This window comes from Wolffia australiana, chromosome 18 (genome assembly GCF_029677425.1).
Source record: "Wolffia australiana isolate 7733 chromosome 18, ASM2967742v1".
In the NCBI taxonomy this organism is placed as follows: domain Eukaryota; kingdom Viridiplantae; phylum Streptophyta; class Magnoliopsida; order Alismatales; family Araceae; genus Wolffia; species Wolffia australiana.
Genome location: NC_135852.1, coordinates 3,839,619 through 3,910,227, shown reverse-complemented (window position 1 = coordinate 3,910,227; position 70,609 = coordinate 3,839,619). Strand labels below are relative to the sequence as shown.

The window sequence follows — 70,609 nt, the reverse complement described above, 5'->3', positions numbered from 1 at the left end:
AACCAAATTTGTGAATAGGGCTATTTTAGTAACTTCACAAAAAATTCAGTTTCTTTCCCAAATTTTTAAGCACAATACCTAACTAATTTTCAAGAAAGAGAGCTAGAGTTAATCGAGCAGAAAATTACTAACAACAATTTTTTTTTCATAAATAATTAAGTTTTAAATTTAATCATTATTTAAATATGCAGTATTATTTATTTTTAATAGAAAAATTATAATGATATGTAACGAATGAGACTAATGAATACTAACGGGCTAATCATATATTAAAATGATATTATATAGAAGATGTTTAATTTTAAAATTATGACATTATATAGAAGATGGGAAAGATCACTATATGATGCAAAAAAATATATCCATGACGAGACTTTTTATAATTATAAATATGATTGTAGCTTGCAATAGTAATATTGAAGTCAAAATAAATTTTATTAAATATATATTTCATATTTTATTCATCACCTTTTTTTCGAATCAAGAATGCGAGATAAAAGACTGTGAATAAGGGAGAGGAAGTTATATATTTTATAACTTGATGTAATCTTTATACATAATTAACTTTTCTGAATGAGAAGGATACTTATGAAGTTTTAGGACAGATAAATGTTCCAGAACTCATAAGACAAAATAATTAATGTAATATGGTAAATGCAATGTGCTTCTTCCAATAACAAGGTTTTTAATAAACTAAATATATAAGTTTAGATTACTAAACTCAAAAGGTACAATATCGATGATTTTAACTTTCCATTTTTTTATCCCAAAAAAACTTGAGAATTTCCGAATAGATCTTAACCAAATACCCAAAAAATATGAATTTTCTCAAATGAAGATGGTAAATATTACACATTTTAGGCTCCAATAATATATTTAAGTTTTCTGTTTGATTGCAATCAATATGGATTTACATTGAATGTTTCTCTTAAACTTGGTTCCTTTCTTGAAATAATAATTATATAAATTTGTTACATTTATATATAAGAATCGGTTCTGATTTTATAAATTTAATTCTATCAAACGTAGATTTGGGAATCCTGTTGATACAAGCCATGACATTGCAATCTGGGCCTAAAAATAGCATACCATATATTTATTATTCAATCAATGGATCACCTATACCCCTTAATTATATAATAAAATATTTATTAAATATAAAATATTCTCAAAAATTGGATCAGTTTCTTGTCTTTTACTAGATATAAATAGTTTCACACTTTATGCATGAGTAGGGATATTGTGAATATTATATACAAAGGGAATAATGATATTATATTATAATAGATATAATGTCAATATCATACAGTTTTAACTAAATTTTTTTTACTGAGATATAGAAATGAAATGGGATGTACATAGTTATTCTACTTACTGAATAATGCGATCCTTTATTTGTTTATTGTTTTAATTATTTTTTTAATCCATCATAAGATCTACTTATATTGAATATTTAGTCTCATTCATAATATGTTCATATGCATCCGGTAATACTCTTGCATTTTGTTATCCGGCGATAATATTCATACATGATAGTTCATGTTCATTGTTATGATCAGGATGATAATATACATATATTAATCAGTATGAGATAAAATTCTAGATTTTATACTGAGTTGAGTTTTTGGATTGACTCGTGTTTAAATGTTTAGGACGAATCATTTCAACTTTTATATTATTTTTATGAATTTATACAGTATTATTTTCTCTTGATATCCTTTAGCTATTTTTTTTAATTTCCAATTTCTCTTGAATATCTACAACTTTGATGTGTAAATATTTTATTTTGATATGGCCTGATTTTTCATTTCCCTAAAAAAATCATTATTGAATATGCATTACATAATGGGGTGCTGGATAAAGGTTTTATTTGGTTTAAGATACACACTTTTATGGGGCATGATGACAAATTTTTTTTTTGAATGCTTGATGTCATATCTTTTCCCATTCAAATAATGATCTCTAATATTATCTCTGGATAACAAGAACCATTAGCTTTGTGAGAAACTTATCAAAAACATTTTTAAGTGGATGATAGTCATTTTTGTGTTCATAAAAATGAAATAGAGCAAATGAAATCATGAATAGATGAAATATTGGGATTCTAATTCATAGGCATGGATAATTAGAAAACTGTCCTAGTTTTGTAATAAAAAATACCCCTCAGAGAAAACCGCCCCTTTCACAGTTGCAAAATGGGACATGCATTAATATGTTTATGTTCCATATTATTCATGAAAATTTCATAATAAAATTCATGAGTTGCATACATTAATGTGTTTCTGTCCCATATTTATTCATGAAAATTCCGTATTGAAAAACATTTGACTTTCAGAAGCGCCAACTTAATTCTTAAGTTGAAACTAACCACATTTGACTTCCATGAAATTATGGAAAATGTCTCTATGTTATTCAAGTTTATCTGAATGCAAGTAATTACCTAATTTTGATGATATTTACTGAATGTAAGATAAGCCCAAGACTTAAATAGGAAATTCAAATACCTAACTTAGAAACCCATGACCAAGTCAAATGGTGCCACTCTTTGAGGATCTGAGATAGATCCACGAGATCTTATGGGTCTTACTATGGTGGGTCTGTGCTGAGGTGTCCCCTTGCACCTGTCCTATGTGAGGACCATGGGACTTTGGGGTTTCCCTTCAAGATTGCCATATAGTTAGTTGTGTATCCAGAATGGATGATGGGCAGGACAAAATGACCATCGTCTTGTCAGACCTGTGGGATTTCTTTTGTGTCTCAAATCATCCTGTCCAGATTCATTGTTTCCAGGGATGATTCCACCCAAGGTCGTCCAATCCCATCTTATATCCTGAGAAAAATGACATGGGGAGAAGTTTAATATAATAAAAATGTATTATTTTTCAACTACTTTTTTTAATCTTCCAGCCCATGAACCGTCATCATGTTTAGCATTATCCAAGTTCGGACATCACTGATTTCCCAGTCTTCAAAATTTATAACTGGAATTATGGATGTGAAAATTAGTCCATGTAGTTTCAAGATCTGGTCAATGAGAAGAAAAGGGAAGATATTCTTCTTCGGTGTAAAAGTTTGATTTCAGGGGATCCGTGCGCACCCGCTTATATGGGGTGTTGTTTCACTAATAACACAACGGGTACACAAGTTGAGGTATATTTTTGCTTCTGATTCTTTGTGATAGTAATTACAGGTTTTAATTGATTTACTTAGATGGGGCTAACGCATGTATTTTCTCATCAGGATAAACAATGAGTTTGCTTAAGCATTTAATGATCATGTTCCGTGTCTTAGGATTGAGCAAACTGTTGGTTTCTTTGATAGGTATGTAGTTTCTATTTAAAAAAATTTCTTCCAGGGTGTGATAAAAACATCATTTCCAAATATTTAATTCATAGTTAATAAAGGTCAATGAACGCTACACTTTCTACCGTCCATCTAAACTAAATAAATAATGATAATAAAACTTCTGTCAGCGCAATTGCAGTTCTGGATGCCACTGCACATATCCAAAATTGGTTAAAAACCTATTTCAACTATTTTCTTACCTCCAGAACATTAATTATCCGGGCTCTTTCCACCAGTCAGTAACCTCAAACTTAATTGCTCATCTTATACAAATAAGTCATGTCTTTCCCATGGTCAGCAAGATCATGCAAAGATTCCAAACATTTATTATCTAACATTCATTTCCTTCTTTCTTTTATCTATACTGCCACTCCCACTTTCTCCAGCTTCTCACTCCATTAGGAAAATCCCGGAATGCTTCAATCAAGGCGTTTCCCAATCCATCGAGGATGCAAGAAAGAAATAGACAGGGGAGAACAAGATGAAGGATCCACGACATTGATGTGAACTGTGGCGAGATGGCAGTGGAGGAGCTTATAGAGATAGAGATCGAGGTACCAATAGAGAGAGGTTGATGGTGTTAAGAATAAAAAAGAAGAATACGAAGACAGGAGTGAAGTCATCCTTCTGATTTGGAAAAATCTATATCTAGTACACTTGATTATACTCCTGAACAAGGAGATATCTTAAAGACTAAAAGTCTTTTACATATCTATAAACAGGATAATAATCAAAATAATCTTGTTTCACAAAATACTAAACGACTAGTATTTTCTGTAATAAAACATCCTATTCCAGAATGCTTATCTGTTGCTGTTGCAAGTAATGAGCCAACCAATTTTAATTCAGCCTCCAAAAGTAGTAGATGGATGGATGCCATGACTAATGAGATACATGCATTAATGAAAAATAATACATGGATCTCATTCCTAGAAATTCAAATTTTCATGTTATAGGTTGTAAGTGGGTCTACAGAATTAAATACAATTCAAATGGAGATATAGAAAAGTACAAAGCTAGATTGGTAGCCAAGGGGTTTAACCAGCAAGAAGGTTTTGACTACAACGAAACCTTAGTCCTGTGGTTAAACATACGACTATTCGGTTATTGCTATCAGTATCTGTAAGTCATAATTGGAAAATTCATCAACTAGACTTTTCCAATGCATTTTTACATGGCGATTCAAACGAAACAGTACACATGGAACTACCTCCAGGCTTTAAAAATCCTGATTTCCCTAATCATGTATGTAAACTTAAGCAATCGATATATGGGCTTAAACAATCACCCAGAGCATGGTTTACTAAATTAGCTATATTTCTTAACAATAATAGTTTCGTTGGATCTAAAACTGATACATCTCTTTTCTTTAAACGCCTTGCAAGTCATACTATTTTTGTCCTTACATATGTTGATGATGTTCTTGTAATATCACCTCATTCATCAGATATTGTACATTTAATTTCTCAATTACAATCAGTTTTTGCTATAAAAGATCTTGGACCTGCACATTACTTTCTTGGAATAGAATTCATTAAGCTGGACAATGGCTATTTACTTTCTCAGTCAAAATACATTTTACATATTTTACAACAATCTAATATGGAACATTGTAAAGAGGCTAAAACTCCATCTAGTCTTGCAAAGTTATCTTCAACTGAAGAAAGTATTATTGATCATTCGTTATATAGAAGATTGGTAGGATCCTTACAATATTTGACTCTTACTAGGCCGGACATTTCATTTGCAGTAAGTAGAGCTAGTCAGAAAATGCATCAACCAACGAGTGAATACTGGAAATTTTTAAAGCATTTATTAAGATATTTAAAAGGAACAATTTTACATGGCCTAATGTTTCATAAAAATTCGGATTTGACTATTAACGTCTTCAGTGATGCAGATTGGGCTGGAGATCAATTAGATAGACGGTCAACATGTGCATTCCTAGTTTATGTAGGGAAAAACCTAATTTCATGGAGCTCTAAAAAGCAGCCAACCGTAGCAAGGTCAAGTATGGAGGCTGAGTATAAAGCGTTGGCAAATGCAGCAGCAGAAGTGCTGTGGATTCAATCACTTCTTAAAGAAATTTACATCAATACAATAGCAGCTCCTATTCTTTGGTGTGATAATATAGGAGCTACTTATCTTGCTGCTAATCCTGTTTTCCATGCCAGGACAAAGCACGTGGAAATCAATTTTCATTTCTTTCGCGAGCAAGTTGCTGCGAAATCTTTACAAATCAGATTCTTTTCCAGTGATGGACAGGTAGCTGATGCACTCACAAAAGCTCTCCCTCATGCACGTTTTTCTATTCTCAGGGACAAGCTCAACGTCGTTCCTCCGTCGTTTTGCTTGAGGGAGGGTGTTAAGGATAAAGAAGAAGAATACGAAGATAGGAGTGAACAACTCGGCAAGACAAGTCAGCAAGGAGCTTCACGTCAAGAGGATACTATCCGATAAGATTTCTAACGAAGAGTAGAGTAGTAAAAATTGAATATGTATCCTATACTCTGTTAAGAGAAATAGACGGATAGGGTTAAACATAAGTTTAAACATAGACTGGTAGGATTCAATCTAGAATAGGATAATACATAGACGGTCAGGATTTCACTTAGATAGGCCAACTAATCGATGGTTACGACTACAAACCAACTAACCATTACAACCATTATAACAGACATGATTTAAACAAACAAAACAAAATAAACAAACTTATAACTACTATATGGTAATATAAATAACAACCAATGTCGATGAATGTAAGTGTGGATTTTCAATGATCTAAAGACAACTTCAACTATCTCTCGTTCTTGCTCTCTCTCTCTCAATCTTCCACTTCCCTTCTTCTTCTTTCTCCGTTCTTATTTCTTGTTCTTGAGGATCTTCTTGAGAATCTACGGATTCTTACAGATAGATAGAGGGAGATAGATATATAAATACAGAGAGAGAGAGAGGCAGAGAAGGGGAGAGAGAGAGAGAGAGAGAGAGAGAGAGAAGGGGGGGGGAGAGAGAGACGAGAGAGATAAGCTTGGATCTTACGGACACGAAAAGAAAAAACAAATCCAATTGAACCACTCGCAAATACGCTTAATATCAGAGCCATCATCAGCGTAAGATCTATGACAGGGTCTTCCTCAGCCTTCCCCAGTTCAACCGCGCCACCCCTTCCCTTCACCTAACACGACCCACGTAAAGAAAATTTAAATCCAAACGTTACCATCAAATAGTAACAAGAGGTTGTAATTACAGCTAAACTACGGCTCATCAATCAAGGCGTTTCCTAATCCATCGAGTATGTGAACTGAGGAGAGAGCAATGGACGAACTTATTGAGACACACAAATTTTCCTGAACCATTCTTCTCCTCTATCCTTGAGGGTGAATGTAAACACTCTCATTAAACAAATCCTTTTACCATAAACATTCTACCTGGTCTATGCTTGAAGATCCTTATCTTTCAAACAAAAATAACTTGAAGATCCCTGGTCTATCCTTGAAGATCCTTATCTTTCAAACAAAAATAACTTGAAGATCCTTCAACATGGTGATGGCAACGCCCCCGACACCACCAAAACCATTACAGATGTCACCCTTCGCAAAAGGTCATCAATCATCATGGCATGGAGGATGTCAGCTCTGAAATATTAACATACTCGAGCAAAGTCTCCTTACTGTTAGTTTATCGAATCAGTCGCCCCATTCCCTTATCCCAGCACTAAAGTGCAAGCAATCATGTATTTTGAGGCATCTTTAAGCCCATTCGATTTCCTAGAATATATCACGGAACACTAATTTCAATTATAATTCTCATGCTCAAGTGGTCATGGGCATGACTGGAAGGTCATCTACACTCTGATTATATTACATAAACACTCTTATGGGATATTCCCTCATAGACTCGAATCAAAGGCAATATTGAAATCATTGTGAAAGTGAATGAATTTTGACGCTGACGTCTTAGTCAAAAAGCACAGTGAATTTTTTCATTCTCCTCGATATGTGTGGAGTAGTACATTAAATTCTTTTTCCCTTTCCTTTAGACTAATTGTTACATTGCTGTACTATCTAGTTCTAAGCTATTGTTGTGGCGTTGGGATTACTCCCTCGAAAGGTGTAGAAGACAAATAAGATGATAAAGGAGTAGATTTGGGAGGTGAAAGGTTATGTTCCTTTGACCTGTTTTCAGACTGTCTAGGGTTGACACGGAGCTGATGAGGATAACCGGACTTCCTTCTATGTCCCTTATTTGTGATATGTTCTACTCAAAATAATTAATCACTAACTAGTCTTGTAATTAAAGGGTTATCTATTGTGTAGAGACAGTCTAATCAATTTTATGACCATAGGGATATGTTAGTAACTTAAATAAAATTCTGTGAGTTTTGAAATATTTTAAGCACAACGAATAATTAAGTTTGAAGAAGGAGAACTAACTTTAATCACAAACTTTTAAAACAAAAAAATATTTTTCATAAATAATCATAATTTAATTTTAAGTATTCGTTAAATATGAAATATTATTAATTTGTAATAATAAAATTATAATGATAAATAAAGGATAATAAATAATATTGCATATGACATAAATTTAATTTTAAAAGTATCATATTTTTTTGCAGATGGGAGAGATCACTGGAAAAAAATATATCTTCGAAGCAAGTGCATATATTTATAAATATAAAATAAGATAGATATAACAATATTAAAATCAATGTATATTTGATTGAGCATATATATCATATATTCTTTATTAATATATTTTTAGAATCAACTATGCGAGATAAAAGACTGAATATGGGAGTGGAAGTTATACATTCTATGAATCTAATGTAAAATTTCTACATATTTCAGTTTTTTGAATAAAAAATATTATTATGAAGTTTGAGGGAAGATAAATAATCCAAAAATCACAAGACTAAATAATTAAAGTAATATGATGAATGTGATGTGCTTCTTCCAATAAGAAATTTTCAAATAAATTAAGTATATAATTTTCAGATTACTAACGTTAAAATGTATATTATCCATGATCTTACCTTTTAATTTTTTTCTTAAAGTTACCCTCAATAATTTTACAATAATATATCTCTACCAAATACCCAACAAATAGGAATTTTCTCAAATAATTAAAAGTATATGTTTTAGGATCCAATACTAATAGACATCTATATATTGTTGATACAAGCTATGAATTCAAATCGAGACCTAAAAATAGCATACCATATATTTGATATTAAATCAATGGATCTCCTGGACCCTTTATTTTTTGGGTAAAATAATTGGATCATTTTCCTTGTTTTTTTTAATATATATAAATAGTTTCAAACTTTATGCATGAATAGGTATATTTAAAATTCAGTGAATAATGATGTTATATTAGAAAAAGATACAATGTCAATGTCATCAGAATTAAAATAAAAAAAATTCAGTGAAATATGGACATGTAATTGGAAGTGCATATTCCTGAGGATACCATTATCCTCATTTGCTTGTTCTTTTATTTCCTTTTTTGTGTCACAAGATCTACTTATATTGGAGATTTAGTCTCACTAATTATTATATTTGTATCGATCAGGTAATAATCTTGCATTTTTAATCTGAGGATAAAATTGATACATGATTATCCATATTCATCATATGAACATGACAAAAATGTACACAGCGTAATCCATACGATATAAATTTGTAGATTCTACTCATGTTTTATTTTTTTAAGCATAATCATTTTAGCTTTTATATTGATTTTATGAAAATTTCATATTCTTATTAGTGAATCATTTTATCTATTTTCAAAATTCCCCATTTACCTTAAATATTTAGGACTTTCATCAGTAAATAAATTCATTTTATTTCAGTTTGGGTTGCTCCTGTACGATATTCCCAAAAAATCCATCATTAAATATGTATTACAATCATAGGGTGTTGGATAAAGGTGTTATTTTGTTTAAGATACCTAATTTTATGGGGAATGATGGAAGTATTGTTTTTCTGAAAGCGTGTCTTTTCCCTTTGAGATAGCGGTCTCCAAAATTACCCCCTGCATTAGAAGAACCGTGAGCTTTGTGACAGATTTACCAAAAACCTGTACATCACAATATATAGTGCAAATAGAACCAATAGAAGATTAAATATTGTAGTTACAATTCAAGAGCATGGAGAATTATAAAAATTTCCTAGTTTCACAATGAAATTACCCCTCAGAGCAAACTTTCCCTTTCACTGTTACAAGATTGTGCACGCATTAATGTGACTTTGTTCCAAATTATTTTTGAAAACTTCATAGTAAACTTGTTGAAAACATGTGAATTCAGAAGCAACCACTTGTCTTAAGTTGAATCATTTTCTTTACTTTATTGATATTTCAACACTAACAAATTTTGGCTTCCTTGAAGTTGTGGAAAATGTCTAAAATTTTCTTGAAGTTTATTTGAATGCAAGGACTTATGTAATTTTGATGAGATTTATTGAATGTTCATGTGGTCCAAGCCACAACCTGGACCAGAGGAGGAAGTCCAAGACTCAAAATCGATATTGAAAGAACTGATCAAGGCTATCTTCGAAACACATGACCAAGTCAAATGGTGAAACTCTTTGTGGATCTGAGATAAATCGACTTGGTCTTATGGGTATTATTACTATCGTAGACCAATGCTGACGTGTTCCCTTGTACTTGTCTTATGTGAGGACCATGGGAGCTTGGAGTTACCCTTCAAGATTGCCATACAGCTTGTTGTGTACCCAGAAGGGATGGTAGGCAGGACAAAATGACCTTTGTCATGTCAGGCTTCTTGGATTTCTGTTGTGTCCCAAATCATACTGTCCAAATTCATTGTTTCCTGGGATGATTCCACCCGAGGTCGTCCGATCCCATCTTATATCCTGAGAAAAATGACATGGAGATAAGTTTAATATGATAAAAATATAAGATTTTTTACTAAATTTTTTAATATTCCAGCCCATGAGCCATCGTCATATTTGGCATTATATCCAGCTCCTCCATCATTGTTTTTTGGTTAAATCAATATTAACATCGTTGCAGCTTGATTTGGCCAGTAATTAAAATTTATAGCTGGAATTATTGATATGAAAACTAGCACTAGTAGGTGCAAGATCTCGTCAATGAAAGGAAGAAGGAAGATATCCTTCTTAGGTGTAAAAGTTTGGGTTCAGAGGATCAGTACACACTCAACACCTAATGGGTAGACCAGTTTGGGTAGCTTTTCCCTTCTGATTCTATGTGGATTTCTCATCAGTAATTAGAGGATTTTTTATTACAAGCTTTAACCGCGGACTTTCTCATTATGATAAATAATGTATCTGTTTTAGCATTTAATTATCATGTTCCATGCCTTAGGATTGAGCCAACTCTTGGCTTATTTGATCGCTCCATTGTTCTTTTCAGGAAATTTTCTGTCAGTGTGTGATAAAAACATCACTAAAGTCACTCCAAATATTGAATTCATAGCTAATAGAAGTCAATGAAAGTCTCCGTTTCTACCATCCGTTAGAAAAAAATATTAAATAACCATAATAAAATTTCGGTCAGAGCAATTCCAGTTCTGGATGCCACTTCACATATCCAAAATTGGTTAAAGACATATTTCAATTACTTTCTTCCCTCCAGAACATTAATCAGCCCGACACTTTCCTCCAGCCGGTAATCTCAAACTCAACTGCTCATCTTATATAAATCAGTCATATCTTTCGCATGGTCGGCAAGATCATGCAGAGATTCCAAATATTTATTATCAACGAAATTTATTCCCTTCTTTCTTTTATCTATTCTGTCGCTCCCAGCCTCCCACATACTCCAACTTCTCGTTCGATTAGGAAGAGTCCGGAATGCTTCAATCAAGGCGTTTCCCAATCCATCCAGGATGCAAGAAAGAAATAGAGGGCGAAAAAAAAAAATAAAGGAAAAAATAGAGGGGATCAATGATATTAATGTGAGCTGAGGCAGGACGGCAACGGAGGAGCTTATAGAGATAGAGATAGATATAGATAGAGAGATAGATAGATAGATAGGTAGAGACAGAGAGAGAGAGAGAGAGAGAGAGAGAGAGAGAGAGAGACAGAGAGAGAGAGAGAAAGAGAGAGAGACGAAGATAGATAAGCTTGGTTTGCCAAAAGGCATACCATAAGAAAGGAACTCTGCGTTAGGAACAATAGGAGATGGATGAACAAATGGAGGAGCAAATAATTTGTAGCTGTACAACCCGATGGTAAACCGCACAAGATCTCCCCTTTAGCAAGATACAAATTGCAAGAAGAAATGACATCGCAGCAAATAGCTCACAAAGAGTTATTCCTGCGCTCAAATTCCTAGTCTGCACACTAAAATCACGCGCACAATCAATGGTTACACCTCACTCCTCGGTCCCATGGACATGGAGCAAAGACGCTTAGCAACAGAACCCTGGTCACCGTAGGATTTCTGATAGGGTCTTCCTCAGCTTCCCCAATTCCACCCTTCCGCCCACGTCCTTCACCTACAACAACCCACGTAAAGAACAAATAAATCTCAATATTACTGTCAAAGAGTAACATCGGGTTGTAATTACTACTACTACGCTTCATCAATTAAGTTGTTCCCCAATCCATCAAGGATGCAAGAAAGAAAGACAGGACAAAAAAGATATACAGAGAAAGACAAGATTGGGACTCATTTACACTGATGTGAACTGAAGCGAGAGCAGTGGATGAACTTTAGAGACAGATAGAGATAGATATATAGAGAGAAAGGGAGAGAACGCGAGGGACACAGAGAGAGAGAGAGAGAGAGAGAGAGAGAGAGAGAGAGAGAGAGAGAGAGAGACATATATATATATAGAAAGATAGATAAATAGATAGATAGATTTATAGATACTGAGAGAAAGAGCGACAAAGAGAGAGAGAGGTCGAGATAGAAACATATAGTGAGAAAGAGAGAGGCAAAGAGAAAGAGAAAGAGATAGAGATGGGGATAGAAATAGATAGATAGAGAGAAAGAGAGAGAAAAAGATAAAGGTAGAAATAGATAGATAAAGAGAAAGAGAGAGGCAAAGCGAGAGCGAGAAATAAAGATAGGGATAGAAATAGATAGAGAGAAAGAGAGAGGCAAAGAGAGAGATAAAGATAGAGATAGAAATAGATAGATAGAGAGAAAGAGAGAGGCATAGAGAGAGAGATAAAGATAGAGATAGAAATAGATAGATAGAGAGAGAGAGACAAAGATAGAGATAGAAATAGATAGATAGAGAGAAAGAGAGAAAGAGAGAGAGAGAGAGAGATAAAGATAAAGATATAAATCGATAGATAGAGAGAGAGAGAGAGATAAAGATAAAGATATAAATAGATAGATAGAGAGAAAGAGACAGGCAAAGAGAGAGAGAGAGAGAGAGATAAAGATAGAGAGAGAAATAGATAGATAGAGAGAAAGAGAGAGAGAGAGAGACAAAGATAGAGACAAAGATAGAGATAGAAATAGATAGATAGAGAGAAAGAGAGAGAGAGACAAAGATAGAGATAGAAATAGATAGATAGAGAGAAAGAGAGAAAGAGAGAGAGAGAGAGATAAAGATAAAGATAAAGATATAAATCGATAGATTGAGAGAGAGAGAGATAAAGATAAAGATATAAATAGATAGATAGAGAGAAAGAGACAGGCAAAGAGAGAGAGAGAGAGATAAAGATAGAGATAGAAATAGATAGATAGAGAGAAAGAGAGAGAGAGAGAGAGAGAGAGAGAGAGAGATAAAGATAGAGATAGAAATAGATAGATAGAGAGAAAGAGAGAGGCAAAGTGAGAGAGATAAAGAAAGAGATAGAAATAGACAGAGAGAAAGAGAGAGGCAAAGAGAGAGAGATAAAGATAGAGATAGAAATAGATAGATAGAGAGAAAGAGAGAGGCAAAGAGAGAGAGATAAAGATAGAGATAGGAATAGACAGAGAGAAAGAGAGAGGCAAAGAGAGAGAGATAAAGATAGAGATAGAAATAGATAGATAGAGAGAAAGAGAGAGGCAAAGAGAGAGAGAGAGAGATAAAGATAGAGAAAGAAATAGATAGATAGATAGAGAGAGAGAGAGAGAGACAAAGATAGAGATAGAAATAGATAGATAGAGAGAAAGAGAGAGAGATAAAGATAGAGATAGAAATAGATATATAGAGAGAAAGAGAGAGAGAGAGAGAGAGAGAGAGACAAAGATAGAGATAGAAATAGATAGATAAAGAGAAAGAGAGAGAGATAAAGATAGAGATAGAAATAGATATATAGAGAGAAAGAGAGAGAGAGAGAGAGAGAGAGAGAGAGAGATAAAGATAGAGATAGAAATAGACAGAGAGAAAGAGAGAAAGAGAGAGGCAAAGAGAGAGTCAAAGAGAGAGAGACAAAGATAAAGATAGAAATAGATAGATAGAGAGAAAGAGAGAAGCAAAGAGAGAGAGATAGAGATAGATACGGATAGAAATAGATGGATAGAGGGAGAAAGAGAGAGACAAAGAAAGAGGGAGACATTGAGAGAGATAGATAGAGAGGGAGACAAAGAGAGAGAGATAGAGAGAGAGACAAAGAGAGACAGATAGAGATAGAGATAGAGATAGATAGATAGATAGATAGATATAGAGAGAGATAGAGATACCAACCTGACAGTGAATACCCAGCAAGCTTCTGCCGGCGTTCATGGAAACGGACGACGCGCCGACGACGCGGAGGCCTGCCGACTGAAGGTACTCCATCACGGCGCTGATCATCCCCTTCCTTCCAACCCTAGAACAACCACACACCTGAATTGCGATCTCCCCTCCCCCAAGATCCACGGCGGAGACGACCGGCGAATTTTGCCCCGCCGCCCCATCTCGCTCTCTCCAAACCCTCCTCCCAATCTCCTCCTTCCTCCTCGTCAAATTCTCTACGTGCTTCTGCAGCTCCGGAACGTAGTCCAGAACTCTCGCCACCGTGTTGGGTATGCTCAGCTTCTTCTGTAAGGAACGAGCTCAGTTCAGATCAGAAAACCGTCAAAATCAACGCTAACCCGTGAAGATCTTACGTGGTTTTCAGACTGAGGAAGAAGAGAACGGAGAGAGGAGTAGAGCAAGTTCATCCGCTTTCTACGGTCTCGCTCGTAGGCGTTGTGGCTCTGCTTCCTCTTCATCGTGGACGCTTCGGACGACGCCGGCCATAGCCGGACCTCCGTCCCTGCTTCGCCTTCTTCCTGAGGGTAAAACCCTAACAATTCTCCGCCGACGAGAGTCATCTCTGCGGCGGCGCCGCCGCGGCTGTACGGCGGCGGGCGCGGCTGTACGACTGCGGAAATAGCGATACTTCGCCCCCTTGGGACTTGGGAGGGCGTTTTCTTATGCACCGTGGACGTGGAAAATAGTGAAAAGACCCTTGTTTTTCCTCTTACTTTCATGGGTAATCCTCCATGTGGCTGCACGAGAACCCCACGGGCTGTACGTGCTGCTGGCTTGGATTTTCTCTGGGTTTTTCCCCCTCTTGTTCGTAACCCCAAATTATTAAACTGCAATCTTGACGTTCATTATTATCACATGATGGTAACACTTGTATTTAGCTTGGTTGTCGCCTATAAAATATGTATTATTTTGCCTGGGGAACATTCGGTAATATGCCATCTTCTTAGGGCCCCAAGTTTGTATTTTACTTACAAGGTCAAAGGCCGAACCCTTCTTGCGAGGAGTCCAAGTCAGTTGCTTTCTGAGCTTATTTTTTTAGTTTTGTGAAGAAGTTTTGACGGCTTTTGATTAATACGTCAACTGCCAGAAAACGAACTTAGCCTGGAAAGTGGACCTTATCGAAAGGAATTTTTTTTTAACGCTGTTTCATTTTTTCTGTTTTAAAGATTGCTATTTAATGTTACCCTTTTACAGGTTCTCTGTCGCTTTAGACCCCTGTGTCCATTGAGTATTTTTTGGGGCACCTAAAAGTACTCATTGTAGAGAGGGTTCATCCATTATTCTTACTCGGCAGGATCTAAATCGGACAGACTGAAATAATTGATCAGATGATTAATCTATGAATTGTCACCTATTTGGTTGATCTACTTGGCGAGATGAAAATTTGGTCACCTTGGCATATTCGATCAAAAGAGGATCATTTGACGATTTATCCAGCTGGTCGATTACCCCGTCAGCTTATTCAATCTGATGAGCACATTTGATGGATTTGATTTTTCTTTCATCACACCCAAGTAGGCATTGAAAATAATATTATTTTGTAGATATTAATTTAAACTCATAGAAAAATTTTGATTAAGATATATTTTTATAAAGACTAGAATATTGCTGATTCTTCTTAAATAAATCCAACTGTAGTGGAGTTAAAACGAGATAATCCACGTAGTTCTCTCATGCATTAAATGACACTGATAACGGGAAATCATTCTGGTATATCAGTGAATCCAATAAAAGCTATCATTGTTTTAGCTTTACTTAATTATTTGACATAAAAATTCAGCTTTTAGATTTGTAAAATACCAATTATCCAAACTCTATGCTTGCACATGTAACCTGCGCTATTACAACCTTCAGATTTAACCAATTAAATTAACAATACTAAACGGGAATGAAAATTTTAATAGTGTAGGTTAAATATGCTGACCTAGATTTTGGATAATGGGTATTTTTAGATGACATTTAACCTTTCAATCGATTGTGTATCAAATGATCTTATTATCCTAATATTAACTTATAATATATTACTTATGTAATTTTAATTTGGAATTTGGATGTTATATTAACCCATATTTAAATTAATAAACAAATATTCAATTTTAATTAATCAATCTATAATACCATCTGTTTTACTTAATTAAAAGTAAACTATAACTGTTTAATATCAAAATTTTATGTAATAGTTTATCTATTTATTCCAGTGAATTTGGATTTTTCATGATTGAAATGATATTTTAGGTAAAAAAAATGAATTTCTATTAAGAAATTTGAAATTATAAAATTTATATTTTATTTTAAAATAAAATTAAGAATTTTATGTTTTCAGTAAAATATTTTTTTGATATCTTGTTTGATGTTTCAGAAATAATTTTTGCATTTGAAATATTATAGCTAATATTTTACAGTATAAAATTGCTTACTAATTTAATTGTTGAAGTAATAAGATTATCTGGTTTTGAAAAATCATAGAAATATTTTTAAATTTTATTTTCCATTTAAGTTTGTTAATTTATGATATAATTACTTAAAAATGGTAAAATGAATTTTCACAATATCTTTTTCATATTAAATTTTAGGTATATATATTTATGTTTGGTATTTTAAAAATAGTATACAATGTGTTAATTTTCAGCAACTAATTCCCCAATTTGATAGGAATTTATGTAAACTGTAAAATAATTCATTTTAGTTGTGTTTGTACTTGTGCTGTTGAAAATTTTAAGGTCGAAGGAGCATAATCACAAGGTGTGTTTGATGGGAAAAAAGTTGACCTTAGAAAATTTTCTAGTTTCAAGGTTAAATCCTTCTGCTTACACCAATACAAATTGTCGTGTTTGGTTTCAGATTGACTATTCAGGAAGCCACAAATTTTTAAAAAGAAGGCTTAAGCACTTAAGCTTCATGGGACCATGATACCTGAATGCTTGGAGTCAAGAAGTCCATAGAATATGATCAATTTATCAATTATATTGATTGGGAGAATCCTTCATTGGTATATGTGATGTTATTTTCAGGATCACATGAGGCATTTAGGAGAGAATGCATATTGGATAATACCTTAGACATTTACAACTATGTTGGATCATTTCCAACTATCTTGAAGGCTATAGAAAGACTACAAGTTTGGAGACCAAGATTGTCATGATAGTTCCATTTACTTGGACAAATTTCCCTTCATTACAGCATGATAATAATAGATTCTCTTACCTTTCTCCATAGTAAGAGACTTTCCATGTGATATAACTTAATAACCACACCTTCCAAGTACGTGTTCCATACAGTCAAAAGATACACTTAAATTTTGATGCTACAATAGTAAGGTGTTTTGTGTAAATTTATGTCACTCTATCTATTTATGTAAGACTCACAAGATGAAGTAAATGTGATCATTTCTAGCTCTTTTTTTCAGCCTGCATGGCCCCGAGCTTAGGACTTCAATGTACTAAGCGATGTAAGAGTTGTTGGTTCTATGGCCTTGACTTGGATGAACCAAAAGCAATTCCTAAAGCGAAAGACTCAAAATAATATCAGAGAGAGAGAGTGCAAGGGAGAGGGAGAGGATGGCTGGGAGAGGGAGAGAGATCGCTGTTCTCCCTCTCTCTCTTATATTGTAAAAATTACTATTATTATTATAAAAATAATAATTTATATTTCAAAAGACATTACTTCCGGAATTCCACCTGTTCGCGAATGGTTCGTCTGTTCGAGAACCATTTGTGAACATGCCCGTGTCCGATTTTGACCGTTCGTGTTTGTTTTTGTTCACATGTTCGCAAAAAAACGAAAAAAATTTTCCTATCCCTAATCACATTTGTTCACTTATTATGATGGTTCATCAAAGCCTCTTTCTTCCTCCCTTTTCTAATCATTCATAAGGGTTTGTGCAATCTAAAGCCTCTGCGTGCACTGAAAAACCTCTATACATGCAAAAAGCTGAATTTCTCATCATTACATTGTAACTTGTATTGAAGCTAGCACACATACTCTTATTCTATAAGTGAAACTCTATCCAAGTCCATGGATATCCCCAGCATCCAAGTAAGTCCATCAATGCCACTTGTTGGGTGACATCTTCCTTTCTATGAATACTTCACTACTGAATATTCACTTTGCATGTCTTCAGTTTGAAGGGCTTGGTGGAAACCCAAAATTTTATTTAATAACATTTTTGGCTTCATTCATATCTTGAACATTATTTATTTATTTTACTTAACTGCTTTTAAAATCGCCCCTCAAGTCAAACCTTATCATTTGTTGGATTATGTTAGATGGATGGGTGTCTCTGCTGGGTAGGATAATGCCCTGTTGTTGGAATATGGATTCGAGGAGTTATCCTATCTTTTATGTTATTGTGTCTTTCATGCTCTCATTGACTTCTCATTTATATATTTAGAATTATGTGGATTCAAGCAGCGCAAACAGGTGACTCCTATGTCTGAGCTCACAAAAAAAGTTGATGCAAATGACTTTGAAACTGAAAGAACGTTCTGAAATTTACTTCCCACAATCTATGGATGATCTAATGAGGAACCATATGAGTTTTTGGATAAATGTTCTCACATATGTTCTGCTTATAGTTATGCAGGTGTGCCTCACAATTTCCATAGATTGAACGAGAAGCAATCTAGCTTCCCCAAGAAATTCTGGGCCAAGAGTGATTTGATCAGTTCCTGGTGTGAGGCAGAGGTACCTAAACATAAGAGGACATTGCAACGTATCTTGCTCAACATGCATAGCTTGAAATGGGAGTGTCAGGGGTTTTGATTTATCAGTACGGTTTTTATTTTAATCAGAAACAATTCTTTTAAAACCTATTGAGAACGCTGAGCTAATTTGCAGCTGAAAAAGTCAGGTGTCGTAGGAATCTTTGATATGGAATATTGATTCCCCACAAGCTCTATCTCGCAATTGCATATTTTGTGCCCGAGAAAAGATCCCTCTCAAGAGAGAGAACCAAGTCGTAGTAACCCCATTAAGTGGTGATTCAACATAGATTCTACATCTTAGAACCAAGCCAGTTTTGGGGTTGCTTCGTGTAATGGAACCGGCCTACAAAAAGCATTAATGCTGAAAAGGCTAATGCACCAATTTCAATAAAATATAGTAGTCATTCATTAGTTATTAAATATGCACACCAAAGCTGAAAATCCGAGAGGTTATTTTTATTCCTAGGAAACTGCGCATCGTATCACCATTTAATATTTATTGACCCACTATTGGCATAACCACCAAGGCACTAGGTACAAAGTGAGTAAGATCACTAAGCCACACTTCATAATTAGACAAATGAGCACCATGGGAGTACATGCCACTCAGCCAAAGAAAAATAATTTAGAGTTGACACAAATGAGCACGAAAATTTTTCCGGGGATATCCTCCAAATCATTGGTATAACTATCAAAATTGTGAGCATCAGTGTGTAGCTTCCAGATCCAAGAGGTAGTTTCAGGTCACTTGGCTATTTTTCAGGTCACTCAAAAGATGTTTTTGTAGGATTCCTATCCACCAAAATTTTCACTTCTGGTTCCAATAATCATTGAGTCCTCTATCTGGACAACACATACAAAGAGACCTACCAATATTCTAGTGTTTAGTGAACCTATGAGATATAGATATTTATGATTTGTTCCCTTTTTTGAGAGAGAGACTTTAACGATAAGTCAAGTTTTATTTCTTAGATACTGGAGGCGCGAGTTTACAAGCATTTAGGAGCTGAGAAAGAAAATAGTTTTGTCATTTGACATAAGAATCATGTTTCTCGCTTTGCTTGCTGTGAAAATGATCTGCATAATAAAGTTCCCACTAACAAGAAGGTGCGACTTTAGGAGCATTTATTGGCAGGAACGGTGAAACATTGTCCAGCGGTTAAACAATGAAATTTTTTGTAAAAAATGAACTGGGAAACTGATTGAATGTTTGATGTTTCAATATCAGTGCGAAACTTATAATATATAAAGGTGTGAGTTTACAAGTGAGAGCATAAGGAAGTGATTTATGACCATAAGCAACTTTAGGTGCGAGTTTACGAGAAGACAAAAAACAGCAAGAAAAAAGAACTTGCTCCCAGTTGGCGGCACCAAAGCAGGATCTTATCTCGAGGTCACTACTAATGTAGAATATTCAAAGGTTATCCATTTATGTTTTTTTCTAGAAGCACTTTCTGCAGAGAATATGCTATCCACTTTCTGGAATCGTTAATGGTGGTAAATAGGTTTCATTTAAAAGTGGATGTGATCAACTTTTTCGAAGAGAAGTAGGGAACAGTGTAGTTAACCAATCGCTACAAAGATACAAGAATTGGTAGTGAAATATGAGCTATCTCAAAAGTAATGCCACAAGGTTATTTATTTCATAAAATTTCTTTCATTTCTTTATTGCTCATAAATTCACGCTCGCCCTTAAACTCACTCCTTTCAGAACTAGGAAATTCCCTCTCAGGATAAACTATATCACAATATGTGTTTACAGGCCTTTCTAAAACCATTTAAAGTCTATTTTTAAAAAAATTCATATTTTGAAAAAACAAACTGAGAAACGAACTCTGATAATAAAAATGCATTAGAAACTTATAAAGTACGAGAAAGTACATTATAACTCCCTGAATAATGTTTCCACTTTTCAGATTTTAAATAAATACAACATAAGTGAATTATTTTAAGTGTACCTTCATAAGCGTTGATTTATTAAACTTTTAATTATAATCACTGTGTAGATGGAACTCATATTTATTGAATTATTGAATACAATGTTATGTTAGGGCATGATCAACAGTACATGATGAATTGAACAAAAACTATGAAATGAATAAGAAGACCAGAGCTTATGATAACCTAGCATGGGTCTTTCTCATTTAAGACTTTGGATCATTGTACTCTTAAAAAAAATTCATAAAACACTTAAATTTTATCCTCAAACTCCAATAAATGTTGTTTATGTTACCCTCTTGGCCCATGTACCAGTCTATTTATAACTCCGTTACCCCAGTAAGTCCTTATTGGCTAACCTAATTAATTAAATATAGCTAATCATATTATTTAATCGTGATTTATTTTACTTAATCAATATACTAGATAGCTAAGTATTGTCGTTCTAAGCTACGTCTTGTGTTTTATAAGGTACAAATGAGTTTATCAACTCTTTCTTCGAACTCTTTGTCATCAGCTACTGTGTATTTATAATCCCACATCTGCTCAATACTCCTAAATGGCATAAGCTATGGTCGAATTTCATACCTAATTATCATAATATTTTGGAAGGATGCATTGGGAAACCATAAAAAACTCTTGTGGTATTTCTTCTAATTTTTTTAACTCTTTCATGCGTCATCTTGATGATTATGTCTCTGATTTTACCAAGACTAGTTATCCCATCTCAACCACATAATCACCTTCATAGATTATGATAAGACTTTTTGGAATCCTGCGATAAGGGACTAGTAGACGTAATCAAAACACAACGATCCATCTATAATATGTCATTAGTGTTGGACGTCTAAGGCCACTTCCACAACCATGACATGATAAATTTTAGTTCACATATATAAATAAAACCATCCAGGGATTTATACAGATATATTCAGAACAATATTCCCTTAAGATAGCCCATATCTCCCCATTTGTGTTTCCACAAAAATAGTTATGGGGTCAACCATCCTCATCACATAAGTAATAGTAGACAGTGCTATTCAACCAGTATATTCCTATTCATATGATACTTATGATATTTATCCATCAGATGATATGTGATAGTAAATTATTTTATAATTTAATATAATGTAAAAATAATTGTCTAATGATTCATGAATCACATATTAACAAAGGGTCTAATATTACAGATTAAGGTTACTTTTTTAGAGTTGTAATTGGGATCTCATTGGGTAATCATGTGTCATGGAGGATCACATTTCAAAAATATTATTTTTACAATCTTCGAAATATATGGCCACAGTATGAATACCCCTTATCATCCTCAAGAAAATATTAAATTACAGGTACGTAATGGAGAGATTAAATAGACAGAAAATAACAATATTATGCCTGATGGTTGTGATGAAAGATAAATAAAGAATAATGCAGAGAGAGGGAGAGAATGTGGAGAACTATCTAATGATAATTATGTATTATTATTTTGACCAATTCAATAGATTTTTCTTATTCTGGGGCAATCACTGACCAAAATTCAGTCTTCAAACAAATCATTATCCATCTATCGCTCTCAAATCGAATACCAGGATGAGTCTGAATTATCTGATCCATGTGTGTCCCATATCTTTTAGATTTTACTTTAACTCGCATTTGCTCCATTAAATTTAAAAATAAGATTTATTGCGAAGGAATTTTTAATGTAGGTTCATTGTAAATGAGTGTGTATCAAAATATATGGAATCAGTGCGCTAGTTTATCTCATAATAAATATCCCTAAAACCCTTTCAAACTAGAGTACAAAAAACTCAATTTTCCTTGGATTAGACTCCAAAAATTTCCAGATATAATCTAATGAAATAAATCCAAATATTGTCAAGATTCATGGAATCAGTATTATAGGTGTAGATGTGCCAACACTATAGAGAAGAGGGTAAATGGCCAATGATCAGTTTAAAACAAAAATAATAAACATCAGAAGATACATTGCATAGTGCATGCACTAAACGATACCCGACAATGTCCTCGAGGAACACTGGAATAACCACGACGGGTACACCTACTTTGGATGAAGAAATTATTTTATTTGAACAGCCCATATAAGCGAAAAACTTATACACAAACAACCCCCATTTTCATCAACCTCTTCTCTTTTTTTAAAGAGATGGTCTGACTCTCTTTTTTTTAAAAAAATCTTTTTAAATCATTACATACCTACCAAGGAATTAAGCATCTTCTTAAAAAAATGTATTCATCACATGGTGGGCAAGACAGCGACCCCAGCGAAGTGGCAGGGCCCATAGTCCACGTGGCAGGCTATGATTCGTCCATAATGACAGCTTTCCCGCGTGACAGCCAAGCCATGCGTAACGTCGGTGAAGACCGTTCGGTGTGCTGGATCAAAACGTCTTACCCATCTTCGGTTTGGCAGTCGATCTCCAAAAAAATCAAGTTTTTCTAGCGAAAATCGAGATTCTGGGAAGTGGGTAGACCTCCGATTTCTCCAATTCGCGGTTTTTAGGGTTCATCTCCTCGCCAGAGTTGAATTTGATGCAATTGGGGTTGGTTTTAGAGCGAGAAGAAGGGGGAAATTGGGGGAGATGGTCGGTGGGAATTTGGAGAACGGCGGAAGAAGAGAAGTGATGAGAGCGGAGGTGCGGTGGAGATCGTGGCTGGTGCCGCTGTTCGTGGTGGCGAATGTGGTGATGTTCGTGGTGACCATGTACGAGAACAATTGCCCCGCCCGTGATAGGTATCTCTATGAACGCAATAAGTGCGTCGCCAGATTTCTTGGGCGATTCTCCTTCCAGCCTCTTCGGGAGAATCCTCTCTTCGGTCCGTCTGCTTCAACGTGAGTTATCTTCTCTTCTGTTCATCCATCTCTTCGGTTCTTTAGGAGGAATTTTAGTGATGGGGTGTGCGTTTAAGTTTCCTGAATTGATATTTGTTTTTGGGTATTTGATGATAAAGTGAGTGAATTTTAAAATTTTGAAAGGTGGGAATCATAGGTCTTTGCTCTTTTGTAAGTTGATGCATTTTTTCACCCTGGGTCTTGCTCAATTTCTTTTTCTTTCCCTTTTTATGTGGTTGAAGGATGAGATTGATAGGAATAGTAGATGTTTGCGGTAATTCTAAAAACTTACGCGTGATGGATGTGTTGATGCATTTTTCTACCGAAGCTCTTCTGTTTAATTTCATTTGTGTCTTTTTGTCTTGTTCAGGGTAAGAAAATTGGATATCATAGAAATATTGAAATCATGGATCATGGGGGGATGAATAAAGAAAATATATACCTTGTGATGGTTCTGTTGATCTCCTTTTTCTACACAAGCTTTTGTTTAATCTATAAAAATAGAATGTTGGGAAAGATAGATCTTTTCTCTCTGGATAAAAAAGTAATTTTTCTGACTATGCTGATGTATTTTTCTCCACAACTTCTTGTTTGTTTCATTTTTGTTTTTCTTTTTTTAATGTGTTTCAGCCTTAGGAAGATGGGTGCTCTCAACTGGAACGATGTGGTTTACCAGAAACAGGGGTGGAGGCTTTTTTCATGCATCTGGCTTCATGCGGGTCTGATACACATCGTGATAAACATGTTGTGCCTCGTCATCATTGGGATCCGATTGGAGCAACAATTTGGATTTTGTGAGGCCTTCTGGATAGCCTAGCTTTTTTCTGTTTTTTCTTACATGGACACGCTTAATATTCACCGTAATTTATTGTTTGATCATTAATGCGTTGGGGATAAAGTCACAATTCTTTTGCCCTTAATCCATCACATTCCGAATTTGTCCCCCGTGAAAAACTGTTCAGCTGCACACTCTTCATTTTTTTCTCTCTTATCTGTGTAAAAACTGACGATAAATATTTTCTTCATTTAAACCGTTTTGTCCAAAAATAACAGTTTCACTTTATGGTTGTCAGTTTTAAAGTTTCCTTATCGCAATTTCAATCGACATTGCTTCGTGCATGGGCACCATAAATTGTTTCTGATTAAAGTCATGTTTCTTTCACTCTAATACGCCCCCACTCTTTCTTCTTCTGTAAAGTTCTTCTTTTACATCCACGTACACAATTTTATTTCTGTTATCAATGTATAAACTAGTTGAATAAATATTTGCTTTTGGTTAACCTTTTTCAAAGTAGGAGTTTGATTTCTTGGTGTCTTTCATCGAGTTTATCTATAGCAACTTTTCAATCGACTTCAGACTAGATTACCTTATCCTGTTACTCATCTGTAGGCCCATCGTTTCTCCTTCTTTCATCATTCCCATAATATTTTAAAACGAACTTACGCATATGCCGTTTCTGTCATTTACCAATGTGAACTGCTAGGAGAAAATTATGACTTTATTTTTAATGTGTTGAGCAGATCGGATTGGACCACTATATTTGCTATCGGGTTTTGGGGGTAGTATTCTCTCGACTCTCTTCAGCAGGAATACTATATCGGTCGGTGCATCTGGTGCTCTCTTTGGCCTTCTCGGAGCCATGCTCTCTGAACTCATCACCAACTGGACAATCTACTCCAACAAGGCAAGCACACTGATACGATCATCCAAATCCTAACAAAGTCATTTTTGTCATTTTCATTTTGACGTAATCTAATCACAGACGGTGGAGATCAAAGAGGCAGAAAGAAAAATAGACGCTTGTCTTGTTTCATTTTGGTCAATCAATATATACACATATCCTTCAATATGATTGTTATTGGGCTAAATTACACAGCCCAGTACAATTGTATAACGGCTACTACATCAAAAAATATGCCTGCAACCTAGCCCGTGATCCTTCATCATTTCATTAACAGTAGTGTCCCCTACAAATATCTGTAGACCTCCTCTTAAAAGGGCAGTCAACAACTCGTAGAATTGATTGGGTGTCCCTCGGGGAGGGTTTAATCGGCATTCAAGGCTGTAATCATGATTACTTCAATCTCTGTTTCTATCTCCATCTCTCTCTACCCGTCTATGATCTTAACCCCAAAGGGGACATACCTGACATGGTTATCACATATCCTCGACCTCGCTTCCCTAAAACGTAGTTTATTTCAGAAAAATAGTTGTAGTAGTCCTCATTGGGTTCGAAATTTCAGATTTCAGAGTTATTCAAAATTCCTTCCAAATTCAAGTGAAAGTGGAATATTCGGTGATCAAATCGTTTCTGGAGTCTGATTGATTGATTGCTATAAGTTCAGCGGCTACCTTACCTTTAGAAAAGATTATAAGAAACCTGCTCGTTTTTCTTCTCGATCTGATTTGTTTTGTAATTTCTTGGCGGTTCTTTTGACGAGATCACACCTATATTTGATTAATGTTAATGTATTATTCCTTAGTTTTCTTCCCAAATTTCAAAGATATTTGATTGGATTCCAAAAAAAAAGAAATTGAATGAAAGAGGGAAGACCACCGGAACTCGGTGATCAACCCAAGATTGGATTCAAAATATTAAGAGTGCGGCTTGACTCCAAAATGTACTAATACCGTTGCGACTCCCGTGGCTCATTTTTCTAATTTTTTCCTTGTCTCATTCAACTCATATGTCCTAGAAATTCTACTTCATGAATTACAAACCAGCTGATCAATTAAGTTATTAAATCCTTGGTCTATCTAGTTATTCCAGTTCCCCCATCTAACCATGCTAGCAAGTTACCCCATCATTGTCTTAAGTCACTTATATGAAAATGAATTAACTGTGTTTTTTATATTTTAATAACTGCAGGCAGCTGCGTTGTTATCCCTTGTGGTGATAATTGTAATCAACCTTGCCGTGGGAATTCTGCCCCAAGTGGATAATTTTGCTCACATTGGGGGTTTCTTGAGTGGGTTATTGCTAGGGTTTGTTCTACTGATGCGCCCTCGGTTCGGTTGGCTGGAGCGCCACGAACTCCCTGTCGAAGCTCGAGTAAAATCCAAGCACTTGGTCTACCAATATGTTCTCTGCATCCTTTCATTGGGTCTAGCAATAGCCGGGTAAGAACACCATTTCCTGATATTTCCTTGTTTTTCATTGCGTATCTATTAACTTAGTGGGTTTATGGCCATAAATATTTTTCTATTAAATTTCTTCAAAAAAATTAATATTAATTTTTTTTTTCTATTAGATCCTGTTTTATTATTGGGCCTAGCCACTGTCTAGTAAGAAAAATACTCGTTCACCTGCATGCTTAGTAAAATAATGGGTCTTCAATTTATCTATATTAGATCTTGTAATGTAGTATTTGCTGAAGAACCTACTTCCTAATCTCAAAATTATTGAAGGTTATCATGCTTTCTCAATTAAAATCCAGCGGGTTTCTCTTGGAACTCATCATTCTTTTTGGCAAGTGGTGCAATATCATTCAATCAATAAATTATCTGAAACTTTTCTCAGTAGGAGCTTCTAACATGTCAGTTTCGCAAAATTCAGTTATTATTTCCGCTTATAAAGCTCATTCAATGATTCAACTTCTAAATCTTTTGTTTCACTTGTCTGAGTAAAATTCTGAATATTGTGTTTCTTTATTGGATCTTAAAATATGGTTTTGGGTGAAGAAAATAATAGGAATCTGATATTTAATTATGATGCTTGACTTACAGATTCACCATTGGGCTTGTACTGCTGTATCGGAAAGTCGACCCTAGAGAGCATTGCAGCTGGTGCCACTATCTCACCTGCGTGCCGTCGTCGAGGTGGGACTGTCCAGATTAAACACCAGCTGAGCAGATCAATCAATCAAGAGAGAGAGAGAGAGATGGACTTAAACCGCGGCATTGTGTATAAATTTGGGAGGCTCTGTGTCCATTTCAATTCAGGATAAAAAAAAATAGATCTCAATCTCTCTAAGAAAGGAATTTTGAGGACTGAAAATCAAGGATTAATATAATATGTGACCAGAACTACATTTCCAGTTCAGTAGCCATCGAGACGATGAACTGGAAATTAACAGCCAATAGGGAAAAGAGAGAGTGGTGATGAAATGAACAGAGTGGGTGAGGAATTGAAGAGAGAGTGGGTAAGGAAATGAAGAGAGAGAGAGAGTGGGAGAGGAAATGAGAGAACTGAAGGAAATGCGAGATGGAAAAGAGGAGAAGAATAAATTGAGATGAGAGGAGATGGAAGAAAATGGAAAAATAGACAAAATGCATGGGAATTTAGAGAGAGAGGGATACAAATAAGAACAAATGAGTGGACTGGGTAGAGGGAGAAAGGGAGCTCTGAGGAACAGCACCGGCAGGTAAAGAGAAAGAAGTGAAGGTGTGAGCTTGAGCACTGGATGGTAGATAGAGAAGAATAGAGAGAGAGAGAGAGAGAGAGAGAGAGAGAGAGAGAGAGAGAGAGAGGAGACAGACTGAATGGTAGATGAGCGAGTCAGATAAAGGAGAAAGAGCTGAAGGAAAGTAAGAGGCAGGTGGAGAGGAAGAGAAGAGTAGGATAGAGAGGTGGAGAGTGAGAGAAAATAAGTGAAAGTGAGAGATATGACGAGAATGAAAGAAAGGGGGAAAGACAAAGTCTGTTCTGTGAGTGAGAGAGAGAGAGATATGGAGAGAGAAAGAGGTGACTGAACATCCCGGTTAGCTCGAAGAGAAGGTAAGAGTGTGACTCCTCAAGTGAGAGTGAAAAAATAACAAACAAAAAGGTAAATAAATAGACAGGCAGACAGAGAGACTGACACAGAGAGAGAGAGAGAAATAGATCATCTCGAAGTTTGAGGGAGAGAGAGACTACCTGGAATAGGTCACCCCTCGGTCCACCTTCCAGAAGTCTTTAGAGGCCACAATCACCATCTCCCGACCTCTGGACTCGGGCTCGGCCTCGTGGACCAACACAGTCCACCTCACGGCCCTCGCCATCTGAGCTACCTTCTCAACCGCCTCCGCACTCTCCCGAACAACCACTGTGCCGCCCGGCCGCAGCAGTCGGTCCATCTCCACCATCACATCCACAACTCCGCACCTGCAACCATCAACTCTTAGGTTTGTCATCGCAGGACGAAGTTGTCGTTGTCATCCCAAAATCATCGTTATCATCGTCACAATCATGTGTAACTAGGGAATGTCAGTTCCGGCCTCGGTCTCCATTTCAGAAAACATATAGACCTGAAGTTTGGTCTGGTCAACGACTAGTTGGTCCGATAAGGTTGACTAGTCAGTGTCAAAAGTCAAAGCCATATTCAAACCAAAAAGTTAGAGCTAAAAGTCATTTTAAAAGATAAACCCGAAATTTTGATCAAGGAACCAATGAAACAAATCGAATAAAATATTGACACGAATTTCCGCTACGAGAAATAACATATTAAGTCAATCTTGGGACCCATAATGTGCACATTTCAACAGGTTCCAATAAACTTGGTCGCCCTTTCAAGCAGATCACATTTCTCAAGCTGTATAGAAAATAATATATATTAGGACTGTAGTGTAGAGAGTGAGAGCGTGACAGGGAATGAAAGAGAGAGAGAATGAGAGAGTGAGAGAGTGAAAGGGAAAGAGATAGAATTAGAAAGGAGAGATTAAGAGAAAAAGAGAGAAAGATTGAGATAGAGAGGGTGAGAGAGATAAAATCAAAGAGGGGGAGAGAGTGAGAGGGAAACATAGAGTTAGAGCGGGAAAAAGATAGTGTTAGAGAGGGAAGAGAGTAAGAGGGAAAGAGATAGAGCTAGAGATAGGGAGAGAGAGAGAGAGCTCGATTGAGACAGGGAGAGAGTGAGAGTGAACGAGAGAGGTGGATAGGAGTGAGTGAGAGGGAAAGAGAGAGTTAGAGAGGGAGGAGAGCGTGAGAATGAAAGAGGGCAGAAGAGTGAGAGGGAAAGTTGGAGTTAGAGAGGGGGGCGAGAGTGAGAACGAAAGAAGTAGGGGAGTGTGAGGGAAAGAGAGAGTTGGACAGGGGGGAGAAGTGAGAGTAAAAGAGGGGGAGAGAGTGAGAAAGGGAAAGAGATAGAGTTAGAGAGGGGGAGAGATTGAAAGAGGGAGAGAGATATTGAGAGAGGGGGAGGGAGAGATAGAGAGAAAGAGAGAGAGAGAACAAGAGAGAGGGCGAGAGAGAGAGAGAGAAGAGAGAGAGAGAGAGAGGTTGATAAAGAGTGGGAGAGAGGACAAGAGAGAGTGCGAAAGAAGGAGAGAGAGAGAGAGAGAAGAGAGAGAGAGGGAGAGATGGATAAAGAGTGCGAGAGGAGAGAGAAAGAGGGAGAGAGGGATAAAGAGTGCGAGAGAGAGAGAGAGAGAGAGAAGAGAGAGAGAACAAGAGAGAGTGCAAGAGAGAGAGAGAGAGAAGAGAGAGAGAGAGAGAGGTTGATAAAGAGTGGGAGAGAGGACAGGAGAGAGTGCGAAAGAAGGAGAGAAAGAGAAGAGAGAGAGAAAAAGAGAGAGGGAGAGAGAGAGAGAGAGAAGAGAGAGAGAGAGAGGTTGATAAAGAGTGGGAGAGAGGACAAGAGAGAGTGCGAAAGAAGGAGAGAGAGAGAGAGGGAGAGATGGATAAAGAGTGCGAGAGGAGAGAGAAAGAGGGAGAGATGGATAAAGAGTGCGAGAGAGCGAGAGAGAGAGAAGAGAGAGAGAGGAGAGAGAGAGAGGGGGAGAGAGAGAGAGAGAAGAGAGAGAGAGAGAGAGGTTGAGAAAGAGGGGGAGAGAGGAAAAGAGAGGGGGCGGAAGAAGGAGAGAGAGAGAGAGAGAAGAGAGAGAGAGGGAGAGATGGATAAAGAGTGCGAGAGGAGAGAGAAAGAGGGAGAGATGGATAAAGAGTGCGAGAGAGCGAGAGAGAGAGAAGAGAGAGAGAAGAGAGAGAGAGAAGAGAGAGAGAGAACAAGAGAGAGGGCGAGAGAGAGAGAGAGAGAAGAGAGAGAGAGAGAGAGAGAGGTTGATAAAGAGTGGGAGAGAGGACAAGAGAGAGTGCGAAAGAAGGAGAGAGAGAGAGAAGAGAGAGAGAGAGGGAGAGAAGGAAAAAGAGGGGGAGAGGAGAGAGAGAGAGGGAGAGAAGGAAAAAGAGGGCGAGAGGAGAGAGAAAGAGGGAGAGATGGAAAAAGAGTGCGAGAGGAGAGAGAAAGAGGGAGAGATGGATAAAGAGTGCGAGAGGAGAGAGAGAGAGAGAGAGAGAACAAGAGAGAGGGCGAGAGAGAGAGAGAGAGAAGAGAGAGAGAGAGAGAGAGGGGGATAAAGAGAGGGAGAGAGGACAAGAGAGAGTGCGAGAGAGGGAGAGAGAGAGAGAAGAGAGAGAGAGAGGGGGAGAGACGGATAAAGAGTGCGAGAGGAGAGAGAAAGAGGGAGAGAGGGATAAAGAGTGAGAGAGAGGGAGAGAGAGAGAAGAGAGAGAGAGAAGAGAGAGAGAGAACAAGAGAGAGGGCGAGAGAGAGAGAGAGAGGTTGATAAAGAGTGGGAGAGAGGACAAGAGAGAGTGCGAAAGAAGGAGAGAGAGAGAGAAGAGAGAGAGAGAGGGAGAGATGGATAAAGAGTGCGAGAGGAGAGAGAAAGAGGGAGAGATGGATAAAGAGTGCGAGAGAGCGAGAGAGAGAGAAGAGAGAGAGAAGAGAGAGAGAGAAGAGAGAGAGAGAACAAGAGAGAGGGCGAGAGAGAGAGAGAGAGGAGAGAGAGAGAGGGGGATAGAGAGTGGGAGAGAGGGCAAGAGAGAGAGCGAGAGAAGGAGAGAGAGAGAGAAGAGAGAGAGAGAGGGAGAGAGGGGTAAAGAGTGCGAGAGGAGAGAGAAAGAGGGAGAGAGGGAAAAAGAGTGCGAGAGGAGAGAGAAAGAGGGAGAGATGGAAAAAGAGTGCGAGAGGAGAGAGAAAGAGGGAGAGATGGATAAAGAGTGCGAGAGGAGAGAGAGAGAAAGAGAGAAAGAGAGAGGGAGAGAGAGAGAGAGAAGAGAGAGAGAGAGAGGTTGATAAAGAGTGGGAGAGAGGACAAGAGAGAGTGCGAAAGAAGGAGAGAGAGAGAGAAGAGCGAGAGAGAGGGAGAGATGGATAAAGAGTGCGAGAGGAGAGAGAAAGAGGGAGAGATGGATAAAGAGTGCGAGAGAGCGAGAGAGAGAGAAGAGAGAGAGAGAAGAGAGAGAGAGAACAAGAGAGAGGGCGAGAGAGAGAGAGAGGTTGATAAAGAGTGGGAGAGAGGACAAGAGAGAGTGCGAAAGAAGGAGAGAGAGAGAGAAGAGAGAGAGAGAGAGGGAGAGATGGATAAAGAGTGCGAGAGGAGAGAGAAAGAGGGAGAGATGGATAAAGAGTGCGAGAGAGAACAAGGAGTGCGAGAGAAGGAGAGAGAGAGAGAAGAGAGAGAGAGAGGGAGAGATGGATAAAGAGTGCGAGAGGAGAGAGAAAGAGGGAGAGATGGATAAAGAGTGCGAGAGAGAACAAGGAGTGCGAGAGAAGGAGAGAGAGAGAGAGATAAAGAGTGCGAGAGAGAACAAGAGAGAGCGAGGGAGGAGAGATAGAGAGAGATGGAGGGAGAGACAAAGGGAGAGAGAGAGGTAAAGAGTATAAAAAATAGGACTTTATAAAATATAGCATAATAAGTGTACTTCTGGTCTTCGGTCCGGACTGACACTCGAACCAACAATAGATTGGAATTTTGGTCCAACCTAAAAAGGCGGACCAATTGTCACTGCTCAGTTTGGTCTGACCAAACTTTCGGTCAGACAGTGATATTCCCTATGTGAAGCGTTGCCTTTTTCAAGCGAAAACTGGATGAGGATGATAAAACGACAAGCGGGAAAAATTCCATAGTATACCTCTTTTCCTTCACCAATGAGAGTATTCCGTTGACATGGATCAGGTCATAAGTCCGGGGATATGAAGAAAATGGCTCGCACCTGCCATAAAAGAAGATTTATTTATAGAACTCCCAAGATTGGAAGATGACTTGAAAGTAATCGTTACCAGTCGTGATAGACTCCAATAAGCCCTCTGTCGAAGATCACATCCAGAGTCAACGGCCTGCGAGGAGGTACAGTGTTCATCACCCAGACTGGATCAGATGACAGGGCCGCCGCAAAGCCCCCAAAGAAGGCGTTCATGTCCATGACATTCCGCACCGCTGCGGTGCCCAGCTTCAGGTCCAGGGCATTTTTGTAATGAGCCACACGCCTGACCCAGCGCCGACGGTCTGCGTCAAATAAGTCCAGGCCATTCTTGATGAGGGCGGCCCGCGCCGGGGCCTTCACTAGCCTATCCGGCCAGCTGGGGATGGACCCAACAGCAGTTTCAGTTGCAGTCGGTAACTTGGTCACGCACCCCTTCAGGCCAAAGTACCTAAAAAATGAAAGTTTAATTGGCAGAAAATATATCAAAATAAGGGGTGAAAGAGCCATTTTACCATGCTTCACTGGGGTCATCGGAGTCGCTGCAAAAGTCAACGCCGAATTCATTCTGATTAGGGAGGCAGGAATCACCAGAAGGCTTCTTCCAGATGGCGGTGTTGCCATCAACAACAACAATCTCATAGCACAAGGACTGAGCCAGAGACCGAAGGTCAGCCCATTCCTTCTCCTGATTGGGCCACTGCACTGGTGGGCCAGAGATGACCAAGTATCCATCGGGTCTGAGGAGACGGTCCACTTCAATGAAGTAAGTTCCATCTGGACATAACACAGATATTGAGACTTTAAGGCACACCCAAAAAAATGATGCTAGGATTCGCAGAAGATGACGAATACATCACTGTGATCCTCATCCCCAAATCTACTCATCGTCATCCATGTTTGGGCTCAGACTAGTGATGATGACAATTAAGATTCATGAGGATGGCATTGATGAATCATGGAAAATGGATGACGATGGTGTAGATGAAGGCATGATTATATGCTATATTTAACTTCAAAACTGATGGATGATCATGACAGCAATGACTCTTGCAAACTAGATTACAGTGACAATAAATATTCATCATCATCACCATTCATGCAGAACCCTAATCATGCCCGGGAACTTCTGACTTACTGTAGGAGGAAAAAGGGATCAGGCAACGAGAGCAGTGGATGAAGTCGAAGGCGAGGGAAGGAAAAGGAAGCCGACGAGTTCCAAGCATGGCCACAAGCGCTGGGATTCCTCTCTCTAGAGCAAATTGTATCTGTGATTTATGAGAGTCTCTTGGAGCGAAAGAGAGCGTTAAAATATCTTCCTTGAGCAAAAATCCTCCAAAGCTTGCCACCTGGAAGAAGAGAAAAACAAGAAAAAGGGTGTTAAGACAAGGTACTTACCATTGATCTTGAAGTTATAGCTCTTAGAAAGGTTGTCACTTTATTTCTTAACATAGTCCACAAAGAACGCACAAATAGCATTTGATTTTAAGAAGGATAATTGCAGTTACTCCAATAAATAAAAATAGAATGTTAATGGAGGGATTTTATGTACCCCGCAGCCCATGTCCAAGGCAGTTCTAATGGTGCCTCCGCTTAATGGGATGTATTGGCGAAGCTTATCAATGTATTGCTCCGCCCCATCAGGGAACATGGTACCCCCGCCGGGAAATATGAAGTATGGGCCTTCTTCTTTCATCCAGCCTTGATGACCTTTCCTTTCAGCGATTTTGTTGTAGGGCATGTTGCTATGCCAGATCTAGAATGATCAAGAAATTTGTTACAGATACATCGATAAAGATTTCAAGCAACCCAAAAAGAAATTGAATTTCAGTTGACGACGAAGATAGCCAAGGTTTTTGAGGCTAAACATAGAGATCTTGAAATGAAAAGTAAAAACTTCATCCAAACGCCAAGGCATAAACCACTGAAGTCGACACTCTTACTCCACTCATGAACCGTTGCATAAAGACTAAACATACCATCTATTACATTTAAAATCATAAAACCGAAATATTCAGCACTAAAAATCAAAAGTTGATAATTCTCCTAACATAATATCTAAGTATTTTCGTCCAGTCCCTTTCATCGGAAAAACTTACCTCACTGCTCCTCCTTATAATGCCTTTGTATATTATCTTAGAGGTAACAAGTTTAACAGAGATTATGAACGCACACTAGAGTATACAAAAATTTCCAAGATTGAAGTGTTAACGTCCGTACTCTTTTAGTTTTTCATAACGTAGACAGGAGACACAGTCACCCGACAACTCATTCTTCAAATAGACATCAAGAATAAAATAATCACAAAGTTTTTTTTGAAGAAAGATGGGGGAGATCACACAAAACGGGTGAGCCTCCGATCACTAAGTATTAATAAATGCATGAATAAGATTCTGAGAGTAATACGCCCTGATAAATATAAATCCAGAAATCAAAGTGAGCATTGAAGAGAAACTCCATAAGCCTTTGACTAATGTGCTTCTTGGAGTTCCAACGTTTGCTAAAGAAAATCTCAGAAAAGGGGTCCGAAGATGAATTATAGAATGTAAATGACAAATGACAGATAACCAAACCACAAAATAAAGATGAAAAACTTTTTTACTTTTAGTGATCACTTCAGTGGTACTGACAGCTCATTCTCTACCTGAAGATCAGTTTCAAGAATTAAAATCCATAGGGAATCGATCTGAGTAACACTAGATCATCTTTACCTCCAGTCCCATCGATTTGATTCCACGATCTAAATAAGCCACCACATAAATAACAAATGACAGATCACAAACCCTCAAGTTTGCATTAACAAAAAATTAAATAAAAACCAGGAATCACAAGAGCAAAATGAACAACGACTAAAAAAAAATTAACAAAAAACACTAAGAAGAGCTCAGCGACGTAACCTTGTGAAGGCTCTCAGGCCAATCCACGGGAACATGGTAACCATCAGGGGGCGGAATCAGGCACAACGGCGCCTCCCCAGGCTTCGGACAATGCCGCTCCCGATAAAAGTTCATATACCTGCTGAGATGACTGCTCCGCCGCGGATCTTCGCAGGGCAAATAATCCACATCCTCAGCCGAGCAAGGCGAAATCAACGGCAATTCCTCACTCTCCGCATCGACGCCATCCACGGCGTCGTCGAAGAAGGCGATCAGCTTATCCCTGATTCGCGGATCCGTGGCCGAGGAGAGGCTAAGCGTACGACGGCCAGAAGCCGCCATTGCATCTCCGAGAGAAGTGAACACGAGGAGCAAGAACAAGATCACGAACGCGAACAAGATTGCGCAGATCACATCGAGCAAACGCCATTGCCGCGGAAGTCTCCTCGTCGGAGCGAGATTCAGCATCGCCATCTCTCGCAATTCGAAGAACACTCTGGGAAGTGGGAAGAACACAGTTATTATCAAATAATAAATAGGAAAAATAGTACTTGAGGCCGGTTGTCGGTATTTGGGCCGCTCCTCTCTCGCCCCAATTACTCTTGGGCGGCCCATTATGTGGCCTTACACGTCGTGCCTTATGCTTGTAATTTTAACCATTTACAGAATTTTGAGATAGAGATGGACAATTTAAAGATAGAGGTTTAGAATTTAGAGATGGAGATTGATATAATTTAAAGGTAGAGGTATAGAATTTAGATAGATAGATGTATATAGTTCATAGAATTTGGAGATAGAGATAAAACTCAGAGATAGATTTAGATAATTTAGGGATAGAGATAGAGATAGTTATATATATAGTTCATAGAATTTGGAGATAGAGATAAAACTCGGAGATAGATTTAGATAATTTAGGGATAGAGATATATATATATATATATAGTTCATAGAATTTGGAGATTCAGATACACAATTTACATATAGAGGTGTAGAGTTTAAAGATAGAGATATACAATTAGAGATAGAGGTAGAGATAAAGAATTGCGAGAAAGATATATAGAATTTAAAGGCAGGGATTGAGCAATAGAGATAGACATAGCGATGGAGATAACAATTTAGAGATAGAGATAGTGATGGAGATAACAATTTAGAGATAGATTTACAATTGGAGATAGAGATAGAGATAGAGATATAGAATTCAGAGATTGAGATATAACTTAGAATCGAGATATTGAAATTAGAGATAGAGGCAGAGATATAGATATAGAATTTTGAGATAAAGATATACAATTTAGAGATAGAGATAAAATTCAGTGATAGAGATGGAGGCACAGAATTTGGTGATAGAGATAGAGATACAAATACAGATACGGATACATATATAGAGGTAGAGATATCTAATTTCGAGATAGAGATGGGAGTGAGAAACTCAGAGAAGCGGAGATAGAGATAACAATAGAGATGGAGAGAGGAAGGGACCAAGTGTACTGGAAATAGAGAGATGGAGGCATACATGGAGAGAGGAGAAAGACATAGATAACTCTAGAGAGAGAAAACAGACTGCAGTAGAGAGAGAGATAATGTTAACCCAAGCAAACGAGCAGCAACTGTAAGAGTTATTATAGCAGATCAACTTCATCAACTCAAAACCTTTGGTGAGTCATTACAGCAGATCAACCGAAATTAGCGAAAGAAAAAAGACAGACATCAAGTTGCAGAGAGAGAGATGGCGACATAAACAGAAATACATCGAGACCCAAAGGAAGAGGTGGAGATAGACATGGCGACAGAGATTAATTTATAGATGCAATTGAAGTCAGAAACGGAGAGATAGAAATAGAGTTAGAGTTATAGAGAGATAAAGAAATGGAGATGGAGAGAAGAGATAGAGATCGAGTTATTGTCTTATGGAGAGATAGAGATGGAGAGATTAAGATGGAGAGAGAGAAATGGAGAGATTAAGATAGAGAGAGATGGAAATGGAGAGACTGAGATAGAGAGAGATGGAAATGGAGAGATTGAGATAAGGGAGATGGAAATGGAGAGATTGAGATAGAGGGTAATAGACATGGAGAGATTGAGATAGAGGGAGATAGACATGGAGAGAGTGAGATTGAGATAGAGAGAGGTAGAGATAGAGAGATAGTGATAGAGGTAGAAATTGAGAGATAGTGATAGAGATAGAAATTGAGAGATAGAGAGAGATAGAGATAGAGATAGAGATAGAGATACAGAAATAGTGATAGAGATTGAGAGATTGAGAGATAACGATTGAGATAGAAAGATAGTGAGATAATGATAGAGATAGAGAGATATTGATAGGGATAGAGAGAGAGATAGAGATAGAAAAAGAGATATAGATGGAGATAGGGAGATTGAAATAGAGATAGAGGGATAGTGATAGAGAGACGGACAAACAGAGTCAGAAGAAATGGCAATAGAGACAGAGATAATTAAGATAGAGAGGAGAAAGAGAACTAGATGAACAAGTAGAGAGATATATATATATATAGAGAGAGAGAGAGAGAATTCAGTGTCGAATGGGCATGCCCATCCTGTCAAGGCGACCTGAACCTGGGTAAGCCTTGCTAGTGAACTTCACCTGTGCAAACGATGAAGACGACGACGATGGCTTGGCCGCGGCGGCCCCGCGTTGGCTCGTCGCCATCGCCGCCTTCTCGAGGTCGGGCCGCTGCTTGGGCGCGCTCTGGGACCTGACCTTAGCCCGAGACGACTTGGTGCAGGCCATGTAGCTGGGGTGGTCAGAGTAGGAGCTGAAGAACCCACTTGAACAGTCACTGAGGGCGGCCCCGCCGCCGCCGCTGTAAACCCGGGGGCTCTCCCTGAGCTTCTCTTCGGCCATCAGCGCCCCAGGCGACCGCGGCAGAGACATGTCGACGGAGGACGGGCTCGGAATTGAGATCTGGGCCGACGTGGCGAAGCTGCGGCTGTTCTGGTCCGAAGCTAACGACGACGACGACAGCGTCGCCGCCGCCGCCCGCCGCCTGTTGTTCACCCGCGGCTTCTCCCCCCTGTCGAGCTTCTCCCCCCTCCTCCCCGTTCCCTGTCAACATAAACGCAACGACAATTCAATGCCAAATCTTCTGTCCTCTCATTCTAGCTTCTTCTATGTTCTTCAAGATTCTTCCAACTTGCTCTTATTATTCAACTTGTATGTTCTACTTTCTACAGGTTCTACCACCTTCTCATTCTAGCTGCAAATTCTTCAAGCTTCTATCAGCTCATTCTAGCTACTAATACTGGCTCTTGTTCTAGATTCTACCAGTTTATTCTAACTTCTCATTCTTACTAATCATCTTAGCTTTTACCAACTTCACATTATACCTTCATCATCTAGCTTATACCAGCTTCATCCTAATTCGTATCTTCTATGTTCTTCACAATTCTTCCAGCTTCTTCTTCCTCGAGCTTCTACCCGCTCCTTGATTCTCATTCTACTTTCAACAGCTGCTTCTAGCTTCCGCCACCTTCTCATTCTAGCTACATATTCTTCAAGCTTCTATCAGCTCATTCTAGCTACTCGTACTAGGACTAGTTCTAGATTCTACCAGTTTATTCTAGCTTCTCATTCTTACTAATCATCTTAGCTTTTACCAACTTCACATTATACCTTCTTCATCTAGCTTATACCAGCTTCATCCTAATTCTTATCATTCCAGCTTCTTCATTCACCTTGGGACATTTCATTTTACCTTCTTCATCTAGCTTCTACCATCATCTTGAATGTCAAGTGATCATCATTAATCATCAATCACCATTGTCATTTTCTACTTCTTCAATTGTACCTCGTTCTTCTAACTACTACCAACTTCTCATCCTATCAGCTCATTCCAGCTTCTCGTTCTACCTTCTTCGTCTAGCTTCTTCCAAATTCTCATCATCTAGCTACAACCACCTTCTTGAATTTCAATTCACCATCAATCATCAACCATCATAATCATCTTCTTCAAGTTTCTCAACAATCTGGTCTCTTCTTCGACCTTCTAGTTCTAACTTCTTCTTCTTCTTCCCAATCAGACTTACGGGTTTGGAGGAGAGAGCTCGGCAAGCGCGCGCGCGGGCCTGGACTCGGACCAGAGCTTGCATACAGCGAAGAGTCTCCGCCGCCTGCTTCCTCACAATATGCCCGCGCACAAGCGCCTGAAGCTTCACCAGCGCCTTCAGCGCTCTCAGGGCTCGCCTCGCCTGCACAAACAGCCCCAAATCCCCGCAAAATTAGGGTTAGAGTTAGGGTTAGGGTTAGGGTTTGAGGGGCGGACCAGATAGGCTCTGAAAGCGGTCTGGATCTTGACGGCGGCGGCGGCCTGGAGGAGGCCGACGCCGCGGCCGCTGCTCGTCAGCCGCACCACCGCCGCGGCGGCCTGCGCGGCGGCGACGGCCGCCTCCGCCACGGCGGCGGTGGCGGCGGCCACGACGATCGCCCGCTTGTTCTGATCCATCTCGTCCATCCCCCCCGGCTTCGAATCCCGACCGTAGGATCTGATCATCGCCATTTCTGCCTTCTTCGACCTCGCCGCCCTCTCCCGAGCTTCTTCTTCCTCCTCTTTCTTCTTCTTCTTCTTCTTCCTCTTCTTCCCCCCTTGCAGCAGCTCCTTCAACCATCTCCCGATCCCCATCTCTCTCTCTAGATCTAGAGAGAGATATAGAGAGATAGAGAGAGGGATCTAGAGAGAGAAACCTCCGCAGGCGGCGATGGCGGAGCGACGGCGGCGCTCCGGCGGAGGAGAGGCCGAGAGAGAGTGGGAGTATCCGAGGAAGAAGACGACCTCTTTAAATTATCCGTTATTCCGAATTAAAAAAAGACATTAGTCAGAAAATTAAATCTGAAAGATTCCAAAAAGGTTCTGACAAAGTCGGCGGACCGTACAGTGCGCCAGTGGGCCCCACCGTGACGTGGCATTCCCTTGACAGAACAATCTGCCAAATCTCTGCGCACGGCTGTGTCCGGCGACAGACAGAAGCGCACGCGCCCCGTGCGTAGCGAGCCACACGAGAGACAGAGTCAACACCGCGTTATGTACAGGGAAGAGATAGAGAGAGAGAAGGAAAAGTCAGAGCTTTCTGGCAGCGCGAAGGTGGTGGTCGTGCTTTAGGAGACTGGTCCTCAGAAGCGTTGACCGGACGTCGCGGTCAAAGTCAACGCCTGTCTGCAACCCGCGTTGAAAAGTCGCGTTTCTCTGATCTGCATGGCGCGCGTAGAGTATCTTGTTGTGGGAGTCGATCCTTGCCTGCGAGGAAAAACCATCAAATCGTTATGTCTCTCCATTCATATGAACGGAGACGCACTTATGGAACCCAGAATCAGGATATAAATGAAGAGATAGAGATGGATTGATGGAAGGGATAAACAGTCGATGGATGAAGAGAGAGAGATATATATACAGATACATGAATGAGAGGATGGAGAGGAAAGAGAGATGGACATGTGGAAGGGAGAAAGAGGCGATAGATGAGGAGAGAGAGGTGGACTGAAGGAAGAGAAGATAGATACGGATAGATGGAGGAGAGGTTAAGACACACAAGGAGAGAGAGATATGAAGTTAGAGAGAGGGAGGAGGAGAGTTGACCTGGATCTGGTTCTGAGTGATCAACTCCTCGAGCTCTTTTTCCAATCCGGAGACGGAGGTCTTGAATGCCCCGGCCATGATGCTGAGATCGACGGATATGAAAGGATGAGTATACTGGATGATGGCACGATGGCGGATCTCCGAGTAGAGCGTTTCGACATGATCATGCAAGTGAATGTCCAGCATCAGATTCCCCCGCAAATTCTCCAGATAGTCTAGGCAAGACGCATATCGGCTGTACAAAAACCGATTTCACCACCACCATTAGATTCATTTCCATCATCTATATCATCATTTTATCATTGCCGTTCTTTTTTTCGAAAAAGAGGAAAGATCACCCAAAAACGGTGATCAACCTGATCATTGCCGTTCTTATATTACCACGAAAAAAAATATTTTCTTAGCTGATTTTGTCAGAGAGAAATGCCCGCGATCAACGTTCTCAGGATAATATTTAAAAGCAGGCTAAACCATTTATTTGCAAGAATCAATATTCAACGCAACGCATGCTAAGATCAACGATGATGATGGTGGTGATGATGGTGATGATGGTGATGATGGTGATGATGGTGATGATGGTGATGATGGTGATGATGGTGATGATGGTGATGATGGTGATGATGGTGATGACGATGAATGAGCATGGATAGACATTGAAATGGAGGAAATGGGTGTATTTCATCATAGTTTGAAGGAAAAAGAAAAAAATTCAACCCTGATTTCTTCAGAGAAACGGCTGATATCGACATAACTGGTAAGATATTTAAATACAGGCCAAATTATTCTAAAAGAATCAACTCTAAATGGAAGCGTTTAGAGACGATGATGATGACATCGATGACTTTGTTCTGGCAGAGGCAGAAAAAACTCAGCGAATGAATGATGATGATGATGACTACCATGAGCACGTATTTATTAACAAAAAATATTTCACCTCGCGTAGAAGTCGTGAATGAGCTCCCGTACTTCGGGGACGAGCTCTAGGAAATTTCTGAAGTTGATATTGTCAATGACTTTGTTCTGGTGGAGGCAGAAGAACCTCAGTTAAATTTATCAAAACCCAAAGGAGTGAGTGAAGAGAAATAGAGACAGAAAGAGATAGGTGAGAGAGGGAAGGAAGAAAAAATAGTCTGTCTGAAGAGAAAGAGAGAGCTACAGAGAGAAAGAGAAGATCAAAAAGGAGAAGGAAGCCAAGGGGAGAGAGAAGCAGAGAATTAGGATAAAAAGAGAGAGAGAGAGAAAGACAGGGCCAGAGAGAGAAAGAGAAATTCCAGAAGAGAGAGTGAAGAGAGAGAAACTAGAAGAAAGAGAAGGGGGAGGGAAAGGAATTAGCGGAGAGAAAGAGAGAAAAGGGTTTGAGAAATGCCTTGAGCTCCGTCCTGTCGAAGGAAGCGAGCGCACAAAGACCACCATATATTGCGACATCTTGTGGCGCTATAACCTCCGCGTAGTTGCTACCCAGCTCTGGCCCAGTCTCCAAAAACTGCGTTTGAATACTTCAAAAATCTTTAATTTCATCGCATAGATCGGTAGAATAGAGGAATTTCGTAACCAAAAGAAAGAAGAATATTCTGTGGTAAAATCTATATATTTTTTCAATGAAACAACAGCCAACATCAATAGATTCAAAAGTAAAAAAATAAAAATGGAAAAATTATAAATCGAACCTAAGCATGTTAAAGTTGTAACAGAACGCCAATCCAATCCTATCATAATAAATGTACCCCTAATGAAGCTTTGTTTATTCGGTTAGACATTACATTAATATTGTTTCTAGCGATCGATTGGGTATCATCAGATCTCACGAGTCGTGGGTAATAGTTTGTAAATATCTTAAAAAGGATTTATAGCTAACGCCCATAACTTGTTCGTTAGGGATCCCATTTCAATATTAATTAGAAAATTTCTTGCAAGGCCGAGTTAATGGATTGAAAGCAGAGTTCGTCCAATAAATTTAATGGAATGACTATCCCTCTATAATATCTGCAAAATAATTTTAACGATAGGATTACATTTTTTTGCTGCGCAGAATAAGAAGGGATAATAAAGTAAATTAGCCAGTCTTCAGGACTAAAGCTACAACGGAAAAACCTAACTGACTTGAACATTAAAGAGCCGTGGATTCAACACAGACATAATCATATACCAAAAAGGGAAAAGTAACTCTCTTCTAGCCGTTGAAAAAATTAGGAGCGCGAATAACTACGAGAATGGAAACATAAAAGAAGAGAGTGGATTCGACTGTACTAGTATAAAGTTGTTGTATGATTTTTGGGAGAGAGCAGCGAAAAACCAGATTTAGTTTTAGAATCATTAAGGCTCCGTTGTGTTGCAAGCATGAACATGTGGCACTAAAGAACTGGTTTGATCGCACTGGTATCAAACTGTTTCGAGATTTTCAAGAAAACCCTAATTAAGTTACTGCTCTATTTACTTTCCGTTTCATTGCAAGCCAAATATCTGTCGGCTACTCTGCAGCCAATATATTACATGTATAAATAAGTCCAACAGTGAAAAAACGAAAGTGGATATTCAACAAAAAGGAAGGAATGAAATAAATAAAATGTGAACCCACCTTGCGCGCTGCAAGCTTATATTTTTTCGATTCCAGGAAAGCCATTCCAGAAGAACATCGCAGCTTTGCAATTGTAATTGGATCCTGCACGTCTGGAGGTTGCTCTGCTTTACTGACATAGTTTGACACATGCACGAATTGGCCCAGTTCAATGCTGACAAGTATGACATTCAAGCACATTTGAATGATATGCTTGGACGTAGTGCAATAGTCTCGAGTTCTGACATAATTCTTGAACGCCTCTCCGAGATTGCCATGGGCATAGAAGAAGTCCCCCAAATCATTGTACCCCATTCTAATGCTCTCTTTAATTAAATTTGTCTGAAAATCAAAGAGGTCAAGTGAGATGAACAGCATTGAGATTAGTTGAATCCACATAATATTACAGAGAAAAAATTAAATCTTTGAAAAAAATAAAGAAAACAAACCAAAACCATTCGTTTACGCGTCCATAAAATGACTCTGTGACCAATTTCCGAATACTAGGCAAACATATTATCACAAAATCTTTCTGGACAAACATATTTCTGGATAAATTATATCTTTCATCACAGAATTTCCATATTACGTCGAGTTTATCAATCTCTCGGCCATTATCTTGAGACAATCATCAGCATAGATCGCGCAAGTGAATAAAAATCGCTAACACAGAGAATGGGAGTTAAGAAAACAAATCAAAATCACTACTTTGCGCCTTTATACCAAAACTCTGTAACAAATGTACAGATAACAGTCAACATATTGCCATAATTAGATTTCATTACTTCGCCGAGTTTACCAATCTCAACATCGTAATCCAGATACGACCATCGCAAATCCCCCATGAATTGAGCAAATTAACAAAACCCCCGAAGACAGAAAATTTAGATTAAGCACGGTAAGAAATAGAATACCCTGTAACCATTTAATTCATTCTCGACCTTCTCCTTGCGAAGCTCAGCGCGGCGATCAATCATGTCAACCCACGACTGATCCAACTCGTACTGCGGGCCGAGGCGACCATCGATCTTATGAACGACGTCGCGATACAACTGGGTGTCCTCGCCCTTCTTGATCTCATCGAAAGCCATTCTGAGGGCTTCGATTTCCATGCCAGGATTTCCACAGCGCTCGGCGATGAACAACAACCGCTTGATCTTGGTCCGCCCATTGTACAGCCCGGCGTACGCCTCCACGTCGAGCTGCTCGCTGCTCACAGAAGTCCTGCTGGGGGGCACATCAGCGGACGATGGTTCGATGTCGAGCATCGATCCGAGACCGTCTTCTTCGGCCTCCATGATCGATGGTTGCACCTCGCGCTCCGAGCAAACCCTAGCCCGATCGATCGATCGATCGATCGTTCAAATTATAGCGGAGATGCTCGCAGAACTAGCTATCTTACCCGTAAAAGCCAGAGGTGGACGACGGATGACGGGACGTAACTGTGATCGTCAACCGAGACGTGCACGGATGACGAGCTGCCGTATGTTTGGTATGTGGAACACTACGCCCGGGACGTGACAGAACGGATGACGAAACGTGACGGATGGTGAAGTGACAAAACTTTTGTCAGGTCACCGTCCCATCACGTGTCCCAGCGTATGCAAAAAAAATTATCACATTCTGATCACCGTCCCTCCAAAGGGCGTCCCATCATGTCCCCGTCACCGTGACGGTGTCACCGTTATTGGTGATGTGAATGAAACCCTACTTGAATGGAGGGTATATATCCAATTATTTATATGTGGTGTCGGTTTGCGCGCGCAAAAAAGGGACTTTTGTGCAAAATGCCAGGAAATGGCCACATCACGTGGCGAAATCTCAGCCGTCGGAAAGAATAAAAATAATAATTTAATATGTATTTCTGTCTGTTTTCACTTTTCAAAAATTCTGTCACAGTTGTCATCCGTGATGGCCGTTCCGTCACGTCACGTGTCCTGGGCACCCGGTCACCATCACATCCTTATCACGACCACTTCGTCATCCGTCACCGTCACTGTCCAGGACCCCTAAAACCGTTACTGTCACCGTCACGTCATCCGTCACATTTCCATTACCGTGACGCGTGAGGTGACGGATGATGCATGCCGATCCCTAGTTTGGTATAGTTCTGGATCGTCTTGGACGTGGAGGATGGACGAGACGGGACAAAGATCATCCCGTCCAACATCTGTATATTTCAGCTTCGTCCGAACGGTCCAGTCCAGGGATTCGTCCAATGAATAAATAGTTTGTCCGCGTCCTAAGTCTGCCAGATTCGTCCCGTCCGAAAAAAATTCGTCCCATCCCTCGTCACGGATGAAAAAAAATCATTATTTTTTAATGCCCTGAACACTACCTCTCTAGCTCTCTGGCCCTCTCCCTACTCCACCCTCTCCCGTGCACCGTCATCGACTCCCTTTCTGTGCCCCCCCGATGGCCACCGCTCCCGTCTTCATCGTCGGAGTTCGCTTCCCTGAATTCCACTGCTCTCGTTCTCATCAGACGCCTCGAAGACGATCGAGGTAAGTAATCATGGATGACATTGCGAAATAAGTATGATACTGTCAGTATCATTCTGGTAAATCATACTTGGATAGATATGTAGTTTAAGGATAGTGATCAGTACATCTCATTGAAGACTCTAACCACTTTACCAGCCAAGGAAAGCGGCACATGAAATCCATTGCTCCAGTCTCTTTCTTTCCCCAGAAGATGTATCATCTGACAGTACATGGGTATTTCAGTTATAAGGAAGCCTTGTAACATAAAGAGTGGAGGAATTTTGGGTCATCATCAGTTGGAGACATCAAGAAGAAGAAAAAATAGACAGAAGACTTTCAACCAATGTAATGTTATCCTTATATGCACAAAGCCAGTGAAATTTTTCATTTTTATCTGAAGATTATTACTCAATCTGTTCAATTTGTAAAAAGAAATCCGAGCTCAGTTTCATCATAATATTGAAATAGGAATGAATTTCTTGATAGAATGAATTTTTCCCCAAAAATATTTACAAAGCTCTTATTTGGGTACTTTCTTTTTATATACGTCGGATTATGAATTTTGCAAATCCCTCTATTGTACTCTTTTAGGAACAATGTTTTACTTGGTAGGTTTCCTTACTGAGGTTTCATTGTCTGAAACGGCATTCTCGTTTGAATAAACCGTAGAAATTATCTCCTGCTAAAATCTTATAGGATTTTGATCTGCAGTAGTGAACATTGTTATCTCAACAAACATTGTTATCTTAAGAATGCATTAATTTCTATTTCCGTAGAGTCAATCGAGTAGATTCCGTGTTTGTTGATATTTTTAAATCATTGCTTTCTGGTCAAGGTTTTCAGACACTAAGATCGTGGAGAATGCATTCAATAATTTTAAAAAATATTCTTATGTGATTTGAAAGTGGGGTAAGCCTCAAAAGATTTGAACCCATCAATAATTTCTATGGTTTGATAACCTCTTCCTTCCCTCAAATTCATTGCAAAGTCTTCGCTTCTTGATTGCATGGTTTTGATGTTATTTTTGCCCCCTGACGGCCATTGCATAATTATGATACTGTCAGTTTTTTCATATTTGCTGTCTAAATGGTGCCATTGTTATATTCAATACATATGTAAAAAAATTTCTATGGATAATCTCAGTATGTCATCGGTGATCAATACAAACGTAAATGTTTTTCTTTGGATAATCTCAGTATGTCATCGATGATCTCAGTGTGTTTGGTGTATTCTTCCCCCATCTAATTTTACAATGTGATTCATCCCAATCCTGCACAATCTTAATATGGCGTAATTGGATCAAAGATGTGACAACGTAAGTGTGTTTGGTGTATTCTTACCGTATTTGATATTGCTATGTCATAACTGATGACATATATTTTGATCTCTTCTGCAGAAGTAGTTGATCCATGTATAATTTGACACTCTCAGTGTTTTCATATTTGATGGCTCAATGGCGCAAATGATGAATTCAATTCATAGATTATCTTTTAAAAGGATGTTTTTTTAAAGGAATTCTTTTTGTTCTATAAGTGTTTTAAAAATTTTACTGAATATCCTGATGAATGGGCTTCTTCCTTTATCTCTTATTTATGTTGAGCCTCTTTGATGTGGCCCCATGGGCCAATTTCGAATTCTCTGTCCTACTCTTGTCATCAACCCTAATGGAGTTTATTAGAGTTAAGCCTCCTTTGGAGTCACTGCCTCCCTCTCCATTCGGGTTTATTAGGGTAAAACACTGTAACATAATGAGACGATTGCTGATTGAAGCCGTGATCTTCATGTTTGTCATGCAATAAGACTGGTACATCTTCTAGTTTTTTGCTTGAGGGTCTTCATGAAAGTGCGTTGAGCTGATGGAAATATTTGATTAGTGATAGGATAAGGATTGAGCTTGGTGAAAAGAATGTGTAGAGGTGATTAATGTGTAAGAGTCAGACAGCCTTTATTTTGGATTCGTCGATCTATAGATAGTTAGATACATCAAAAAATTTGATCGACTATCAATGGTTGTCACTAAATGGGTTTGAGAATTCAAAAAGGAAGAAATTAGTACTTTCCATCCCTCTACCTAGTAGTCATGATTATACGTTGTAATGATTATCCGTTGGTTACATGTGAAGTTGACAGGTTGAGATTTATGGATGGTTTGATCCAACTGATTTAATATTCTTTCACATGGATAATTTAAATACGAATGTCATTAATTGATTTTTTTGTGATCATTATTTTTATGAACTTAGAGTTTGATATATAATTAATTATTTAGATCTCCAGTATGGTTTTTTTTATTTTTTAATGCGCTTCTATTATTTCTCTTATGTATGCGTTACATGAATTGTATGAATGAATGACTGTTTTGAATTAATCTGGTAGAATAATGGAGTCCACATCTGCTACCACTCCGAACTCGACTACTAGGGCTATGTCGGAAGTGTCTACTGAATACCTCGGAATAGAGGTTGATAACAACATCTCATCTCGAAGCAGAAGAGGCAATCGGTCTAAAATTTTTGATTGATTTGTTGAAGTTGGCCCGGATGAGTACTAGTGTCCCCGTTGTCAAGTGCAAAACCCCACCCATCAGGTCGTCATCAGGAGGAATAAAGATAAGAGCACAAATGTCTTTTGGAGACATCTAGAGAAAGCCCATCATAAAGTGCACGATGACATCAAGGGAGCCTCGACAAAGCAGAGAACTCTTCTCCAATATAACTTACAGTCAAACAAGTTGTACCTACGCGGCCTCACCATGGAGTAGACTAATGAGGAGCTCATTAGGTTCATCTGCAATAACAATCTTCCTTGGCGAATTGTGAAGAAGAAGTTGTTTTGAAGACTATGGTTCTACATGACATAAATGGTCAGGGAGGTCCCTAGTCCGGATGCGGTCAAAGAGACATCAGAAAGGATGTATAGAGAAGTGCAAGGAAAATTGGTGGAAATGTTTGCTGACGTCCACAGTGTCTCTCTTATCGTGGATGCTCAGACATCTCGAAATAACATCGCCCTATTAGGTGTCAATGCCCACTAGATTGGCACCGACTGGAAGCTCTGTGAGATGCTTCTTGGTCTCCGACAAATCAAGGAACTTGGTCACATAGCACACCAACTTGGCATGGATCGTCATGGAAGTTGTATATGAATATGGCATTGAGTCAAAGCTTTGTGCCATCACTATGGACAATGCGTCTAACAATAAAATGATGGTATCCACCATTGTGGATTCACTAAAGACCGTGAATCCTCAATTCAATATGGAACAACACGTACATGCGTTGCCCACGTCCTTGACCTCGTAGTCCAGGCCGGAATCAAAATTATTCATAATCTAGAGGCACCAAGGAGTAATACGCTACGCGTACAAGATTTTCGTGTGGACACAATGCTAGACATGGATGAACCATTTGATTCATAGGTCGAGGAAAGTAGAGTGGCCAAACTTGCATCTATGGGATTAGTTATTTCTTGCATGAGAGTCATCAGTAATCCCATTCAGGGTTCCACACAACAAATGGAGAAATATGTCGATCTCTGCAAAATGTTTGAACTCCCAAATTTGAACAAGATAAAGGTTGACTGCCCAACACACTAAAACTCCACTCTTCAAATGTTAGGGCATGTTTTTTCCAAGAGAGAGATACTTGAAAATATGGCTATAAGGTTCCTTACAATGTCAACTACGGACTACGACATTTGTCAAGAGGACTGAAGATGATTGATGAATATGTGGGCATCCTCGGCCCATTGTGTCAGGGTTTTGACTTTGTCTGTTCGACGAAGAAATTGTTGATCACAAAGGTAACATCACTGGTCAATAAGCTTATGACTCACCTTGATCAGGATATGTAAAATGTAAGGGCAACATTGGAATTAGAGCGAAGGGATGCATTGTGGTCCACGTGTAGTGCTATGCATACATAGCTAATGCAATATGCAATTGTACTTTCGGGCCATCAAATATTTGCTACTACAACGACATTGAATCCATTTTCCAAAGTAGAGGTTGTGATGGGGGACCATCCAGCTTCGAAGACCCCTCGAACCAGTTCGTCAAGCGGGAGCTCATGAGGGAGACTCATCCTTCGGAGTACCCGGCCTCATCAACGGCCCGTAAAGGTTTGACATTATCTTTCCTTGCATTTCCTTGTTCATTAGGCCATGTATGTCGGCCACCAATCTGTTTGTTTTTGTTTATTCGCATGTGTCTGGACTGCTAAACGGACCTACACGTTTGTGCACATGTTAGTGCATGTGTGGGCATGTTCGTGTTTTTGTCTCTCCTATTAGGGGCCCCAATTATTCTTAATTGGGCCTTCTTCCCTTTATTTTTAAGGGGGAGGCCCATATTTGCACCTATAAAAGGTGGGGCCCGCCAATAGGAAGAGAGAATAGAAGAAATAATGAACAATGTGATTTTTAGTAATTTTTCCTGATTTTTTAGTGTTTTTTTTAATTTTTGTCATATTTACGAAAATGCCAATGTGAAAGTAGAGAGAGAGAGAAGGAAACCCTAGAGTTCGCCGGAAACTGCCGCCGTCGCCGCCTTCGCCGGACATCCAGCCGTCGTTCCTAAGGCTGGCCAGCGGCCGCCTGGGGCCGCCAGCGATCCCACAGGGCCACCAGCGGCCGTAGACGACCGCCAGTGGCTGCCTAGGGCCACCTAGGGCCGCCAGCGGCCGCCGAGGGCCACCACCGGCTGCAAAGGGTCGCCGGCGGCTGTCCAGCGCCGCTAACAGCCGCCGAGGGCCCCCAACAACCGCCGAGGGCCGCACGCGACCACCAAGGGCCACGAGCAGCCGCCAAGGGGCCGCAAGCAGCCGCCCAGGGCTTTCCGTGGCCGTCTAGGCCACCCGCGGCCGCTGCAGGCGGCCACAGCCGCCGACTAGAGGCCGCCGTAGGTGCTCACGACCGCCGCCCCCCTCGTGGCTGACCTAAGGCCACCGTCCTCACAGCTGATCTCAGGTCACCGTGCCCCGTGGCTGACCGAAGGCCGCCGCAACTCGGGGTCGACCAGAAGCCACCGCCTCGTGACTAACCGGAGGCCGCCGCCCCGCCACCGATCGGAGGCCCCCGCTCCACGATCGACTTGAGGCCACCCTCCCGAGGTTGCCCCTCGGCTGTCCTGCGGCCACTCTCTCGATCGCCTTCAGCCAACCCTGCGGCCACCCCACAGTCACCCTTTAGACGTCCTAGCGACTGTCCCGCGGACGCGCTTAGGCTGCCCATGCATCCACCCTTCGATTGCCTCCTTTGGCTGCCTCGCAGCCACCTCTGTGATCGCCTCTTCAGCCGCCCCTCTACTACTCCGCGGTTGCCTCTCGCCCACCTCTACGGCCAGCCCCAGCAACCAGCCCCGGTTGACAGTGTTGCCCGTCGTACCTCCGTGCCTCTATGCCTCCTCATCATGTAGTCCCACCCATTGCTACCCTAGTGCTGCAACCACTGCTGCACCCATTATTGCGCCCATTGTTGCGTCTACCTGCTGGACGCCTTCCACGATTGCCGAATCAGAACTTTGCGTGCGCCTACCACTACTGGTACACTCATCTATTCCCCTCGTGGTGTTATATTACTTCCTTCAGTGCCTCTGAACGTTTTCTCCACTGCCGGGGTTAGATTAGTGATAGGTAGAATTCACATTTTGAGGATTAAGATTTCAATCGATACGTTCTTGGTTTGGACCGTCGAGGGCGTGCGCATTAGCGGCAATAGCTGAGCTTGCACCGTTAGCCTTCAACCTGACATTCGGATCATCGGGAGCCTAGTGGCATTTTCAGGCCTTGCTTGTTGTAGCCTAGTGGACGTTGGTGTACGTCGACGTCGGATTTATACTTCTCAGTGATTTTATCGTTGCATCATCACTTGCATTACGTTACGTTAGTCGTATTCACTACATTATATGATTGTCATCACCTTCTCTATGGTGTACGTCGTGTTACATCAGGTTGTGGATGCATCATGCCGCCAAGATGTGCTATCCTATCTTGGAAGTCTTTTGGACAATACATCAGATTCAAATTCAACTGAATGTATCTCGAAGCAGGGATTAGTGTCAGTACGTCAATGCCCACTACAGTATGTTACCTCTAGACGGCAGTATATGCGTTGGAGCAATCGTTAGCGACCACGCTCCATGCCCAGACAGGAGCTAGATAATTATCTCAACATCCCATGCAGCGAGGAGGAGGATAGACCATTGAGCTGGCGGAAGGAGGTCAGCACGCGATACTTTCCAAATCTGACCAAAATTGCGCTCTAGTTTCTTGCCATAAGCCCGACCAACGCACCAGTGGAGTGAATTTTCTCAGTCGATCGAGGCATCACCACATATCAAAGATCACACCTAAATGTAGAGAGCGTTGAGATGCTGAGATGATACGAGCATGGTTCCGTACCAATACTCCTCACACTCCAATGATGACTAACGACGATGACAGCTTATGTGCTGGTAAGTTATGTTCCATCGCTTTTTGTCTTGTGTGCAATCATGCTTCTTCCTCGTAGTTTTCTCTATTTCATGTAACCGAATAACGGGGGGGAACAACTAGAAGCAATCTATGGGATACTGCTGCTGCTTCGTTCTAACGTTTGGTGTAAGTCGTGATAGTTTAAAGAGAGCACGTCAGTGGCAATATAATAATCAAATTTAAATTTAACTTTTATTTTTTGATATGCTTTATCTTTTTCTTTCTATTTGTCGTATGTTGCAAAACCTTTTACTACTGCTGATCAAATAGCCCTATTTCTATTTGGTTCATTTTCCTACAGCAAAACATGTCGGTCATGAGTTTTTTGCCAAAGAAACACATTTAGAACGTTAGACTACTTTCTCGTATCCATAATTTCAAGGGGAATCTGCTGATTGCTGTGATTGATATGTGCCACACATCATTTCAGTTATGATATTTATGGTTTTAATTCAATTTTTATTAATAATGTTGGATCCCCTCTCAAATTCTGTTGGACATCTTTGACCACTTTAGAAAATTTATCACCATTCAATTAGACGAGAAGTTATATATTTTCAACATCAAGACAACAAAAGAGGATTCCCTGGCCTGGTTCACATGGACCCTTGAAAATGGGTTTTCCCTTGAACCCTTTTGGATATTTTTCAGAAAATCCCATTTCGGTACTATTTTTAAGTTTTATTAATATTCTATGTACCTAATCAACAAACAGACACCCGTTGTAACCCCACACTCTACAAGTCGGGCCTTATATATTGATTTTATTTCAATGAAAAAAAATTAATCGATTTACTTTTCTGCAGATATGGCGTTCTTCATATGTCATTATAGACTGCCTAAAACTGTGAGAGATGAAAATGCCATTTCAACACCATCTTTCTATGCCATGGTGAAGATGAATTTGTGCAAGTTGGATGGAAGACTGAGAGTACATTTTTTCTTCCTATGTCTCATCTGTCTTTGACATGGTGGATGAACAATTACCTTATCCCCCACAAGAACTATACTTTTACTTCAAGTCTGCGTACGTGCACTCTCATTTTCAGTCCTATGGACATTTAAAGTATCTGTGAAAGAAATGTGTACAGTTTCCCATTAATAAATATTTAACCATTTAAATTTTCATTTTGCTATTAATGTAGAACATTAAATCATTGAGGATGAAAGCAAGACCAATCTAAATAGAGAGAAATTGAAGTTTATAAAGATATATATATATATATATAGAGAAATAGATATACAGAGAGAGAAAGATAGACGCAGAGATAGAACAATAGAGAGACAGTCACAGACAAAAAGAGAGAACAAAAAAAGAGGCGGAGAGTGAGATAGAGAGAAACTCAGATTTTCTTCGGATGAAGCGATGCAATTATAGGTTCGAAACTCAGATGGAAGGTATAAATCTTATATTTTCAGTTTAAGAGGATACATGTTGACCAATATATTAATCCAATTAGTATCCCCAGTAAACCAGCTTGTTTGGTACCATTTAAGATCATTTCACGGCATGCATAATTCCAGTCTCATCTTGGAGGGAAAATTTTAAATTCTGATTTTACCCTACTTTTCTGTTAAATTTTGAATTTTATGGAATTTATTTAATCTTGGAATAACTCTATTTAAATGTGAATGGCAGGTTAAGAAATTAATTTTATTTTAATTAATGCGGGGATGAATTCCTGAAGTTCTACATTTTTCAGGAATTTTATTGATTTTTTTGGGAATTTAATTGAGTAAGAAATGAATTTTAAAATTCTGATTTAACCCTAATTTTCTGTTAAATTATGAATTTTATGGAATTCTGTTAAGCTTGGAATAACTATATTTAAATAGAAATAGCATGTTTTAAAATGAATTTTAATTTTAATTAATGAGGGGATGAATCACTGAAGTTTCGTCATTTCCTGGAATTTTATGATGAATGGTTTGGGAATTCAATCGAGGAAGAAATGAATTTTTAATTTCTAATTTTAACCTAATTTTCTGTTAAATTATGAATTTTATGGAATTTATATAAGCTTGGAATAACTCTATTTAAATGGAAATGGCAGGTTTAAAAATGAATTTTAATTTTAATTAATGTGGGGATGAATTACTGAATTTTATCATTTTCCTGGAATTTTATGATGAATGGTTTGGGAATTCAATCGAGGAGGAAATGACTTTTTAAATAAAAAGGATACAATTATAAGAAAATAAGAGTTTAAAGTAAATTCAAAAGTCGGAGGTGACTCTTTTTAAGTTTTTTGTTGCAAATATGCCCTTAAAACAGCTCTCATTCGCGTGTTGAAGGCATTAATGTCCAATAAAAATAGTTGCAAGGTATGATTGAATAAATATAGATTTTCCTATGGTTTTTTAGGGAAATATGGAGGAGAGAGAAAGGGGAGGGGCATAAGTACAATTACTTTAGGGTGGCGTCAGTTTGCGAGCACGAATAAAAGTAGGGACTTTAACACAAAATGTTAAGGAATTGATTTAGTGATGTCACTTGGCAATATCTCGACCATCGGAAGTGAATCTGACGGCTACACGATGGTTGGCAGGGGTGTCTTTTGAGGGCGGTAAGTGCACCGCTCATGCTGTGCATCCACAGATGCACGCACGGGAGTTGACGTGGTGCCACCGGATTGGTTGCCGCGGGTAAAAGCGCACAAGTAAGTGCAAATTGATACGTATGTTGCTTATTTTTTTCTCTTCTTTCCGGCCAAAATTTCTGTCCTTCCCTTATCGTCCATCGTCCGAGACCTCAGGATGGGACGGTTTTCGTGTGAGGATAGAAAAACCGTCATGTATGTTTGTCCCCGTGTTCGTCTAGTCTCGTGGACGGGACTATTTTTTCGTCTTGGGACAGAACAATTGTCCCATCCGCGCCCCTACACATAGACATGTTTGTTATGTTCTATTCATTTGAATCGAACAAAAAATTGTGCGAAAATTAGAACACTTTTCGAACCATTAGAACAATTTGAAAAAAATTCGAACAATTCGAACAAAATTTGCACAATTTGTAAAATTCGCACAATTCACACAAATTGTGGCAGAGGGGTAGAACTTGATGCTGCAGATGATGGCAGTGTCGATTTAGAGGATGAAGGCAGTGGTGGCGCAGCCGCAACGAGCATCCTAGATCTGGGCAGTGCCATCGTCGGAGGTGGAGGCACCGAGGTGGGGCAGGGTAGAGTAGTCCATGGGCCAGACGTGGCGGCCGCCGTGCTTAAAAATGGGGACACGCGCTCATCATGCTCGTCGGTGACCACTCTGTCGTAGTTGTCGATAATGGAGGAGGGCATCCAAGGGAGGCTACTGAGCCTGGCGGGGGTGCAGATACAGAGGCTGCAGGCCGTCGCGTGATCCAGCGTCACCGTCGGCTTGCTCTTGGGGAGGAGGGGGTCGGCCTGGTAGACGCGAATCTTGCAGGCGATGCAGCTTGTGACGAGGAACTCGCCAGCGAGGTCAAAATCCATGGTGTCGATCGCGTTCGAGGCCTCACGCGCTGCTGTCGGTGCCACCACAGACCGCAGGCAGAAGTCCCACACGCCGGCCGTCGACATCGCTGAGGGAGAGGGCAAAGCGTATGTTTATTCTTTGAAAAATGATTAGAATAAATTTTCATAAAGCAAACAATTTAAACCATACACGGGTGTGTGCGATGATATGTGCAAATTTTTTATTGTTCTGTTCGGAAAATCGAACAGAATGAACAAAATCCACAGATTCGCACAAAGCGAACCGAACAACCATGTCTACCTGCACTACATTTGTTCCATCCCTTGATGTCAGTATTGTGCACGATTGTTAGAGATGGGGACAAACAGTGGGAGGATACGATGATTGTTCTGTCCCACGCCCCAATTTTTAAAGGTTCATCCAAACCGTTCAATCCATAGTCTGTATTGTCCAAATACTTTTGTCCACATCCTATCCTGTCCAGAAATCATCTTGTACGAGACATTCTCGTACCGTCCAACATCCATGATGAAAAAAATAGGTCACCTTAAGAGTAGCTCCTGCTCAGGGTTCCTTCTCAAGTTCTCAGCTCTTGCGTGGCTCCTCTCCAACTCTTGGTTCCCCCTCGGCCTCCACTCTCGACTCCCACTCTAATGCCTCTCATCTTTTTCTCAGCTCCCACTCGGCCTCCTTGCTCAGCTCTAGTTCAACTCATCCGCAGCCTTTCTTATGCTATCGCCTAACTCCTGCTCAGCTCCCACACGTCCTTCATTCTTGGCTCTAGCTTGGCCTCCGCACTTGACTCTCTCTCATCTCCTGCTCTGCCTCCACTCTCAGCTCCCACTCAGCTCCCTCTCAGGCTCTCAGCTCCCACTTGGCTTCCTCTCGGTCTCTTGGATCCTTCTCGTGCTATTGCCTCCCACTCATCTCCTTCTCACTATCCAGCTCCCGCTTGGCTCCCTCTCACTCTCCCATGTCTTGCTCAGCTCCCTCTCACTCTCCTTGCTCCCTCTCAAGCACTTGGGCCTCGGCTCCCGCTCAGCCCCCTCTCAGTCTCCTGGCTCCCTCTTGGTCTCTCGGCTCCTTCACAGCTCCCTCTCAAGCTCTTGGCTTTCCCTCTCAGGTTATTGGCTCCCACTCGACTCCCTTTTGGGCTCCGACTCCCCCTCGGCTCCCTTGACTTCTCCAATTAGGTTCAATTGTTTCCTCCAACCAAGTCTATTAGTATCTGTTTTTAACATTGAGTTTTAACACTTCCATATATGTAAATGTATGATTTCTAAGAAGCAGTTTCTCTATGAATATATAAAAGAAGAATTGGATGGTAATAATTTAGGTGCATACCCTTCTGTCATTCTTCCCATGAGATTGCTAGAGGCAGAAACGATGGTCGAGTATGACACAAGTAACCATGCAATGGCAAGCTATCATTACTTGTGGAATCAGGAATAGAAGATAACTTATGTAATGGTAGAGAAAGCAAGCTACCATTACTTGTGGGATGAGGCATATAAGATAACTTATGTAACGGTAGAGAAAACAAGCTGTCATTACTTGTGGAATGTGGAATAGAAGCTACCTTATGTAATGATACAGACATCAAGCTATCATTTTTTTGATTTATCAATTAATTGGGATTTGGTTGACTGACACATAAATTTATTGGTTAATAATGTATAATAAGTGTGAACATTTTGTGCTCTAATAATCTATAGTAAATTAAATTATGTTTTGCTCTTGTGAATACTTTGTAGTTTAATGTTTTTATAAGTGCACATAATTCCTTTTTCTCGCTTCCTTATTCACACGGGATGTCCACGGCATAACTCAACAATTACTTCCCAATTTAAATGCATAGGATTATATCAACGGCTTAAAACCTGTTCTTCGGATTAAATCATCGAGCTCATACAGAGTGTACATGTACATTACAGTCTACCAAATATATGTTGTAAACATTGAAGGATAGAGGGCTGTGTTATTTTGAGGAATGACTTGTTCAGAGATGAACACAACTTCCAAGTGATAAGTATTAAATGTCAATTGTATCATTGATCTGTGTTTCCAGAAATCTGCGCTTGATTCCTACTTGAGTCTCACCTTGTTATTGTTCCTTCATATCTTAGAGAATGGAAGGGGGAGAGGGAGGGACAGAGAAGAAAAAGTGAGATAGAAATGAAAAATATCTAAGAGAATGGATATTCTTTCAAACTAATAATGTGATCACATATCATGCTTATTTGTTTATTGTCAATTTGTCGTAGATTTATATTTTTCAAAATCGGAATGTTCAAACTTCTTGATTTTGGATTTGTCAATGCATGTTCCGTTCATCATAACATGATAGAGTAATGGAGTCCACATCATGTATCACCTCAAATGCAGATAGAGGTTGATGAAAAAAACTCCTGAACCACAATGGGCACTTGGTCCAAAATTTTGGACAGGTTCATTCAAATTGGCCCCCTAATCAGTGCCAATATGTGTTTTGTCAAGCGCAAAATCCCACGCATAAGTGCATCATCAAGAAAAGAAAAAAAAATCACAAATGTGTTCTGGAGGCATTTGGAGAAAGGCCAGTGTAAAGCGCAGGATGAGATAAGGGGTGTTTGCCAAGAAGGTGACACTTTTTCAGTAAGCCTTACGGTCCAACAAGCTATACCTCTGTGGCGTCACCTTGGAGGAAGAGAAATTTCTTAGATTTATCGATGATAATGATATACCATGGAGCCTTGTCAGGAAGAAATCCTAGTGATTGTGGTTCTATGGGAGACAACTGGTGGGGGAAGTGACCTAAGGCAAAGATGCATAGAGAAATACATGGAAAATTTGTGGCCATGTCTGCTGATGTCCATAATTTCTCTCTTACTCTAGATGTGTAGACATTGAGAAACAACATCACCATTTTCGGCATCATAGTCCACTAAGTTGACACCAATTGGAAGCTCTATGAGGTGCTTCTGGCCTTTGAAAAATCAAAGGATCGCATAGTGGTGCAAACCTTGCAAGGATCATCATGTAAGTCTTTTATGAGCATGACATCCAGCCAAAGATCAGTGCCGCTATGACAAACAATGTATATAACAACGAAACAATGTTAGCGGCAATTGTGGATTCATTGAAGATTGTCGGTCTACAATTACTATGGAGCAACAAGTACCTTGCACCATTCACATCCTCAAAATCATTGTCTGGCTGAAATGAAAATTATTTGTAGTCTAGAGGCACCATGGAGCAGTGTCCTACGCATACAAAGAATGAAAATTATTTGTAGTCTAGAGGCATCATCGAGCTATCATTAATGTCATTCAGGGTCCTATGCAAAGAATGTAAAAATATGTCAACCTTTTCCAAAAATTGGAAATGACAAATTCAAACAAAATCAGCGCTGACTGCCCAATGCAGTGGAACTCTGTATTTAACATGTTAGAGGTTGCTCTTTCCAAGAGGGAAGTGCCCTAACAATGTGGCTGTACGATTCATCTCGACACCGAAAAAGGACTATGACAATTGTTAGAGTGAATAGGCCATGCTTGATGAATATGTGGGAATCCTATGTCCATTTTTTCATGGTTCAGAATTTTTTTGCTAAACAAAAAAATTACACATCATGGAAGCAACATCATAGTCACAAAAGTAGCATCATTTTGCAAATGTAATGTGAAATCCAGACAAATTATTGGCATTCGAGTAGAGGAATACGTTTAGAAAAATGTGTGGTGCAATGCATACAAAACTCATACAAATTGTGCTTTAGCGCAATCAAGCCTTTGTCAGTGCAGCTACCTTGGATTCACTTTCAAAATTACAAGCAGTGGACCTGTCATGCTACAAGAATGTGCTCTCCTATAGTGACAATCTCTTGGAGCATACATCAAATCAAGACATAGGCGAAGATGAAGTTGAGCAGGCACAATTTTCATGAGTGTGAGGACCACCACATTATGTCACCTCTACACAGCGCTATATCCAATCGGCCCATCATCAACCTCACTCAACATCCACGTAGGAGCTGGAAAAGTACCTCAACATCCCATAGAGTGGTGGGAAGGAGGTCATTGATATCACACTTTATTAATAGGTTAACATGATAATATTTACATTTATAAATAATAAATTTTTTATATGTGTGTTATGATGTCTAAAATGATTAAACCGATTTTAAGAACGATGATTTAATTTTCTGTGAATTTTAAGTATTTTCGAGGATTTTTTTTAACATCATATTCTGAAAGCAAAAAAAACATTTCTTTATTTTTTTGACAGTATATTCATAAAGATATGATTCTTCTAAGTCAAAAAATATATTTATTTATATCTATCGGCTTTATATTTAATTTTATATGAATTATAAAGGTATTTTGGGGTTTTAAATGTGTCGCACCACATAGAACTCTTGAACTTATCAAATGCAGACCTTTAGATGATTCATATTAATTATTGGCATGAGGCAATCATTAAAATGATACTGTTCTGCCATTGCACGATGCTACAATGACATTAATTACTAACAATATTTATTATTATTATTTTATTGCAGATGATGATGTGGTCCAACAAAAAGGATTTATTTTTAATGCAATAAATGCACACGTGGACCGATGTAGGCAGAACCTAATAATTAATTAGTAATACAATTTGATTGGTCAAAAAATATGGCAATGATGATGCGGCATGATGCACACGACACCATGTGTACATGTGATACTCAAGTGTACACGTGGTGCTGATGTGTCATGTAGTCATTGGAAAATTTTATAATGGACATTGATGTGGCATGTGTTGATGCACTGCCACCTTCGAAGCACCTTCTCATATATTTTAATACTTGAATATTGTATATCATTAGCCATTTTTTTTCTCTTTTGCCTATAGGGACACATGGCATGACGAGAGCAATCGAAAGGATGAATTGGGAAAATTTGAGCAAATGATTACATTTGATGTGGAAGTAATGATAAAACCCTAAAAGTAATCATTAGCCATACTAAGGGGGACAAGGATATATTAATAAAAAAATTAAATCAATGGGTAGGAATCGTTCAATTCAGAGCTTGATATCTAATGATCCAATAGTTCGATCGAGCTGAAATTTTGAGGGTAGCTTCATCTTTCTCTCCTCTAGCCATCTTTAATTGGATCTATAAATTAAGGGCACGATCTTTGTAAAAAAAATACGTTGAAAATCACTTCCTCCTAGAGACGCATATTGAAAGAGAATAAGGTTTTGAACGTCCATCAAGGGTTTTCTTGGTGTCTTGAGTGTAAGGTTATTCACTTGACTTACATTTATTTATCTCCATCACATCCATTAGTTTGGTCAATACACCCTTACTCATCATCATCCACCGTCATTCATCATCATCCATCATCTACGTCATACATCACCTACGTCATCAGGCTCTTGTTCTGCATTTTCTCCTCCATTTATCTCATAATCCCTAAGCCCCTATCTTCCTCCATCAACCTCGTCACTCATCTCCTACATCCACTATCTTACCCGTACGTCTTCCCCTTTCTTATTCCCTCATTTCCACTCATCTTATCTGTGTCATCTCAACTACATCTCATATGACATACCATAACACCCTCGTTAAGTACTATTTGGAAAATATGGGGCTTCGATTGACAAGATCCGAACTTGATTGCACAATAAAATATAAATTCAAACATGGATCTGAAAACCAAGAACATAAAAGAACTTAAAGTATCACCTTAACATGGACAAAATTTGCGATTGTTTAGTTCCTCGAGTGAGCATCTCAAGCGGTTCAGATGTGGGAACTCTAGATGTATCCATGCAATCTTTAGAGTGTTGGATCTCCTCTTCTTTCCACAAACTCTACTTTTCAAAATCCAATTTTCTCTCCATCTAGTCCCCACTCGAAGCATCATTCAAGGAAGAGGAAAAGAAGAAAGAAGGGGGACTCAAGCTGCCTCGCATGGGTATCAAATGATTGTTCCCCCTCTATTTATACTATTTGTAGAAACTTGCTAAAATTTCATCCTCAAGAACAATTAATAAAAGTCCTGAAACTTTTATTATATCCCCTGAGGTCTAATAATAGTTTGTGTGTGACCCTCCAGGCCATGTATCTTTCTAGTCAATAATTTCAATGGCCCAATAACCATTATTGGGCTGACTTGATTAATTAACTATAAAAAGTTTATATTAATTAATCAAGGATCAATTTAACCCAATTGATTGGTTAAGTTTCTGGCCCGTAGGCTGCCAAACAACACCTCATGCCTAGAAGATTCAAAGGAGTATGTCAACTCTCTCATGAAACCTTTACATTCATCTGTGGGAGGCTCTCGAATGACTTAGGGTATGGTGGATTGTCAAACCCTAATCTATTGTTCTAGTAGATAGTATTGATGCATGGTGAAATCATTGGAACATACCTTCTCTATATTTCTGCTACCTTTTCTGGGGATTTAAATGTATCATATTCTTTGAGTTGACTTCCGCTAATACGAAGGGCAAAAAATCTCATATTGACTACATAATCACCTTTTTGGATTTGTTGATGCATCTGATCTAGGAAGGTTTGGAATCCCCAAAGTAGAGCACTTAGGTTGTAGTTAAAACACAACTGTTTATTCACAATGCATCCTTGGTGTCTTCAGTATGAAGACCACTTACATAACTGTGATATGAATCTACCTAATTGATGGCAGGTATAATACCATTCAAGGATTCATATGGACCAATTCATTAAACTCTTTCCCAAGGAGCACCCACAATTTGTCATTAATGTCTTCACACTAAGAGCTATGAGATCTGCCATACTCATCATACGAGTGGTACAAGACACTATTATTCTATCAGATATTTTAATGTCCTTCTCGAGTATCATTTGAATAATAATGTTTAGAACCCATGTTTAAATAGTAGTGATCTCCATATTATGATCACATCATAATTCACTTAGTCATTGCATGTATTTGTGGACTTCAATTATAAGTATCATACGTGTATTATACTGAATATATGATGTATCTGGAGATTAAAATTTAAGGGTATTTTTAGCACAATGCTTTAACGTGTATTTTGATGAATGTTCAAAGTGATGCATCCCTCAATATGTGTTGTGATCAAAGCACCATAGGCCCTCAGTCAAGTAGTTGACTAATTGTATGTGAAGATAGAATAAGAGCCTTAGATATATTAAAAGGTTACTTAGTTTGACCATACATTAAACAAGTAAAATCATATTTTTAGGGCTTGTAATTTTATGACAAGAAGATATGCATAGTTTTTACAACTTCTCGGGTATTTGTGTAATTTTTTTTCATTTTATTTGTTGAATAACTTGTTCAAAATATTAATTACTACCTTCGAGTATTTAAGGATGAATTTATTGATATCTTTATTTAAATGATGTGGTAAACACATATAGAAGTTTAATATTAGTTAAATCTCAATTCCATGGCATAACGACTAGTTTTTGCTCTTAACTCTTGAAAGATATTTTGAATTGATGGCCAATTTATAAATATAAAAAATTGAAAATAAAATGATTATTAACTTATATTTCTTAATCATAATCAATGAATATGACTGTTGGACTTTTGACAGATTACCATTGTACCCTTTCGGATTTCCAAGTCCATATATGCAGTTTTTAGCCCTAATTTCAAACTTCCCTTCTCCTTATCCTTTGAAAATTGCGGTCCAAAAGTTAAAGAGATCTCTCAATTCCTGGAGCAATTTTCAAGCAATTTTGTGAGCATTCTTGGAAGAGATCATTTGTTGCTAACATCAATCAAAGTTCATAGAACTTGGAATCATGGTTTTTGGTGCAGGGTATTTCAAGATTCAAAGAAAAGAAGGCTGAGAACCAAACTTCGCACATTCTCGATCCTGTGATAAGTTTATCATTTTTAGCATTTTTTATTCTGATTTGGAGCTTATTTTCAACATATGAATTATTTTTAACATCCATAAAAAACTAAAAAAAAGTTGAATCACATCATTTGGTTGATTTTGGAAAGAGTTACAGGGGTCTAAAGTTGGACATGGAGGAATCGAGCGGTAAACAAAGGACCTTGAAAGATTGATCTCTGGAGATTTCTCTGATTTGTTTTTAAATGAGTTGTGAAATACTTAAAATTGTCATAGTGATCACTTTGGTATATTTAAATGGCGGCATTCTCCCAAGTATATACTTTGGTATATTTAAAATGCTGTGATCACATGCTATGCCCATGCTGGGTATAGACCTTTGGTCGCGTGTGGCGGCATTCTCCCAAGTATATACTTTGGTTCACATTGTGACCTAAGTAGGAATGTTGATACTATTTGGTACTGGAAAGTGCACTATAAAGGGAACAGAGTAGTTGACCTCAACTCATGCATATATCACTAGCTACATTCCAATACTTAGCATGGGATATGATGTAGAGAAATTTTCACTCTTTCTGAATTATGGATTTAGACCAATACATTCCAAGAACATAACAGTTTTCCTCTTCCATTTCATTCCATATTTGTGAGGTCACCCATGACCAGGCCAAAAATCAAAGGTTACACATAAAAATTTTCACTGAATGACTCTAGAAGCCTCTGCTTTTCCTCTGAGCAAAGTATATCAAAGAACATATTTGCGGGTTACTGGGCTGGGAGGCCTGGCAAAGATTAGGGGTTTGGTCGGTTAAGTCAACCCGACCGAACCAAGATGACGAGACCGGGGTTGAGTTGACCTGGGTCAACAGGTCAGCAGCCATAACTTGACCAAGACCTCTCGATAAACTGGGTCAGCATGTACGTCACGCGACCCGGCCGGCTCAGCCAGTAAGAAATGCTATGATCTTATAATTAAAGATAAAAAATACCAAAAATCGATAAAATTACTTGTACTATGAGACCACTTGACCCAATAATTTAACCCATAGTTATATTTATGAATATTTATCTCTGAAGGTAAGCCATAGTTATATTTATGAATATTTATCTCTGAATTAATGAATTTTTTTACATAAACATTTTCTTGTTGAAATACTTAAAATTGATCATTGTCTTGAATACTTTTTTGAGTAGCCATCAATGCTAAGTGTTGTTGAGGAGAATACATTATTCAGAAATATATTGTTATTGCTAAATCTTTGTGATCACTCAGGTTAAGGCTTTGGGGGCCATAAAAGGAAGGCTTTGGGGGCTAAGTTGAAGTAGATTAAGCAACGTCGTTCCGTGGAAGCCTTTGAGTGCTGAGGACGACAAAGCTTCATCGACTTTTTCTTTTTTCTTGGTATCCTTGTTCAACCCTATTTATAAGTGATTTTCTTGGTGGGAATTTACACAAACTTGGTTAGGGGCACATCATCACCTTGGGTCAGATACCCCCGAATAGCATTAAGGATTAGCCTAAGCTGTCTAAAAAAAATAACTGTGTCTCTCATTTCCCCTACCTCGTTTCTTAAGTAGAAAAATCCTAGGCTAATTAAAATAAAATATAAATAGAGAACCTAATCCCCCCCCCCCCCCCCCCCCTTAGATTATTCTTTGGCCACCAAAACTAGTATCAATAAAAATGAAACAAGACATTGAATGTGTGATTAGCTTGTAGGCCATGCTATCTCCAACAATTAATACCTTCCATCTCATATCAATGTTCCCATTACATCTCTACCTCTTACCATGTATTCATTCTCATCCTATTTGAATCACTATATAGAGATTGTTAAATCCCTAAGATCTATTTCTTGTGGAGATGACCCACACCCATCCACTAGACAGAATTATTTTGTGAGCTTGGTTTAGTATCTTGATTTACCTAAAATCATTAATGATGTAATTTTAACTCTGAATTTGAATTTCTCATTCACCCCCTTGATATGGTGGAAGGAGGTTAGCACACAATACTTTCCAAAGTTGTCAAAAATTTCACTCGAGTATGTTGTTGTGAGCCCGAGAACAGCAGTGGAATGACTTGTCTCAATCGGTTGAGCCGTCACCATATATCGCATATCATACCTTGATGCAGATAAGCAGATAAGGTTACCATCATTTGCTCTTTTATACTCCATTGACAAGGTGTAGTAGATTCAACCATTTCTATAAAAGCTATTGAACATCAATGGTATTGGAGTGTGCCTCTTTACGAGGGTTTTTTATGTGCAATGGAATGATGGCTCGCAAAGAATTTGGCTTATATAAAATCTTCCATTCCCTCTGTTGAGACAATCTAAGAACTATAGCATGTTAGAAACATCCCTCTTCCCAACTCCTAGCATAGGAGCCTATGGTTCCATTCTTGTTGTTGATGGAGGTACACATCCTTGTTCTCGGTGTGGAGCGATATATGAGAACAATGCTAAGCCTAAAATGTCTCATAACAATGCTGAAGCAGTGACTCTATCGGCACCACAACATTGACATACAACTTTGGATGTAACTTTAGCCCCTTTACCTTTCAAAATGGGGGATCCTTGTTGGCAACATCCACGGTAGTAGTTATGGAACTATGGGGCCAAGAGAGGATAACTTTATCTTAAGATAACCTTTGTTCTGATTAAAAAACAAACCTATTTCTAGGGTTCGGGGATGGAGGTCCTATAATAGGTCACAGCAGGCATGCACACATACTCAAAGGGATCAACGCTTCTACTCCTCCATCCAGCTTATCCTTCTAACAACATTACCAAAGCAACGGAAGGTTACAAAGTCAAGTTATCCGAAGGATAAGTTTCAAGAGCTAAATTATTAAGGTTCCAAGGTGCAAGTTTGTGAGCGAGGGCTTAAGAGCGTGGATAAGAAGTCAAAGATTCATTACAACGAAAGGTTACTTGTTTCACATAAATAAAATAATAAAACAACGATGAAGGTTTTGACAGTGCAAGTTTACAAAGAACTTCATGTGCGAAGCGAAGAGCAAAAGGCATGACTTAATGAGCAAAGAAAAAGAATGTAATAACTTAAGGTGGTGCCTTTCAACCAATGACTACGAACCGTTTACTACTTTGACCTTGTTTTTTTCATGGACAAACTCCAGTCAGGTTCTGAAATGGCCTTGACTTTTAGATCTAAGGGCTGATCAGCCCAGGCCATTCATGTGAGCATAAGGTATCTATACTCGAACATTCCTCAGATATGTGAGGAATCGCCTTGATCTGTGGGCCCTACAACTTAGAGAAGCCAACACGCAACCCTTCCCACAGCGCATTTCTCAAACAAAGGTTATATTTAGATAAAAAATCCATGGGTAACTAGTGATCCCATACCTTCTGTGCGTCTCATGTGTGTGGCACCAGGTCTATTTTGGTTCCAGCTTAACATATTTGGGTAAGGACGCTCCTACTTTCACGCTTGTGACCCTTACTTCAGAACCTTCACTGGGGTCTTACAATCTTTGAGAGAGAGGGGATAACCACCTAACTAAAGAAGAATAGTGCTCTTTATAAGAGCAGGCGTGGAGAGCTTTTTGGGGGAGGTGGGCTTCTACTTAGCATTGATGAGTATTCAGACTATAACAGTTCCAATGAACAATCACTCACTTTTCACAATTATATGATTCTAGAAGATGATCCAGAATTGGACCAATCACGTTTATTAGAAGTGGACAATAGATTGGTTTACTAACCAAAACTCATCTAGGTATGAATGTAGCACTTGTTGATGTACTTCATAGTTGGGTTGTACGTTCCTTAGGTGTCAAATGTGATGATGTACCTGGTTGTTCAAAATAGACCTCCATTTTGGTACAAATACAAGAAGTTTACTACAGTCAATGAAGTAAGTTTTTAGGAACTAGTCATGCCTCAAAGTGAGTGCTGGGATACATAGGCCAACTGTTAAGCCCACTTTGGTTAGCTGCACCACCTGGAGTGTGAGCCACCCAAGATTCAAGCTATTACAGGGAAACACAAGAGCAATAGGCACGAGTTTACGAGTGATGGTAGCCGAAATGTTAAGAAGAAGGCGTGTTAGCGATACAACAGAGGAGGCGGTTAGGATAATGAACTTTAAATGTGGAGCTTATTCCATTGTCTCACCAATGCTCCTCGGACTCAGATGATGATAGCATTTTGCGAGCTGGTAAGTTATGTACAATTCCGTTATTTCATTCAATAAATTATATTTTCCATAGAGACTAATTGTTACACCATCTAACTAAATGACCTAGGAGAGTACTCAGAAGGCATTGTATGGGATGTGGCACACACCTTCAAACTTATCTAAGGTTGTGTCTTGCTTTTTGTTTCTTTTATGACTTGGTTCTGTAGAAATACTGTTGAAATTTCAAAACTAAGCATGTCTTTTCTTTTTATCTCTTCGTCTTAGCCTATCCTCTTGCATTGCTTCTTTATTTTTCTCTTTATCTCGTTCCTTTCTGTGTACCTCACTCTTTGTATGTATCTCTGTCTTAGCCTATCCTGACTCTCACAGCCTGCATTTTCTCATCCTGATTTCCTTTCCCTAACTCTGCTGTAGTTGAGCTGAAGATGATATTTATACAGGCTCCTTTTGTTTTTTTATTGTACCCCATCTTTATATGCATCTTTTCCCACTCAATCTCACATCTTCCACTTCTCTACATTTTATCATATTTTTTCCATCTATGTATCACTCATCAATCACAATTGTCTCTTCTCTCCCAACTTATTAGCTTCCAAATCTCCCCATTATCTTTAATCCTTTCTCTCATCTTAGAAAACCAAGTCAACCTATTTGCTTCCTTTCCCTCTTTTTTTCAACTCATATCATTTATTTCTCATGACGACTGATAATCATGATATTGTAGAAGAAGTCAAAGTAAGAAAAAAATAACTTTAAAAAATATTTACATTCAATGAAATAAACTCAAATTATTATTCATCCTAAACTATCAATCAAATTATCTTTCATCCTAAACTGTTTGCCATCACACGATAGAGAAAAAATTATCATTCTTGAGAAGAACTCAATATAAGGAAAAAATAGTCATCCCTAAAAAATACTTACACCCAATAAAACAAATTTATCAACCTTAGAAATAATTATCATAAATGAAAAATTTTTTTATCAACTTCTGATTGTTCGCTATCCAATGCTCTGTAAGATTCTACATCCTATCTAATGTTCCATCTCCCAGATGGGTCAATTTTTTTGTCCCTGAATGAAAAAATTATCCCATCCATGACTATGCACTATAGTTGTTACTGATATTGGGCACGCCACATCCTATACAGGATGGATGATGAAGGTGACATGCAAAACCATCAAGTATAGTCCCTCACATCTTCCATTCTGTCACACATCCATAGGTTTTGAGAAAATCCGTCACACTTAAGTCACATGTCATGGGCCTGCCTCATCCTCATATTATCACTGGACCGCATCCCCCTCACATAGGACATAAGGTTGTACGAACCTTTTTTACAGTTCTCTCATTCTCTCTCTCCTCTCTCTCAGTCTCTCATTTCTCTCTCATTTTCTCTTTCTCTCTGGATCTCTCGTCTATCTCTCTCTTAGTCTCTCTCTGTCATTTTCTCTCTCTTTTGGTGTATCTCTAACTATGTCTCTCTCTTCTCTCACTTGTCTCCCTCGGTCTCTCTATCACCCCCTTATCTCTCTCGGTCTCTCTCTCCCTCCTATCTCTTGGTCTCTCTTCCTCTTATCTCTCATGGTCTCTCTGTCCCTCGTCTTTCTCTCATTCTCTCTTTATCTCTTCTCTCTCTCTCCCTCCCTCTTCTCCCTCTTGGTGTCTCTTCCTCTCTTCTCTCTCTCTCTCCCTCTTATCTCTCTCTGGTCTCTCTCTTCCTCTTCTCTCTCTAAGTCAAGGAATCCATGTTGTCCCAACATCATCCAAGGCTATGTGCCCCATCTTCATTCTCCAGCTCAATCCAACTGTATAACACTATCACATGAAATGACCGTTGTAAAAGCCTGTATGTAGAACCTCTAAATACTCGTCACAGGTAAATTCTCAAGTGTGACATTACAATACAATTCTCATTTCTTCATTTGTCTTGCATCTACCCTCTCTTTCTCCTTTATTAATTCTTCCCATGGTATCAAAGCCATAAAGACCCACATAGATATGAAGATTGGAGCCTTGATGCAGCCTTGCAAAATTTAATTGATTCATCAAATACAGCTCCTACATTCATCTTGCTAGGAACAATCATGTCAATAAAACATTAGTACCCCATTTTTAAATGGCTATGAGTTGATGCTTTTATAGAGTTGATCCATGGTTGACATAGATGTCAATGCCAAAGTAAATTCTGAGTTAAGGACTTGGTGGAGATGTGATCAACAGGTAACAGGCTTTATCAACACATGCCTTACTAAAAGTGACATATCTGCCCTTGGAGAGGGAAAGCTCTACAAACACCTTGGAGAGAAAAAATATTTTTGTCATCCTGGGGATGATCCAAAATAAGTGATCTCCATAGTCAAGTTCACTATGTGATTATGGGAGAACTTTCATTAGATGAATTACATCAAAATCTTCAAGACACTCTTGTAGCATCTAACTGATAACGGTCATCCTGTTGATGACAGATTGTTGATATTCTCTTTCTTATGTGGACTTGGGCATCAATAATCAGCATTTCAATTATGCATTAATGCAAATTTAAATCATCTGAAATTCGATCAAGTTGGAGTCAAGCTCAAGTCACATGAAGTTTGCACCTCCTATTATCAACAAAACTATGGAGCTTCTTCCTTTCCACAGGTTTTCAACAATGTCCAAGTCCCCTCACATCATCACTCCCAAATCAGTATCAAGGCCACTAGAAAAATCATGGGGCACTCAAGGTAAAAAGTGTTCAGAATTGAGGGAGACAC

The 70,609-nt window shown here is 38.9% G+C and overlaps 5 protein-coding genes, 1 long non-coding RNA gene and 1 pseudogene across 8 annotated transcripts; 2 read left to right on the top strand and 5 right to left on the bottom strand.

Moving 5' to 3' along the window:
- Positions 1–11,517: 11,517 nt before the first annotated feature.
- On the bottom strand, positions 11,518–14,672 carry LOC144715308 (protein IRON-RELATED TRANSCRIPTION FACTOR 2-like). Its single transcript, XM_078590237.1, has 3 exons — positions 14,371–14,672; positions 13,967–14,302; positions 11,518–11,833 (listed from the first exon to the last, which is right to left on the bottom strand). The coding sequence occupies exons 1-3, from the start codon at positions 14,575–14,577 to the stop codon at positions 11,765–11,767; spliced, it is 612 nt and encodes a 203-aa protein (XP_078446363.1). The 5' UTR covers positions 14,578–14,672; the 3' UTR covers positions 11,518–11,764.
- Positions 14,673–18,954: 4,282 nt separating this feature from the next.
- On the bottom strand, positions 18,955–19,547 carry LOC144715305 (photosystem I P700 chlorophyll a apoprotein A1 pseudogene; annotated as a pseudogene).
- Positions 19,548–23,020: 3,473 nt separating this feature from the next.
- Positions 23,021–28,155, top strand: LOC144714748 (RHOMBOID-like protein 3). Its single transcript, XM_078589504.1, has 5 exons — positions 23,021–23,506; positions 24,137–24,300; positions 25,028–25,191; positions 26,377–26,627; positions 27,234–28,155. The coding sequence occupies exons 1-5, from the start codon at positions 23,256–23,258 to the stop codon at positions 27,343–27,345; spliced, it is 942 nt and encodes a 313-aa protein (XP_078445630.1). The 5' UTR covers positions 23,021–23,255; the 3' UTR covers positions 27,346–28,155.
- On the bottom strand, positions 27,184–35,809 carry QUA3 (S-adenosyl-L-methionine-dependent methyltransferases superfamily protein). The gene is made up of 8 exons (XM_078589499.1): positions 35,307–35,809; positions 33,962–34,165; positions 33,548–33,758; positions 32,925–33,186; positions 32,489–32,860; positions 32,341–32,421; positions 28,363–28,590; positions 27,184–27,332 (listed from the first exon to the last, which is right to left on the bottom strand). Exons 1-8 carry the CDS (start codon positions 35,757–35,759, stop codon positions 27,305–27,307), a joined length of 1,839 nt encoding a protein of 612 aa, XP_078445625.1. The 5' UTR covers positions 35,760–35,809; the 3' UTR covers positions 27,184–27,304.
- Positions 35,810–36,884: 1,075 nt separating this feature from the next.
- LOC144714747 (protein IQ-DOMAIN 22-like) lies at positions 36,885–40,066 on the bottom strand. Its single transcript, XM_078589503.1, has 3 exons — positions 39,566–40,066; positions 39,330–39,491; positions 36,885–38,349 (listed from the first exon to the last, which is right to left on the bottom strand). The coding sequence occupies exons 1-3, from the start codon at positions 39,920–39,922 to the stop codon at positions 37,816–37,818; spliced, it is 1,053 nt and encodes a 350-aa protein (XP_078445629.1). The 5' UTR covers positions 39,923–40,066; the 3' UTR covers positions 36,885–37,815.
- A 45-nt stretch (positions 40,067–40,111) lies between these two features.
- On the bottom strand, positions 40,112–44,817 carry FUS6 (COP9 signalosome complex subunit 1). Of its 2 annotated transcripts, none has more exons than XM_078589501.1 (6): positions 44,369–44,817; positions 43,449–43,769; positions 42,240–42,356; positions 41,808–41,893; positions 40,874–41,108; positions 40,112–40,534 (listed from the first exon to the last, which is right to left on the bottom strand). In XM_078589501.1, the coding sequence occupies exons 1-6, from the start codon at positions 44,723–44,725 to the stop codon at positions 40,358–40,360; spliced, it is 1,293 nt and encodes a 430-aa protein (XP_078445627.1). In that variant the 5' UTR covers positions 44,726–44,817; the 3' UTR covers positions 40,112–40,357. The 2 variants fall into 2 exon arrangements, with proteins under 2 accessions (XP_078445627.1, XP_078445626.1); XM_078589500.1 differs by having other exon boundaries at positions 44,342–44,816.
- A 971-nt stretch (positions 44,818–45,788) lies between these two features.
- On the top strand, positions 45,789–53,404 carry LOC144715348 (uncharacterized). 2 transcript variants are annotated; one of them, XR_013584584.1, is made up of 4 exons: positions 45,789–45,931; positions 46,154–46,255; positions 51,858–52,361; positions 53,187–53,404. It is a non-coding gene; the product is annotated as an uncharacterized LOC144715348 (long non-coding RNA). The 2 variants fall into 2 exon arrangements; XR_013584583.1 differs by lacking the exon at positions 51,858–52,361.
- Positions 53,405–70,609: the final 17,205 nt, after the last annotated feature.

What these genes read in the sequence shown, in the direction of transcription:
- LOC144714747 (XM_078589503.1), bottom strand. Translation starts at nt 39,922, where the DNA reads ATGGGGATCGGGAGATGGTTGAAGGAGCTGCTGCAAGGGGGGAAGAAG. An exon ending in CCGCTTTCAGAGCCTATCTG is followed by an intron (nt 39,492 to 39,565) that starts GTCCGCCCCTCA and finishes CTGTTTGTGCAG; the next exon opens with GCGAGGCGAGCCCTGAGAGC. An exon ending in GAGCTCTCTCCTCCAAACCC is followed by an intron (nt 38,350 to 39,329) that starts GTAAGTCTGATT and finishes TTATGTTGACAG; the next exon opens with GGAACGGGGAGGAGGGGGGA.
- LOC144714748 (XM_078589504.1), top strand. Translation starts at nt 23,256, where the DNA reads ATGGTCGGTGGGAATTTGGAGAACGGCGGAAGAAGAGAAGTGATGAGA. An exon ending in TTCGGTCCGTCTGCTTCAAC is followed by an intron (nt 23,507 to 24,136) that starts GTGAGTTATCTT and finishes AATGTGTTTCAG; the next exon opens with CCTTAGGAAGATGGGTGCTC. An exon ending in GGACAATCTACTCCAACAAG is followed by an intron (nt 25,192 to 26,376) that starts GCAAGCACACTG and finishes TAATAACTGCAG; the next exon opens with GCAGCTGCGTTGTTATCCCT.
- LOC144715308 (XM_078590237.1), bottom strand. Translation starts at nt 14,577, where the DNA reads ATGACTCTCGTCGGCGGAGAATTGTTAGGGTTTTACCCTCAGGAAGAA. An exon ending in TTCCTCAGTCTGAAAACCAC is followed by an intron (nt 14,303 to 14,370) that starts GTAAGATCTTCA and finishes CGTTCCTTACAG; the next exon opens with AAGAAGCTGAGCATACCCAA. An exon ending in TGCTGGGTATTCACTGTCAG is followed by an intron (nt 11,834 to 13,966) that starts GTTGGTATCTCT and finishes GGGTTGTTGTAG; the next exon opens with GTGAAGGACGTGGGCGGAAG.
- QUA3 (XM_078589499.1), bottom strand. Translation starts at nt 35,759, where the DNA reads ATGGCGATGCTGAATCTCGCTCCGACGAGGAGACTTCCGCGGCAATGG. An exon ending in CCTTGGACATGGGCTGCGGG is followed by an intron (nt 33,759 to 33,961) that starts GTACATAAAATC and finishes CTCTTCTTCCAG; the next exon opens with GTGGCAAGCTTTGGAGGATT. An exon ending in TCATTGGTGAAGGAAAAGAG is followed by an intron (nt 28,591 to 32,340) that starts GTATACTATGGA and finishes TGATGGTTGCAG; the next exon opens with GTGCGGAGTTGTGGATGTGA.
- FUS6 (XM_078589500.1), bottom strand. Translation starts at nt 44,725, where the DNA reads ATGGAGGCCGAAGAAGACGGTCTCGGATCGATGCTCGACATCGAACCA. An exon ending in ATGAATTAAATGGTTACAGG is followed by an intron (nt 43,770 to 44,341) that starts GTATTCTATTTC and finishes TTTGATTTTCAG; the next exon opens with ACAAATTTAATTAAAGAGAG. An exon ending in TCGACAGGACGGAGCTCAAG is followed by an intron (nt 41,894 to 42,239) that starts GCATTTCTCAAA and finishes TGCCTCCACCAG; the next exon opens with AACAAAGTCATTGACAATAT.